The sequence below is a fragment of the Theobroma cacao genome, chromosome 9 (genome assembly GCF_053813885.1).
Source record: "Theobroma cacao isolate CCN51 chromosome 9, ASM5381388v1, whole genome shotgun sequence".
In the NCBI taxonomy this organism is placed as follows: domain Eukaryota; kingdom Viridiplantae; phylum Streptophyta; class Magnoliopsida; order Malvales; family Malvaceae; genus Theobroma; species Theobroma cacao.
The window spans coordinates 16,343,749-16,415,837 of NC_142647.1; the positions used below are offsets into that span (position 1 = coordinate 16,343,749).

The 72,089-nt window shown below is 33.5% G+C and overlaps 3 protein-coding genes across 5 annotated transcripts; 2 read left to right on the forward strand and 1 right to left on the reverse strand.

Moving 5' to 3' along the window:
- The first annotated feature begins 24,005 nt into the window (after positions 1-24,005).
- LOC18589377 (glycosyltransferase BC10-like) lies at positions 24,006-31,264 on the forward strand. Of its 3 annotated transcripts, none has more exons than XM_007014323.3 (11): positions 24,006-24,399; positions 25,105-25,611; positions 27,302-27,400; positions 28,166-28,266; positions 28,377-28,448; positions 28,638-28,728; positions 29,102-29,182; positions 30,074-30,133; positions 30,213-30,335; positions 30,654-30,692; positions 30,785-31,264. In XM_007014323.3, the coding sequence occupies exons 2-11, from the start codon at positions 25,225-25,227 to the stop codon at positions 30,899-30,901; spliced, it is 1,170 nt and encodes a 389-aa protein (XP_007014385.3). In that variant the 5' UTR covers positions 24,006-24,399; positions 25,105-25,224; the 3' UTR covers positions 30,902-31,264. The 3 variants fall into 3 exon arrangements, with proteins under 3 accessions (XP_007014385.3, XP_017983665.2, XP_088666181.1); XM_018128176.2 differs by having other exon boundaries at positions 25,225-25,611; XM_088810055.1 differs by lacking the exon at positions 24,006-24,399 and adding an exon at positions 24,592-24,818.
- An 836-nt stretch (positions 31,265-32,100) lies between these two features.
- LOC18589378 (aspartic proteinase CDR1-like) lies at positions 32,101-33,471 on the forward strand. Its single transcript, XM_018126834.2, has one exon. The coding sequence runs from the start codon at positions 32,101-32,103 to the stop codon at positions 33,469-33,471; it is 1,371 nt and encodes a 456-aa protein (XP_017982323.2).
- A 48-nt stretch (positions 33,472-33,519) lies between these two features.
- LOC18589379 (Pentatricopeptide repeat (PPR) superfamily protein) lies at positions 33,520-42,659 on the reverse strand. Its single transcript, XM_007014325.3, has 2 exons — positions 39,176-42,659; positions 33,520-34,535 (listed from the first exon to the last, which is right to left on the reverse strand). Exon 1 carries the CDS (start codon positions 42,558-42,560, stop codon positions 39,297-39,299), a length of 3,264 nt encoding a protein of 1,087 aa, XP_007014387.3. The 5' UTR covers positions 42,561-42,659; the 3' UTR covers positions 33,520-34,535; positions 39,176-39,296.
- Positions 42,660-72,089: the final 29,430 nt, after the last annotated feature.

The following is a 72,089-nucleotide window of genomic DNA, read 5'->3' on the forward strand; positions in this document are numbered from 1 at the left end:
TATTTTTACTCCTAATACCGATGAATAGACTTGCATTTCAAACTTGTTATGGGGAATATGAAAGATTCTATCCAACTTGTCTTAGAAAATGTACCTTGGGAACAAACTTTTAGTAAAATGATTTTATATTGTGAAAATGTGCTATACAATGGTTTATGTGTTATCACAATATGATAAAATGCATGATATGCATTGGGTGCTTCTTTGCATGTTGATTTGGACCAGGCTATGTGCGAGTAGGAGTGCACATAAGTCGTTGCTGACCCGGTTATATGCGAGTGGGAGTGCACATAAGCCGTTGCTGACCCGGCTATGTGCGAGTAGGAATGCACATAAGCCGTTGCTGACTCGACTATGTGCGAGTGGGAGTGCACATAAGCCGTTGCTGACCCGGCTATGTGCGAGTGAGAGTGCACATAAGCCGTTGCTGACCTGGCTATGGCGAGTGGGAGTGCACATAAGCCGTTGCTGACCCGGCTATGTGCGAGTGGGAGTGCACATAAGCCGTTGCTAACCCAGCTAGTGCATATAAGCCGTTGCTGACCCCGGCTATGTGCGAGTAGGAGTGCACATAAGCCGTTGCTGACCCGGCCATGTGTGAGTGGGAGTGTACATAAGCCGTTGCTGACCCGGCTATGTGCGAGTAAGAGTGCACATAAGCCGTTGCTAACCCAGCCATGTGTGAGTGGGAATGCACATAAGCCGTTGTTGGCCCAGCTATATGCGCATAAGCCGTTGGATATGAGATGATGATGATGATGGGATGATGTGCATGATGATGATGATGGGATGGGGTGCATGTTGATGATGGGTATATGGTTGTAAATGTAAATATGTAAGCATTTATTTTGTTGAAATTTGGAAGTTTACATGTGTTACATGTTGCTATTGTTATTTTAGCAGGATGACTTGTTTTAAGGGAAAAATGAGACTTTTTTCTTGATGTTCTGGTTCTCGCTGCAGCGAGAATGAAGTTCACTACAGCGAGAAACTTTCTGTCCATTTTGCTAATTTGTGGGTTTTTGCCATATTTCCCATTTCTTTGGTACCATAGTTGAGCATGGATTTTTGTAAAGTGATTTACTCATGTAGGGTTTACATGAGGGGTTTAAAGGAGCTAAAACAATTGTATGGTTTTGAGAAAATGAATGCATCATGATTTCGATAAACATTCCTTATGGTATGCTTGTTCCCTTCTTGTTCACTCACTAAGTATTGTACTCACGTTTTATAAAAAAATTCATGTTTTCAGATCAAGTGACTGTTAAACCTTAGATCAAGGAGTCCCTGTAGTGCATCTCCTGGGTATGTGTCTGGCCTTCGATAGTAATCCCTCTTATTATAAATGTCTCCGCTGGAAGTGATGGGTTCTTATGTATTCTGAATACAATCTAACAATGTGAATATATGTATGCAATGTAAATTGCTAAATACATGACTAGTATAGTGCATATATATTATTATCGATAATGCCATTGTGTTTTGGCTATATTCACACCCGAGAAAAAGTGTGTGTATGCATGATATGATAAATTTGTTAAGCAAAGGTAAATGGATAGGCTTACTTGGGCTTAGTGAGCTATCTCATTGAGCTCATGCGTCGGTCATAGCTCGAAAAATTGGGTCGTGACAATAGTGGTATCAGAGATCTAGGTTTGTCTAGGTCCTAGGGTTTTCATTTGTTGGTCCAGCGGAGTGTCGAATTTTTATGTGAGAACTTCGGTTGTGAAGTGTGAACCGCGGCACATTTTACAACCAAGGGACTGCATAGATTCTCAATCTTAGAAACCACCTTATCTCTTTAACTGTGGTTAATGACAGGTGTTTGCTCATGTCTGGGTAAGAATGCCACCTAAGACACGGGCCACCTTAAGACAAGTGGGGGAGCAAGATGCCCCTACTCATATGACTAATAGGCCACGGGCACCCATCCGTAGGGGGCGAGGTAGACGTGGTAGGATCGCTAGGTCGGTGAGAGCGAGTACGCCTGTGAATAGGAGAGAAGAATACTTGGTGGTACCCACTCCTTTAAAGGAGGTGTTTGTGACTGAATAAGAAAATAAATCTTGCGTAGCTCGAATCAAGGATAAAAATACCTTAGTGAATTTAGTGGTGTTAGACACCTTAAGGAGCTTAAGGATCAGTTGGAGGATCCTTATGGAAAGAAAGAAAAGATGTTTACCAAAGGCACAGATGAAATGTTGAGGTATGAAAATAGACTTTATGTGCCGGATAATGATGAATTGAGGAGAGAGATATTAGAGGAGGCGCATATGGCAGCCTATGTGGTACATTGAGGAGCTTGGCCACGAGGCTGAGTGATACTGCTTGCCAAGAGCTCTGATAGGTACCTTTTGTTGCTCGTTGCGAAAGGGAGAAAGGGCTGCCTTGAAGGGTGGAGCCACCCTTAGTGACAATGTTGGTATCAGGATTTAAAGGAGGTGACGTGGGAAGCTGAGGATAAGATGCGGACAAAGCATCCACACCTCTTCGATATGTAAAGGTAAGCCACTTTACATTCAATTTAAATTCGGGAATCGAATTTTTATTAGTGGGGGAGAATGTGAAACCCTGTCAAGCTCGATTAAAAGACAGTATTGTACCGAGTGGTACAACTAAGTTAAATCGAGCCTTGAACTAGTTCAAATAGAAATTCTAAGAGGAATTTGAAAATTTTGAAATCCACAAAATGGCTTAGAATAGTGATTCAGAGTTCAAGGTCCAGTTTAGAGTCCATCAAGAAAATTGACCGATTAGGGATAAAACGGTCATTTTACCATTTGATGATTAAATGGAGATTTCTAGCCAAGATTTGATCACATTTGAACAAGAATAATTATATGAAATATAATTATGATTATCTGAGTATAAAATGATGTTTAGCAGTGAATAATTGTGATTCTCGATATTTTTAGAGCATAAGGGCAAAATGGTAATTTTGCCACTAGAGGACTAAACTAGAATTTTTATAAAATAATTTTTGCCCCATTTGGTTAATATTGATCAATATTAGTGTTATTTGAGGTTGAAAAGTAGAAATAATGTGATTCCGGTACATTTCAGAGTATAGGGGTAAAATCGTAATTTTTTCACTCCGGGGGTAAATCGGTAAATTTTTTGCCCTAGCACTTGTCAAGACCAAGGGATTTTAATTGTGGTAGGATTGGATAAGTACCATAATATTTGTGGTGGAAAATTAAGAAGAAAAAGTCAAAAAGTTAAAAAAAATTGGGCCAATAAGCATGTGACACTTGGCATGCTTGATTAGTTTATTATTTTCTATAGAAATCAGCTCATTAAATCCCCAATTCTCTCACCATATTCTGCCTAGGCAACCAGCAACAAGAACAAAGGAAGAACAAAGGGAAAAACAAGAAAACCTAGGTGAAAATTCAAAGAAAAAGTGAAGAAATCAAGGAAACAAGCTAGGTAAGTTAGAATTTCTTTAATTCTCCTTGATACCTAGCTTACCTATGCTTTTGTTCTTGATTTTCATGGTTGAATATTGAGTTATCATGATGAATTCAATTCTGAAAAATGGGTATGGAAAAGGAATTGTTGTTGGAATAATTTGATTTTAGATTACGTTAATGTTTAGGGATAGTTAAGCATGGTTATGAACAAAAACACAAAAGAAATATTCAATTTCTCTAGGGTTCCTTGTTGGTCGACCATGAGGGCTGAATATCAATGGGGGATTGTTTTTATTTCAAGGAAAATGACTTGGAAAATGATGAATTAAGGTGAAACGGTTATGTAGAAAAATTTTCGGTGCTAGTGCACCAAATGACTGAATTTTTCTATTAGGAACTGTGAGGGTTCTAATGCTGAATTTGGCTTTATTTAAATGTTATGTGGTAAATTAAGGTATTAGAGGAGAAATGGATTAATTTGGAGTGAAATTGGACGCATTGGCCAATTTATCGGATGAAAAATCGACTTAGGCCAATACCGGGTCTAGATGGCTACCCGTGCATTTTTCATTTCATATCATATATATATCGAGCCTGAAATAGCTTATGACTATTCGACACAATTTAATTGGAATATGTGTCATGGATTATGGCTAGGTGGTGAGCCATTGGATACGGGTAAAGGACTGTACCCACGGACTAAAAATAGAAGTATTTCTACTCCTAATACTGGTGAGTGGACTTGCATTTCAAACTTGTTTTGGGGAATATGAAAGATTCTATCCAACTTGTCTTAGAAAATGTACCTTGGGAACAAGCTTTTAGTAAAATGATTTTATATTGTGAAAATGTGCTATACAATGGTTTATGTATTATCACAATATGATAAAATGCATGATATGCATTGGATGCTTTTTTGCATGTTGATTTGGACCCGACTATGTGCGAGTAGGAGTGCACATAAGCCGTTGCTGACCCCGCTATGTGCGAGTGGGAGTGCACATAAGCCGTTGCTGACCCGGCTATGTGAGAGTGGGAGTGCACATAAGTCGTTGTTGACCCGGCTATGTGCGAGTGGAAGTGCACATAAGGCATTACTGACCCGGCTATGTGCAAGTGGGAGTGCACATAAGCCGTTGCTAACTCGGCTATTTGTAAGTGGAAGTGCACATAAGGCGTTACTGACCCGGCTATGTGCGAGTGGAAGTGCACATAAGGCGTTGTTGACCCGGCTATGTGTGAGTGGGAGTGCACATAAGCCGTTGCTGACCCGGCTATATACGAATGGGAGTGCACATAAGCCGTTGCTGACCCGACTATGTGCGAGTGGGAGTGCACAAGTCGTTGCTGACCCGGCTATGTGCTAGTGGGAGTGCACATAAGTCGTTGCTGACCCGGCTATGTGTGAGTAGGAGTGCACATAAGCCGTTGCTAACCCGGCTATGTGGGAGTGGGAGTGCACATAAGCCGTTGCTAACCCGGCTATATGCGCATAAGCCGTTGCATATGAAATGATGATGATGGGATGATGTGCATGATGATGATGATGGGATGGTGTGCATGTTGATGATGGGTATATGGTTGTAAATGCAAATATGTAAGCATTTGTTTTGTTGAAATTTGGAAGTTTACATGTGTTACATGTTGCTATTGTTATTTTAGCAGGATGACTTGTTTTAGGGGAAAAATGAGACTTTTTCCTTGATGTTCTGGTTCTCGCTGCAGCGAGAATGAAGTTCACTACAGCGAGAAACTTTCTGTCCATTTTGCTAATTTGTGGGTTTTTGCCATATTTTCCATTTCTTTGGTACCATAGTTGAGCATGGATTTTTGTAAAGTGATTTACTCATATGGGGTTTACATGAGGGGTTTAAAGGAGTTAAAACAATTGTATGGTTTTGAGAAAATGAATGCGTCATGATTTCGATAAACATTCCTTATGGTATGCTTGTTCCCTTTTTGTTCACTCACTGAGTATTGTACTCACGTTTTATAAAAAAATTCATGTTTTCAGATCAGGTGACTGTTGGACCTTAGATCGAGGAGTCCCCGTAGTGCATTTTCTGGGTATGTGTCTGGCCTTCGATAGTAATCCCTCTTATTGTAAATGTCTCCGCTGGAAGTCATGGGTCCTTTTGTATTGTGAATACAATCTAACAATGTGAATATGTGTATGCAATGTAAATTGCTAAATACATGACTGGTATAGTGCATGTATATTATTTTTGATAATGCCATTGTGTTTTGGCTATGTTCACACCCGGAAAAAAGTGTGTATGCATGATATGATAAATTTTTTAAGCAAAGGTAAATGGATAGGCTTGCTTGAGCTTAGTGAGCTATGCTCATTGAGCTCATGCGCCGGTCATGGCCCAAAAAATTCGATCGTGACACCATTACCCTTAAATAGCCATGAGATATGTTAGTCACTCGACACTTCTTGAATTGTTCTTCACAAATTTGACTGCCTTCACTTTGGATCTTCACTTTTGGATTTTAACTAACTAACTCCCTTGGTTAACCGACTAAGAGGCTTATATTTGTAATTCATTTTGTGACCCCTTATTCTTATGAGTTTTGATGTTTGCTTTCAAGTGATTATTTCATTAAATGACATACAATTTTTATCCAACACACTCAAGTAGTATAGTTAGACATTAATAAATGAAAATGTTTTATTGCCATAAAAAACTTATGGAGTCAACACTTCTATCAATTGTCATTGTAATTAAAGCTAAATTGTTATATAATGGAAAGATTTACTTGGGTATTTACAATGGAACAAAATCTCTGCATATTTGACTAAAAAGTTCATTGTAAGTATGTGAATAATAGAAACAGTTAAACTATCACTATCTCTTTTTTATTTTCTTGTGGGGGGTTGCATGAATTGTCACTGTATTTATCATCCAAGCCACTTTCATAATTACTCCATGGCCTTTGCATGCGCAAGTTATGTGTGTTTAACTGATATGATGGCTACAACATATTGGGATTGCCTACGATTTAGGCAATGATGATTAAAAATAAGTGAGTAGTTTTCTAATTGTGGAGTAAGATTCATTCACTGCCTGTCAAGCTTCCCTGTCCCCCATTGTTTTAACAAAATCAAAATACATACACATACGTGCAACCATTGATAAATACTGCTCATAAATGCATGTTTAAACTCATATTAGAGAAGCCAAACCTAAGAAAAGCATTATAGAACACATTCACCATTGTTATTGCTTACATTTTGGGTGGATTGGTGCCACTTCTTCCTTATATGCTCATTCTAAGAGTTCGGGATGTTGTGGTAGTGCATATATGTGAAAATTACTAGCAAGTAGTTGCTTATGAAATCTTGCTATATTTACTTTATCTGCTTTATTTACAGGAATGTGTAAGAGGAGCTTTCAAAGATAAGACTATTTTGCTTATACCCCATCAAGTATACTTCTTGCATAATGTTGATTTGATCATGTCATCTGTTTCTTGGAAAAGTCACAAGCATGCATGTTTATTCATCTACAAAAATATCTATGTTCCTGAAAAATTCATGTGTAAATTCTAGGTGATAAAAGATGGGATAATAGTAAAATATAGAAAGTATAATTATTTACTACACTTTGGCATGGATTTTGGAGCTCTGATAGCTATGCATGAAACAACCATAAAACTTTAGAAGCAAGCAACACCATGTCTGGTGAAAATTCCCCTAAAACATCAAAATCTACTTAGGGTGTTTTCAATTTTGAGGGCGCACATGGTGAAAATAGGTCTCAAGATCACCCAAAAACTGTTAATGGAGGTTCTAGGCTAAGCAAACATGGAAGAGAGGCAAACTGGTAAAGTTAGCTTGCTTGTGTATAAAATGTACTGCACTGAGGCTTTTGGCTGTTGGGGAGTAACAGTAGCTTTTGTATATCTCTGTCATGACAAGCTTCACTAATAGCTAGTGATTATTGGCTATTATATGAAACATCAGCTAAACATGCAATTTCATTCAACCCTTCACAATTCATTCTTATTTATGCCATCGTAGCAACTGTGTTAGTTGTGTTGATTGTGTTCAGAGCCTTTTTTGTTACATTTATGGGGCTCAAAATAGCCCAAATCTTTTTAGGCATATTCTTCAAAACATCTTGCATGCCCCTGTGTCCTTTTTTGATACCACACCTTCAGGAAGAATTTTAAATTAGGTATGGTTTCAAACATCCACTTAATTAATTTGACTAAAAACTACATTAGTTTTTATGTAGAATATAATGATAGTTTTAGGATTGTATAATTAAGTTAACATGTGACTTGGTTAGCCCTCTCATAATGGTTGAACTAATAAATTATGAACATTATGCACCTTAATTTATATATGTATAATATAATATTTATAGTTAATCATAATTTATTATATATTAATGTATAGTATATAATATTATATTAACTATGAACCATTATTAATAAACTTTATTATACTTATAATAAACTTTACTTTATAAATTATAAACATAATTATGCATAATATTTTATATATATTAAAATAATATTTATAAATGATCATAATATATTATATATTAATGTATAATATAAAATAAGTAATATATTATTTTGTTCACTATATTATATATTATTTATGACGTATCCTTAATTAAATATATTATTTTTTAAAATATTACTTACTTATATATCAATATCTATAAGTTTCATATTAATATTATAAGTTTTCTCTAAATATTGATTGAGAATAGTAGATAATATATATTCCTTTAGAATGTTAAGGTCATTTTCGTGTTCTTTTTTAAATATGACGGTAATTTTAGGTTTTAACTTATTTTCTTTCTTCTTTTCTTTTTATTTTCTTCTTCTTCCTATCAGCTGCGTTAGGTTTCTTTGTTTTCTTTTTCTTTTTCCTTTCAATGTTTTCTCACAACCGTTGGTATCCTTTGATATTTCACCTTCTCTTTGTTTGTGCTATCCACATTCTCTCACCAGTAACGCTTTCCCCGATTGGTTCTACTTTCTGTATTCTCAATCTCTTCGACCTAATTTTACTCTTTTCTTTGTATGCATGTTCTTTTTGTTTTTTCATGTATTAAATTTTTCCATTTTGTTTTGGTTTTTAATATCTTTTGTACGTTTTTTCTTGTAGGCATTGTTTGTGTAGAAGTTGTCTCTTGTTAATGACAATGTTTCTTTATGTTATGGTATTTTTTTTCCTAAGCTTTTCCATAGCCTATGTGTGCTTTTGAGTTAAAGTGTTTAACACCCATTAAAGTAGCTATAACTTTGTGATTATTTGAATTTGGAGCTTGGAGGTTTAAGGCTTAAATATTGCTGATTGTTAAAAATTTGTCAATTTTGTTTGGTTTTTAATATTTTTTGTATATTTTTTCCTACAGGAATTGTTCACGCAAAGGGTTTTCTTTAGATGACAATAGTGTTTCTTTACGTTTTGGTATTTTTCTTTTTTGAGCTTTTCTAGAGTTTGCATGTGATTTTAAGCTAAAATATTTAACATGCATTAAAGTAGATATAAATATTTAAGTTAAAATTTTTATAGCCATTCTGTGTCATGTATTTATTATCTTTTTCTGATATGTTGTTTTTACAAGCGTATTGCTCAATACAAACATAGCATATCAACCGATCTCTGAACTCCAAATAGGCAAAGAATGTGCTATTATTAACGTCTGCATTGCACGAACTTGGCATAGCATCAACTACAAGCAGCAAAATGAAATCATAAGTCTCAATTTTCTTACTTTCGATGACAAGGTGTGTAAACATTTTATAATTTTTAACATTATATCTTTCCATTATTACCGCAAACCATAATACTTGAATCTTTATGCATTAATTAATTACTTTGATACATATAGGGAGATGCAATTCAAGGTACTATTTACAAGATGTAGATCAAACAATTCCAGTCAATGTTGAAAGAAGGACTTGTTTATGCAATCTCAAACTTCAAAGTCTGTAAACCAAAAAAGAGTTACAATGCAATTCTAGTTGAGTCCGCTATAATATTCACTCCTAGAATGGCGATTATTGAGATTTCAATGTCTGCCCTCAGATTCCAATGCCATCACTTTCAGTTTATAGAGTTTGAGGATTTACCTCGGAGATATAATATAAAATCAAACTCTAAGTGATATGTCCTAATTCCAAGATCATTTTTTCTATTTTACTTTTCATGCCTTTACCGGTTATCAATTTTTTTACTCTTCCTCATCATTTTTATTATTACCATAAATAGTAAATTGCTATATGTTATTCATTTTTATGGTAATATATACACATATAAAATTTTAACTATTTATTATGATTAAATGTAAAGCCCGATCTTATAAAATACTAGTCATGACATACATGTGATGATAACAATACTGCATGCTAAGAGAGTCTCGAAAAATTTACAATAGTCGGTATTGTACTTGGAGGTACAACAAAGTTGATTTAATCCTCGAACTAGATCAAATAGGAATTTTAAGGTGAGATTAAGATCGTCACAATCCAAGGATGACTCAAAATGGTAATTCGGAGTTTGAGGATCAATTTGGAGTCAAATCAGAATTTTCACTATCTATGGGCAAAATGGTCATTTGCCACTTGGGGACAAAATGGTAATTTTTAGAAAAGATTTATTTGGCCCCATTTGACTTATTGGAGTATGATTTGAGTATTGGAGTATGATTTGAGGTTTAGAAGTGGAAAATTTTAATTTCGATATAATTTGGAGTATAGGGGTAAAATGGTAATTTTGTCACCCCAAGAGCAAAATTGTAATTTTCCACCACCAGGACATTTTTCCAGCACATGGTCTTCCTTTATCCTCATTTTTGACCTTTAACTAATCATGTGGTGGAGATAAAATGTTTAAATTTTAAAAATTTTAAAAATGGACCAATAAGAAAATGTCACGTGTCAAGCGTAGGATAATTTATTATTTAACTTAAAAATCAGCATAAATCAGCCCATTACTCTCCAAATATTCGACCAAGCAAGGAAGAGAGGGAAAGAAAGGAAGAACAAACCCTAGGTGAGGAATTTCAAGAGAAAAAGTGTGGAAAATCAAGGAAAACAAGTGAAAAAGGTAGGATTTTTCAACTTAAGCTTGAAATCTATTTTCCTTGAGCATTTCTCCATATTTTCCATGCTTAAATTACATGTTTTCATGATGAATTGATGGCTGATCAAAATGGGTTAGGAGAAAGAAAGTTGTTGGATTGATTTGATTTTAAGTTATGTTAGTGTTTTTAGTTAGTTTAGCATATTTAGAAACAAAACAACAAGAAAAGAATTTATTTTCTCCCACAACCATTAATGGCCGAATTTACCATGTATTGAGTGAGGATGAGTTTGATTTTTATTCTAGGAGAATTGGTTAAGAAATGATGAATTATGGTGTGAAAAAGTAGTAGGAAAAATCACGGTGTTAATGCACCATTATTGGCCAAAAATTTTAAGAAGAAAAGTGAAGATAGTTTTGCCAAATTTTAGGTTGTTTGATTTGAATTTGGTGAATTAAGATATTGGAAAAGAATTGGAACAATTTGGAGTAATTTGGGATTAAATTGGACGTGTTAGTAATTTAATCGAGTGATAAGACGAATTAGGCCAATATCGAGTTTAGATAGTTACCAGTGCATTTTTGCATTCCATATTATGCATTTGTAGTCTAAATTAGTTTAATTTCAATTTAGTACCAATTTGGTGAATTTCTCGATTTTGTATTATGTCAAGGTGGTGAGTCCTCCGATAAAGGCAAGGATATTGCATCCGAGGACGAGTAGACAGAGTGCTTCAAAAGTCTACATTCTAGACATTGTGAGTAAACTTATTGTCATTTTAATTATCTAGGGTGGTTTTTATATGATATCATGAATTCTATGAAAAAATGGATTTTGAAAGGTAAATTTTCATGTTTTATGAATGAAAGTTTTCTGATGAAATTAATTTATAAATTGTTTTGAAATTAAGAATGATTTTGAAAAATAGAGTACACGGAGACTGTTAATTGTGGCAATTTGATTGTTTAAATTGATGGCTTATGTTACATTGTTATTGTGTTAGCATGACTGGCTGGGCTGTGTTTTATGAATTGTATGAATTGTTTTATTTTACCCTTGCAGGCTGGGTAGTATTTCATTAGCTCTGTCATGCTGTCAAAATTTTATTATATGGTGGATTATATATTAATTAATCACTGCATAGGGGTTTTCTGTGGATCAGCCTTTTAGAGGGGCATAATAAACCCCATTATATTCTTACCTCGAATGGAGAGGCGCGTAGGGTATCTCTTGGGGTAAAGCTTAGGGTTCACCTCACGCCAAACCACCACATAAGGGGAAACTCAGCCAACGCCAAGGAGTAGCTATGTTTCAAAATAAAAATATGATTTATGTGAAATGTGAATTTTAACAGCCTTGGCAGTCTCGGTAGGATGCCTCGGCCAAGGTGTCCCCGAGAATGGATTTATGTCACAAGCCTAGTTTTTATGAGATTCATAAGCCTCTTTACGTATTTTGAACAAAATGTGTTCTAATGCTATAACCCAGTTTATGATGATTTACTTTATTGTCTCCATGTACTCAACTCTAGATGTTTATGATGATATCTGTTTACTCATTGGGATTTTATAATCTCACCACCCTCCTTTCCATCCATTTCAAGTTCAGTATAGACTGTAGATAGCTTATCTCATCGAGGACTACCGTTGGATCTGCATTTTCCAAACCGTAGGTTCACAGTCCTCTTTATTTTTATTTATTCGGGGGCCCTCTTGTTATTGTAAATTAAATTAAATATTTTGACTTATTGTATTACAGTATGTATAAATTTATTTAGCTTTTACGCTACAAAAATTATTTACGTATAACTTTATAAATATTGTTTTATAAGAAAATAAGATTTTTTACTTAATATTTTTTTTTATTTTCTTATTATATTCAAATAATCGTAATTTCGTTTTAAATGAAGATTTTAGACTTTTAAACTCATTTTGATTATGAATTATGTGTTTTGTACTTGTATATTACATTTTAGCCAGTTTCGAATTTTTTTAAAAAAATGACCAAAATACCCTTATGAGACGAAAATTAATATTTTATTTGTTTTAAGTTGGAAACAATTTAAAATCTTTTAGAACACGATATTTGACAATGGTTGCTCACAAGGGAAATGAGAAACTGATAGTAAAGCCTTGCGAGGTTTCGAGTTAACATTTCGGGCAATGAGTGTCTACCAAGACACCGCGGCGGTTGTCAAGGGTTCGAGAGGAGTATCGGGTCGTGACATTAAATGTAGATTTCATTGGCTTACTTATCTCCATCAGCAAAACAAATTCTACATACGTAAACAAAAACCTAGAACAAGTTCCAAAAAGAAATATGAGATTGCAGAACATCAAGTTTGTTCCATACCTTCAACTGCACTGCTCCATTCCTTATTTTTATATTTTTTTTTCTTTTTTGTTACTACTCACTGTTGCTTATAAACTAATTGATCTTTTTTCTTCTTCTAGAAATACAATCATTAATAACACTCTGTGGGGAGATTTGGCATACGTTGTAGATGATGACATAATTGGCACAAAAACAAAACCTGTCATAATTTTAGCCGGATTTATAGTCGATGAATACTAGAGTAAGCAAACTAAATCTGTTGCATTGATTCTGATTCAATGATTCTCAAGACTTGATTATAAACTTCATGACCATATAGACAAGGCATTTGTTGTGTCTTGTTCTACTTCAAAACTTTTTGTGGATTTGGGTTTTCCTATCGTTTTTGAAATGAAAAGTAGGTAAATGTCAAGTTTATATTTTTTATGCCCCACATTTGTTTCATTTTGACATCACTATTATATATAGATGAAAGTTCATATTAATCGCAACTATTTACATCCCATCTTTAATGAATTCTCAGATTTGATGAAAGAAATGCACCAGTTTTGCTATTGGAGGTTCATAATCGACCACAAATACCATTTAATCTACAACAAACTCAAAATCATACGACTATTCAGTAGCTGTTGTAAATAGATCATTCAAAACTTTAAGTAAAAACATGTTTCGATCATTGATACAAAATTATTCAATTATATTCATTTCCTTTAATGTCACCTATGTACTCTCTCTGAAAAAAAAAATGACCACAGGGGAACACTTTCACTTACATTGTAGAATTTAAAGATTTTGATACATTGGAGGTTGGTACTACATTGGCTGTAAATATATGCATGAAAACATTACTACAGATAGGTAAAAGTTTTTAATGCCTAAATTCAAACCATAAAGAACGAACCCCACATCATGGTATGGCATACACAATTAACAGGAAACGATACATAATATTTTTGAACATGTTACAAACTAATGTCTTTTTTTTTCCTTAGTAACAAACTCATCATGATTGTGCAAGACGATACAAGGAGCACAACCTTTGTGGTGTTGGAGATGATGGTGAAAAAGTGATCGGCACATTAATAACAAAGCTTGTTTTGTGGAGCTGATTAGACAAATATGTATTGCCTGAACCAGTTGTGAAACTTATTGATCAAAAAAAGCTATTCACTATCACTTTGGTCACAATATCATTGTAGACAAGAAACCTCAAATTCAGAATCCAAAGTTGCAAACCTGTTGATGAATCTCCAGATCCAGTATTCACAATTGGCCAACTGTCTGCTCATAAATGAACTTATCATCACATGACGCAAAAATAAATTCTAGCATTGAAGAATGCCTTCCCTCCCCATTAGACAAGCAGATCTAATAAGACCTTTTTCTAGAAGAATCACCTAACAAAAAACTGAAAATCAAGTAACTAATTTGTTACAATATTTTTCGTATACCTTTAAAGTTTATTATTTACTTTCCTATTCTTTATTTCTTACTGTCTTCACACTGCTGGTTTGGTTTTCTTTGCTATGAATAACCTCTATGTGTGTGATCCTTTATATTACGACATGTATGCTTGATTTTGTGCCTTAAAGTGTAGTAGGGCTTAGAAAGAGGTTGTTTTGACTTAGAGCAATGGTGTAAATGACTTTGTTAGCGACGTATTAGATTAGAGTTTGAACTAGTATTAGGTAATGAACTAACAATTAGTTTCCTTTTTTGTTATTGCAAATATATAGCTCTGTTGACTATGAGCTTGATTCTATTACCTTAAACTCACTTCCAATTTCGAATGTTATCATATTAGGATTGTCTAAACTCATGTTGATTCTGTCCTTAGCTATAATCAATATATTTAGTAATGCAGATATGCTAAACCAAATCCTTAATGAACAAATACTAGAGTTTCAACAACATTTATTGAGGAATGAAATGGATTAATCGAATAACTTCATGATTGTTACTTCTAACTGTTAGATGATGAACAAACCTCCAATTTTGAGGTGATACCTTTTTCATAATAATTCGATTCATTTTTAGTTAAGCCTTGCTCTATCCTCTTTAAGGGTTGTTACATCCTTGGTAGCTCAACACATGACCTCTTCACCTACTTATGCATTCATATCACAAGACTTTACTACTCAAGCTGCGTTATATATTTACTTCCTTTCACAATTTGTTTCACATGTACTCAAATATTCCATGTCCTCTGGATATATTATCAGCATCATCATTACCCTGCATACTTTTCACTTATATATGCAATACACAGTTTAACAAATTAAAGAAATGTTTATAGAGTGGTCTCAAATATTGTTTTCTTAATATTTCAACAAGGGACGTGGAAAAGCCAAACAGCTTTAACAACCTTATCTCAACAATACCAACCCAATTTTTATAACAGTAATCACACTCACAACATTTACATTTATAAGTAAATTGAGTTTCAAAATTGATGAGACTTCTTAAAATATAATCTTCCTTTTATTTTAATGCTTGCTATATATAGTACAAGCTATCTTTAGAAGATGAAGAAAATGCTACCTTTTTGTTTTTTGTTATATATTGTGTAGCATACTATGTTTTTGATGTGGTGTAGAACATGATCATCATCTTTTTTGAGTCTATTCTGTTTTGACAACATTTCAAACATAAAAAAAATATTTTGTGTTGTATAAATGCTAACTGTGTACAAAAAAAACACAACTCAAATGTTTTTGCAATCTAATATATGACTATTATTAGACAAGTTTTAGCTACTTTAACAAATAACTTATATTTGCCACAATAGTTTATTAAAATTTACATACCCGCCACATAGTGTGGGCGTCATACTAGTATGTAATTAATCCAATCCATTAAAAAGTTTTTCTTAAATATTTGTATCAGAATGTGTTGGTAGTCTTTTTTGTTTTTTTAGAGAAAAGGGATTCGAATTCATATTGTTTAAGTAGGGAGATTATACTATAATTAATGAGTGGAATACTTAGGTGCATGTTAATAGTCCTTTTAGTAAGAGTGATACAAAGAAGAAATAAAATGAGTGAAATAAAAAGGTTGAATAACTTCTAATTGGTAGGATATAAATTGGGAATTGAAAGAAAAGTTTTTATGGATATATGAATATTCTATATTTGCTAAATCTTACTTTTCATAATAAATGAAAACTAAACACTTGTGTAACTAAAAGTGTATGTATATAATGATTTATCCTTTTATTATGAGAGAGAAGATTTTGATTCAATAGTTTATGTAGAAAATAAATGCACCTATCACTCCACAAAATATTTGAGATTTTACCTTTTTCTTTTTAAAATTTTATTCTTTATATACCAAACATCTCCAAGGGAAATACTTTTTTTTAGACATGATAATTTATGTTTTCGTATTTTAATTGTGTCGTGTAAACATAAGGCATTAATAGTTATATTAGTAAACACAAATACAACATGATTATTTAATCATGTAAGGATCTTAAACACATACATGGATACGTTTGATAAAACGTATAACATGATACAATACAGTTAAGATGTTTATTACACGTGTCAAGTTAAATTTTTTATAACACGACATGACACAATCTGTTTACATAATTAACACAATTAAAATTTATACTATGTATAACCTGTTTACATGATTAATATGACTGATACGATTAATATATGATTAACATGATTAAAATGATTAAATTATAATATATATATAATTAAAATATAATTTTATTAACCAAATTTACAATAAAATTATAAAAATTATAATATTTGTTAAATATAATTAAATTCAGCATCAATAAATTTTAATCATCATAAAAATATTAGTGTATATATGGGCCAATAAACGGATCATAATCGTTCATTAAATGTGTTTACCCTCTTTTAAAAAAAATGTGTCTACTTAACACGTGAACATGACCAAATAAATAAATAATAAACGGGTCACTAGTTATATAAATACACTATAAATCATGTTTTAAACGAGTTAAGCAAATTTGACACAATTAAGGCATGATTTATTTTTATCTAAACCCACTTAAATCCTCATGTTGTGTACAAAATTATCATATTTACTTTTTCTTCCCTTTTTACCATTTTTTTTTATAATGTTTAGTAAGAAAGAAGGAAAATTGAAGAAAAAAATGAGGAAAGAAAAAAAAAATGTGACGTTTGGTACTTTACAATGCCTTGTGGTTATAGATAAAGTGATTGCAAGTAATGTGATTACAAACAATGTGATTGTAAGAAAAATAATATTGCAGTGTTTGGTATATAAGCAAAGTAATGATTAAAATACAGAGAAGATAACATTATAACGTTTGGTTTGTAAATACTTTGCTAGAAATATAACGTCAATTTTCAAAATTCTCCCTATCTATTAAAATGCAAGTTTAATATACTTATATTTTTATTATTAATTTTTATATAATATCATCTCTTAAATATATTTTTAATATCATATCTTTTATTTTCATTTCTTAATATAATTTTCTATATTATATATTTTATTTTAATTTTTTTTTCTTTTAAAGGACAATAAATATTTTATTGACAATTAGCAACAGAAAATGACTACTAAGAGTAACAAAGAGATGTCCCTCAAAATCTATATAAGAAAAAATAAATTATAACATTGTAAAATGTCTTAAACAAAGTAACAAAGTTGAAGGATAAAAATGTCTTTAAAAACATTACAGAATATAATGCAATTTGATTACATTGGTTTTGAACTGTAATCACATTACAAATAGTGCAATGTAATTTAATTAGGCACATTACAAAAAATGTGCTCCCACTTCTCTCATACCAAATGCTACCAAAGAGAAAGGAAAGTTATTTTTTGATTCTTTGCTTGTTATAAAGGATTGGAAGTGAATTTATTTTTCTGATGATGAATATTCTATGAAAGTTTTAAATTTAGTTTTATTTGCATGCGCATTTAAATTTATAAATAATTTAAGATTAGTTGGTAAATGAATTTATTATCTGTTCAAATTTTAGGAATCTAGAGTAAAGTTGTGCCAATTTTTTTGATGATTTGTCTATCCAATGATAATAACTAGTTGTCTTAAATTCTTATCTTTTGGTGAAAGAGGTTTTTGTTTGGATTCATACTCAATTCTTTTGTTTGGATTCATACTAAAGTCTTTTTTTAAGTATTATTGTTAGGATGTGATTTTCATAATTTTGAGCACTATATAGTTTACTTTGAATTATTATGAATATCTAGAGAAGGTTTATATTAATGTGAATTATAGATTATGCCATGAATTCTAGAATTTGCTTAATTTTCTCTTGAAGCGAAATCTTGGGCAATACTTAGTTAGGGACATGATTTAAGCCATCTTTGGACCGTTTGAACCTAAAAAGCCTACCTTATTAAATTTTTATCCCTAGTATATGAAATACCCCATACTTTGATATGGTGATAAATAAAGTTGATCGAATGCAAATTGAGGTCAATTAAAATATTTAGAAGTGATAAAAGATGAAAGGAGTAGTTTAGGATAAAATATTCCGCAAGTGAGAAAATAACAATAAAATAATAATAATTTTATCGGAGAAGAATTTGTGAGATAAAAGGCGATTCAGAAGTCAAGTGAGGCATAATAAGGTATTTCAGGTACCAAAGAGACAAGATAGAATTTTTAAAATATTAATATTTAACCGGATGTCGAAGTCAATCAAGAAGAAAGATCATATGGTTGATCCAAGTGGGGGAGAAGATGACAAGCCCGACTCTATAAAAATATTTATCATGACATACATGTGATGGAAAGCATGTTTGCATGCTAGGAGAGTCTCGAAAAATTTACAAAAGTCGGTATTGTACCTAGAGGTACAATAAAGTTGATTTAAGCCTCGAACTAGATCAAATAGAGAATTTACAATGAAATTAAGAATTTTAAAGTCCCAGAATGGTTTAATATGGTGATTCGGAGTTCAAGGATCAATTTGGAGTCAAACAAAATTTTCGCTATCTAGGGGCAAAATGGTCATTTGCCACCTAGGGACAAAATGAGAATTTTAGAAAAGATTTTTTTGGCCCCATTTGACTTATTGGAGTATAATTTGACTTATTGGAGTAAGATTTGAGGTTTAGAAGTGAAAAATTTTAATTTCGGTATAATTTGGAGTAAAAGGGTAAAATGGTAATTTTGCCACCCCAGGGGCAAAATTGTAATTTTCCACCATCAGGACATTTTTCCAGCACATGGTCTTCCTTTATCCTCATTTTGACCATTGAATAATTGTGTGGTGGAGATAAAAAGGATTAAAATTTTTAAAATTTTAAAAACGGGCCAATGACATGATGCCATGTGTCATACCTTTATTATTTTATTATTTCTTTATAAAAAGGCATAAAATCAGCCCATCTTCCACCCCATGGCCGGCCAAACCAGCAAGAAGAGAGAGAAAACAAAAACAAAACCCTAGAGAGAGAAAATCAAAGAAAAAGTTTGAATTTTCAAGGAAATTAAGTGAAAAAGGTGAGATTTTTCTATTAAGCTTGAGTTTTCTTATTCCCAAGCATTTCTCTTTATTTTTCATGATTAAATTACATGTTTTCATGATGAATTCAATTCTGAAAAAATGGGTTAGGAGAGAGAAAGTTGTTAGATTAATTTGATTTTAAGTTATGTTAGTGTTTTAAGTTAGTTTAGCATATTTAGGAACAAAACAACAAGAAAAGAATTTATTTTCCTCCATTACCATTATTGGCCAAATTTTCTAGGGGAATATTGGCTGATGATCTTGATGTTTATTTGAGGAATTATGATGAATAATGATGAATTATGAGCCTAGAAAAATAATGGAAATTTTCGAAGCAAAAATACGATTTTTACCCACTAGGGGTATTTTCGTAATTTGCTACCGAGACTGATAAATTGAATCTCATTCACAGTCATTGAGGTAATTTAGTTATAATTGGAGTGTAGAAAGTGAGAAGAATTGATTTGGAGTTAAATTGGAGATAATAGGTCAAATTAGGTCAACATCGCATTTAAGCGGTAGTCGGATAAGTTGTATATCCTATCATGCATATATACCGAGCCTGAATTGATTTTATAATGGTCAAGTATTGATGTGGTAAATTATGTATTGTACATTGTGAATAGGTGGTGAACAAAGTACACTGGTAAAAGTACAGAGATTGTGCTTGGAGACTGAGATTAGGAGTACATCGACTCCTAGAACTGTGAGTGAACTTATTATCATCTTAATTATCTAGAGTAGTTTTATACGACTGTGTGATTTTATGAAAAATGGGTTTAAATGGTAAATTGCTATGTTTTAAGAGAAATTGTGATTTTATAAAATGATTTTATAAATTTTCTGGAAAATCGAATATTAGTTTTGAAAATAGAGTAATTGGAGACTGCTAGTTTGTGTTGCAAATTTATGGTTTTGAATTGAATGGCTTATGATAATAAATGAGCATGAATGGCTAAACTGATTTTGGTGTTAGAATTATTTATACTGTGTATTCAGCCTTGAGAGGCTAGGTTGCGATAAATTTCCATGTCATGCTAGAATGAATTTTATTGATTGGTGGATTATATATTAATTATTTACTGCAGAGGGGGTTCCGTGGACTAGCCTATTAGAGGGGCACGGTAAACTCCATTATATTATTACCTCGAACGGAGAGGTGCGTAGGGTATCTCTTGGGGTATAGCTTAGGGTTCACTTCACGCCAAACCACCACGTGAAGGGGAACTCAGCCAACGCTAAGGAACAGCTGTATTTTTCTCAAACTAAAATATATTTTAAGTGTATACAAAATTTTAACAGCCTTGGCGGACTCGGTTAGATGCCCTGCGCAAGGTATCACCGAGCATGAGTTTTGGCACGAGCCAAAGTTTTAAGAAATTCATAAGCCAAGTTGATTACTTGATTTATATGGATTGATTTTATTTGGTTGAAATGAACTGAAAGGTAATGAAATTACAGTATGATGATTTATTTTAATTGTCTCCATTTACTCGACTTTAGATAGTTTAGATGGTATCTGTTTACTCACTGGGATTTTATAATCTCACCACCCTCATTTTCTCACATTTCAGGCTCGGGGAATTCCATAGTTAGCTGACTTTGACAAGGACTTTCATTTGGACTCGAATCGGTAAAAGCTGTAGGTTTCCAGCTTCCGATGCATTTTGGTTAGATGTGGGCCCACGTGTCACTGTAAAAGAAATTTTATGCTTTGGTTATTTGCTTTATAGTATATATGAATATAATTATCTTTTACGCTATAAGAATTATGTACCGATAGTTTTATGAAAATTATTTTACAAGAAAATAGTTTATTTTGTTGAATATTTTTATTATATTCAAATGGTCAAATTTTCACTTCAAATGAACGTTTTAGATATTTAAATTTTTTAAATCATTAAATATATATTTTCGACGTACCTATTACATTTTTAGCAAGTTTCGAGGTTTTTGACAAAAATGACGAAAATGCCCCCGTGAGCCAAAAAAAAATGTTATGTTATGATTTGGAAATGATTTGTAATCCTTCGTATTTTGATTATTTGATAAATATTGCTCACCAGGGAAGTGCGAAAGCTGATATGAGAGCCTTGCGAGGTTTCGATCAACATTCGGGGTGAAGAATGTTTGTCGAGGCTTCGCGGCGGTTGTCACAGGCTCGATGGGGAGTTCCGGGTCGTGACAGTATACCTCTTTTGAGCCTAATTTTCCTTTTCTTTGTTTAACTACATAATAATTGAGCATAGCCTTAAAATTAATTTTTCAATTTTGCAACCTTCACGCCTAAGCATGTATATTGTTTTAGGATATTTATATTGAGCTAAATGTTGAAAAGGTGGAAAGGTGATGTTGATAAGAAAAGAAAAAAAAGAAGAAGTTCAAGATACTAAAAATCACCCCACTACCTACAACACAAAGAAAATAAGTTTGAGGGTGTGAAATTGTGAAACAAATGTGTTGAAAAAACAAGAGAAAAAAAAGTTCAAATGTGAAAGAAAAGGTGTACTTGGATAAGGAAAATAGAGCTCTATAGATAGGTCCTAAAATAATTATATGCTTAAGGTGATTTAAGCCACATTATTGTCCTTAATCCTACTAGGACCCTAGCCATACATTACAAGCTTTATCAAGTCCTATTGATCCCTGACTTCGTATTAGTTTACAGTAATGGAGAGATAGATGAAAAGTAAACCTATGGAGTTCTAGTACTAATTTGAAATTTATGTTGACATAAATTCATCTAGATGTCATGATATTTTTGGTAAAAGATTTCACACACACACGAAAATCCATTTGAAAATGTAAAATTCTTTCTTATTAGTCTACAAGTTTTTTGCACTGTTGTCGGGGAATTGATTTCTAATTCTTTCTTATTAATCAAGAACTTATTGTTGATTTCTTACGCAAGTGCATGTATCGTTAACAAGTAATATAATAGAAAGTAGAATTCTTTCTCACGGAGAATTGAATTAATTCTTAATTGCTAACTACTAAAATTATAACATCATAATCTTATCCAAACAACCTAATTATTAAAAGGAAAAATTGAAACTGATAACAAAAATTAATCTAAAATTTATCAGTAAAATTATTTTATTAAATTCGAGTGACTACCAAACCTAAGATTATGATATCCTTCAATACTTCTTCTGATTATTGTCTTTCTCTTTTAACTTAATTTAATGGATTAAGTTGTTAACTTTGAATCTTAATTTATTTACAAATCTTTGTCAAGTTTCTTATAAAAATATTTCTTCCAATTAACTTACTATATGTCTATGCAAATTAAATTAAAGATAGATTCATTAACTTCATGCTCTAATTTTGGCTACATATGACTTATAGGTGTATGTTTACCTTATATGCAAATCAAATCACTTAATCAACTAAGTGTATTCGATTATACGCTATTTTATTCTAAGTCTACCTAAATGTCCTTTGTCAAAGTTTAACTTAGATTTTCAATTTAATTTAATTGATTGTCAGTCAACTAGAAGCATTAAGAATATAATAAAATAAAAAACTTAAATTCATAAAACATAAGTAAAAGAGAGATAAATAAATCAAACTACGTATTAAATTCAATCATAATCTTAGATAAACAATTTAGTTTCCCATCAAGTCACACATTATCATCAAAATAAGTTTAAAAGTTAAAAACAAAACCAAGAAAATAAGAGAATAAAAAAAGATAAAAAAAACTTAAAAATTGTATTCTTGATCTCTAAATCTCCTTAAATCCTTCAAATTCTTTTCGGCTTCAAGGACTTTACGGCTTGATTCTTAGCTTTCAATCAAGTGTTTCGTTCTCCTAAAAGTCATCCGAAAGATTGTTTTTATATGGCTTTAAAGTTAGACAAAGTTGGATGAAGAAAGAAGTCAATTCCAATTAAGATTTTCTCATTAGACTACGTGGGCCGCGGTCTACCTCCTCTAAAACTGTGGCTTTAACCATTTAAATAGTAAAAATCGTAATTATTTTAGGACTACTGTAATGCTCCAATTTTAACAAGATTTTTGACCTTTTTTTAGGCCAAACTGGGTAAAGTGGTAAACATTAAAGTTGTAGCATATTTTTTTATCTTTTCAATAGTTCAAGAATCATTTCATTTGGAGCTCTATAGAGAGAGTTATAGTCAAAATACTGAAACATATGCAATGAACCTCTACACCTCAAAATTGTTCTCCTTCTTCCATTAAAAATCTTCCTTCATTAAATACTTACAAAAACACAAATAAATTAACAACAACCTATCTTAACTATATTAACACAAAATTAAGTATAAAATTAATTAAGATTAGATTGACTCACCTAAATTAATTTATCTAAAATAATTAAATAAAATCTATTAATTTCCATATATTAATACAAGAACTAAGTTAAACTACGATCAAAATTAAGTTCAAACAACTCTATATTAAAGAGTTATCAGAAAGTTAAAGTATAAAATTACAAATTATTTTATTTTTCTTTCCGATTTTTCTCTTGAATTAGGAAAGCAAACAAATACAATTTCCTTTAAATTTTCTTCTTAGCAAGTATAGATAAAATAATTAGCCCCCATAAGGTTTCAAGTGAGGAGGCCTAGAATACGGGTTGAACACGCGCTGGAAATGCGACTAGGCCTTGACATTTGATCACAAAATAATAAAATAAACAGCATTAAATAATTACCACATTAAAAAGAAGAATTAGTTAAATTAAATTAAATCGCCGGCTTTGTTTTGTGTTTGGAAGGATGCACGGTTAGCTAAAAAATTCCACCCCGCCTGCTTCCTCTTCGGCTCCCTCTCCCTCTCGCTCTCCCTCTTTTGCAAACAAGAAAAGAATACAAAAATATAAATAAAGATAAAAGAATCCAGAAACAAACACATAAACGAATCCTCTAAAGAATCAAAAACCCATTTTACAGAGATTATTTTTTTATATAAATACACACCCAGTACATATCTTTTTCTCTGTTTCTTGTTTCTTGTTTCTTGTTTCTTGTTTCTTGTTTCATGCTCTGCCTGCCCTAGATCTTGATATACTTTTGATTCTTGAATCTTCGAAATCCCAAGATTTTAAGATCTCTTTCATTTACATCAGTCAGCTCAATTCCTCAGGTAATTTGCTTCTCATTTCTTTTCGTTTCCAGTGTTTTTATTTTTATTTTTATTTTTAAAAAAAGAAAGAGATAGTTTCATTCTTTACGACTTTTTTCTTTGGGGGAGGGGAGGGTATTGGCTGAGGGGGGAAATTGAGTGTAGAAATGTTATTCCTTTGTTGGATTTGAATGAGTCTTTGGCTTTTGGTAGGTTGGACCAGCGAGGTCGTCGATTTGGGTTGACTTTTTTCTTCTGTTTTTTTTTTTTATCACAAGTTCCTCCTTATGGATAGAAATTGTTGAAAGAAGCTGCGTTTGGTTTGAGTAGTTAGGCAAATCCCGAACTTTGCATTTTCTTTTTTCAATTCATGCTATCCGTTTTGAATAAGTTGAGAAAGTGTTGCTATTGAGCCGTTTGATTACCCATGAAAATAAAAGGTAAATTTTGTATTCTGGTGTTGTTCTTTTTGAAATGCGTACAACATAAGGTTGAGTATACGGTTTCTCCATACTAGGCATTGATGTTTAAATTTGGACAATTTTTTGTTTTTTAATTTTGATTCCATTCCAAAAGTTTTATGGTTAAGGATATGATCGGTTTGTTGCACTTGGTATTTAAGCTGACGCTGTTGACCAAGTTTTGTCATTTCATCTCATGTGTTAAGGATACTTGTGTTGCAAACTAAGTAAATGTAATTCTTTTGCTTATGGTTTCCTTTCTCAGATTACATTACATAGATCAGTTGAAGAATCTGTCTTTGGTTCTCGAATACTAATTCATTTTTGAGAGAAAACTGGAAAAAAAATGAGTCACGTGAATATAAAGCTGTGGTGTTTGTGCTAGATGAAGGCAGGTCAGGCGTGGCGACTAGGCAGCATGGGTGATATGCAGATCTTGCCTGGGGCTCGCCACCGCCCTCCTTTGAAGAGGCCGATATGGATAATTTTCTTGGTTTCATTAGTCAGCCTTTTTCTAGTTTGTGCTTATATATATCCACCACGCGGCAATGCTGCTTGTTACGTATTTTCTTCTAGAGGTTGCAAGGCTCTTACTGATTGGCTTCCTCCCGCTCCTGCAAGGGAATTAACTGATGAGGAGATTGCATCACGGGTTGTGTTTAGGGATATTTTGAATACACCTCCTGTTCAATCTAAGAATTCTAAAATTGCATTCATGTTCTTAACTCCAAGTTCACTACCTTTTGAGAAGCTTTGGGATATGTTCTTCCGTGTAAGTTATTTTTTTTCACTGCTAGTTAATTTTTCCTTTTCATAATCTAATGTCTTTATATGCTTCATCGATATTTTAGTATCCCATTTAATGTTATGATTATTATCCCTGGACTTGGCTTTCACGAACTAATATATTGAGAAGAAATTAAGGTCAAGGTTTATTCCTGTATAACAAGGTTGGATGATGCATCATATACAAAATCTACCATGTAAAAGCTTGCTAAGAAAGAAATCACATTTTTTGTGCCAAGGCTCAGGTACCATGCCTGTTTTGGGTTACTTTTTTCCCTGAAGTTGTTTGTATATGTCTATTAATGCATCTTTGTTAGTATAGAATATAGATACAAAATTGGCATTTTTTTTGGTTGAGAAATGCTTGGATGAGGGGTGAGGGCTTAGGGCTTACAGGGGAAATGTTGTGCATAGCAATGACATTGCATTAATGGCAGGTGGGAAAACCTGCTAGAGATTTTGGGTCTGGACCATAGTGTTCATAGGGAGTGAAAGCAAGGACCGTGGGTAATAAAGGTGCTTTTTTATACCTGTACCTTTGGGTAATAAAGGAAGAATATGATATTGTGTTTTGGAGTACTCTACCTACCCTAACTGGAGATCTTAGATAGTTTGGATCCTTTCTTCAGGTTTTGTAATTTTTGTATTGTTATGTTTTTAAAACCTTTTGCTGGAGATTTCTTGGTTTAGCCTATTAGTAATAATATTCACATCTGAAGGTTTCTTACACCTTAATGCTACAGATAGCAGGGCAGATATGAACTGTTATATGACTGGACCCTATCTGGAAATGTATTAAGTGTTATTTTCATATTACTTGCCAAGAATTTGATATATAAAAACATAATTTTTGCAATAGGTGTTGTTTATGCTACAGAAGGATGCAGTATGCATGTGTGATTTGCAAATTTATGATCATTATCTGAAGAAAGTGCCAGTATTCGGTGATATATAACCTCAACATGGAAATTAAGAAGCATTTCAGCTCATACATTAGATCTAGAAGCATAACAAATACAAAGTTGAGTTGGACAAAGAACTGAAGCTGTTGTATGCTATACATGCGGGCATTCATAGTGAAAGGGAGGGAAGGTTGGAGTACTGGTTTAATTCCTATGATAGAATTTTAGTCTGTTTGAACTAACTAGACTTATGGTATAAAAAATTTCTGGTGTAGGCAACACAGAGTGTCTTATAGTATTACTTAAAAGCTTCTGGCTGTATGAAGCCTATTTTTGAATCAAATAATACATTTGTCACTAATGGTTGATTCAAATGAAGTAATTTAGGTTGGTCACTTAACTACTTTTTGTGTCAGGTTGGTCATTCTAGTAACTGCATCTCCTTTGTTGATTGTGGATGCAAATATGGGTTAATTTGTATGGTGGAGGTACTAGTGATATCAATCTGGCTTATTGTGAATGAATACAAATGTAGGGTGGAGATGGAAGTGGGCAGATTCCCTGCTTTGCATTTATCAGGATGTCTGTATCAAAAAACTTTTTAGTTATGTTTGACTGTCTGCCTCAGTTCATACTGTTTCTGTTGAATTCTTACAGAAAGGAATTTATGATCATTTTTTTCTATTTCTTTTACCGCATTTGTGGCTTTCAGTTACTTTTGAGATGTTATTTTCCCTGTATCTTTATCAAAAGTTTGCTCATTTTTCCTCACAGGGGCATGAGGGCAAATTTTCTGTTTATGTCCATGCATCAAAAGGAAAACCAGTGCACGTGAGTCGTTACTTTCTTAACCGGGAAATTCGCAGTGATGAGGTATGTATCTTAGATTAATTTTGCTGATAGATAGTTTGCTATTTCTCCCACTTTTTCCATGCTTCTGGATTTGTTCTATAGATTTGGAAGCACATGCTAAGTATCCTGATTTTACAATGGTCATAGAAAAATATATCCACTATGGACTTGAAAATGGCTGCAGCAGAAAGGCTGGCAGTCAACTACTTAATTTCGGTCTATCAGAGGGAAAGGGGTAGACTGCCCTATATCCTTCCATGTCTCCAATATCAAGAGTCTGTCTCTGTTCATGTTTTTACTTTACGAGGTCTGTCATAGTTTAAGTCCAAATTTATTTGTAGTTTGGAAAATCTCTCAGAATAGAAACCCAAAGACATGATTATAGCACTTACCATGTCACTAAAGTATTGTGGTAAAGATACTAATTATATGCTTCGGCATCATTTTACATCCCACGACTATTAGACACAATTTTTGTGCAGTTAGGGGTGTGCATGTGTGCTATTTTTAATATCAAATTTTGTAGTCAAACTTTGTGATCTGATAAAAGGCTATTTCAACTATTATTGTGTGGTTACTTTATCTATATATATATATATATATATATATATATATATATATATATATTGACGTGATTGTTACTTTTTCTTTTCTTATTGTCAATTGTGTTGTAGTTTAACTGATTTTGATAATTTGTTACTTTGTTATCATATTTATTAACTATGTTACTGTACTCTATATTATAATTTGATGAGCTAGTGATCTTTAAATTCACTGAATTTGCAGGTTGTATGGGGGAAAATTTCAATGGTTGATGCAGAGAGACGATTATTGGTACATGCTCTAAAAGATCCTGATAACCAACATTTTCTGTTACTTTCTGAGAGGTAATATAGTATGTCTTACTTCCTTCAGCCCCCATCGCATCCCCCAAAGGACTTTTTTTTTTTGACTTGTACTATTATCAATATCTGAAGCAATCATCCCGGCATTGCAGTTGTGTCCCGTTGCATAATTTTGACTATGTCTACAACTATCTGATGCATGCCAATATGAGTTTTGTTGATTGGTAAGTGAAATCTTCCAATGTATATGCCTGTACCAGGTACCAGCTCTTTTGTAATCTGAAACAGTTTCTTTTGCCTAAATAGCTCCTGGAATAGGGGTTTTGAATTAGAGAATATACACACGCACACACTTGATGGACTTCTTGTACTGTTTTCACTCATTTGACATGTATCCCCACCTTGTTTGCCAGCTTTGTGGATCCTGGACCACACGGAAATGGCAGGTATTCGGAGCACATGTTACCTGAAGTAGAAAAGAAAGACTTCAGAAAGGGTGCGCAGGTATGTCTTAATTGATATGATATAAAGACCATTTATTGTTAGATAAATATGCATTACAATAGATCAATTGGAATGACAAATTGTAGCTGGGATGTGTGAATGAACTTTACCAAAGTCAACTCTGCTTGTGACAATGTGAAGGCCATGCATCACTCCCCGATGTCTTATATTATGACAAATTTGATCACCATAGTTGATGCGTTCATGTATCCTTTTCATTTTGAATATTAACTGTTTTCTTTACCCCAATTTGTTTGAGTCATCTCCAGATGCAAGTCTCTTGTTATGAAATATTGCAGCCTCCAGCATACCTTTTAAGCAAACTTATCTAGTGCATTTTTGCGGCAAGTTTAAATGAGTGAATTTTGTGCAGTGGTTCTCCATGAGACGGCAGCATGCTCTGATAGTTATTGCTGACAATCTTTACTACTCTAGGTTCCGGGATTACTGCAAGGTGAATTTGATCTTAAAATGTAGTTCGATTTACTGTAATCTGCACAATTTTGAATTTACCCTCTTTGATTCACGGAGTTGGCTCACTTTAATATTCTTGATTTCTTCATGTATTCTTCACTTCAAAAAATAATATTGAAACATATGAAGAGAATTAATTTGAGTTTGCGTAGGTGAAATTTTTTGGAACATGATGCCAAAAGTAGCTCTAACTACTCTGGTTTTTTGAAGTATTATATATTTCTTAACATATAGCAGCAAAAGTGGTAGCTAAACTTGATTTCAATTTTTCTGATCTCTTGCTTTCTTTCTTTCCAATTCAATGCTTCTAGTTTGTCAATCAAGAAAAAAGCTGAATGTGTTTTGAAGTAGATTGGTGAATATCATTCGCTAAAACTTTTTGAGGTATATAATTGATGTGTCTGTTTTCTACCTATATTACCTGTCAGTTAGACTGGTCTGAATTTGCATGATCAATGTTTATCACTCAGTCTTTTTCTAGCTTAACTGTTAGCATCAGAGAGATGGCAGAATATTTCTAGATGTTAATGACTTGACTGTGAGCTACATAAAATAAACTCCTTTTTTAGAAAGTATAGTTATTTGTAAGGAATTCTCTGGATTTATATAAAGTTAGATGTTATTTTCTGCTTAAACAAGACGGTGTGGGTTTGGCCTGGTAATTTTTCTAGCTTTCTTGAATTCCTTATCCTGCATAACAAGGGCAGAAAATCGTTCTCCTTACATGTGAATTGACAGAATTTTTGTCATGGAGATGATATGTAGATATAGTAACTGGTAGTTATAATCTGTGGAAGTTTTAACTAGATAGAATTCTTGAACAAGATTTACGTTGCTGACTCATTGGCATCCATGTTCTTGATTATTACAGCCAGGTTTGGATGGCAAAAATTGCATTGCTGATGAGCATTACTTGCCAACCTTTTTCCAGGTGAGAATCATATTCTATATCATGTTTCCTACTTTTCACTTTAGCCTCTCCTAATCTGTTTTCATTTGTGTGCCCTCAGATGATTGATCCTGGAGGTATTGCAAACTGGTCAGTAACACATGTTGACTGGTCTGAGAGAAAGTGGCATCCTAAATCATATAGGGCTCAGGATGTTACGGATGAGCTTCTGAAGAATATTACGGTACACCTGCTTATCTCTCTATTTTTTAAGCAACCCTTTTGCAATAATTACTTGCCATTTTTTGTTGTTTGATGCTAATGAGTGTGGTGTAGTATGTTCTTTAGGAAAACATACCTTCATTTTTGCCACAATGAAGGGATAATATGCCAACACTCAACAACTTAACACCTTTCCTTTTAAACTGATTAAGTGAAAATGTGTGGTTCCTGTGTATGATGATTAAGTCTTGCATTTGTCATCTGGGAAAACTGGAGTAGATTGTGGTTATCAATAATGATAAATTTAGGTTCTGATGAATTTTGTATTATATTTTTGCAGTCGATTGATTTGAGTGTCCATGTAACAAGTGATGAAAAGGTATACATTTCAAACACAATCTGTCATGCTTTCAGAGGTTGGTAAGATTAGTAGATTCTCAACCTGGTTGTCCTTTGGTTTGCCTTTGGTAGAGTGAAGAGCAGGTACAGCCTTGCCTGTGGAATGGTATCAGACGGCCGTGCTACCTATTTGCAAGGAAATTCTATCCAGAAACCGTAGATAAATTGATGATGCTCCTCAATTTTTGACTGTGAATTTTTTGGTCAGATAGTTTTTACTCGATCCCTTCACTCCATCCTGGGGTCACATATATAGATTACACAGTTGTAAATGGCCGCTTTTCCAACCACAATTCTTGAGTGCTAGGGCAAACTGGAAGAGCAGGTAGGATGATTTGAATGAGGTTGGAGGCTAACGAGTTGTTAGTGTTGCTTCCTTCCAGATGGGTAATTTCTTGTCCATTTTTTCCCCCACATTTGTGCTATCCAAACATTAATATATATGTGAAAGAATATTGGGGGATTCATTTTTTGTTTCTTTCTTTTGTAAAAGGTTGAAAAACAAAGACTAATGCACTCTTTTCAGGAAATATGAGGCTTTAATTGTTAAAATCCGTTAGTTGAGAGTCCATACTTGGTCATTATATTTCTCAGTTCCCCACCCCTAACGGTATATGAATGAGATTCCCTTTTATGATGGGATGGTGTTATCCAAGGGAATGTTACATTCCCAGGCATAAAATCATGTCAAGTATGAGAAAATTACATTTTCATATATATATATATATTTATATATATATATATATATTTATCATAAAATATAAAAACAATATTACTTTATTTAGATGATTTAGGGCTTTCAAAGGGATCTCGTTTTAATGGGTTCTTATGTGTACCTGCAAGATCTTGATTTGGTTTTTGTGGCCATGAGTTGTAGGTGACTTGTTAAAATATTGAATAAAGGCCATTACATGTTTTTATTAACAAAAACCCATGAATGAAACGTGAAATATAAACAATGTTACTATCTTTTTTAATTTATGTTTATGCATATATTAACAAATTAATAATATAAAAAATAAAATATCATATCAATTCGTTTAAATCGATGATATTTATTGTTAATTTGATAAATTGTTAAGGATACTTATTCAAAGCGTAGGAAGGATTAATTCACATGCTGAACTTGATCTCTCATCATAAAAATAAAAGAAGATAACAATGAGTGTTAGGTCAAGTTTTAGTTGATTTTAGAGTAACAAGATCCAAATATATAAAGGAGAAGCAAGATTGGTGCTTATACTCAAAGAAAGATTTTCCTTGAGCAATTCTGATTCTGTTCACCAAATTTCACTTACGTAGCCCATGCACTCCATGTGGAGACGGCTCTTATTAAATCCTGTAGCTGTAGGATTTCCCAACTTGATTGCACTTGCACTACTCTCACCATGGATTCAACACCACCTCCATTTGCAGTATTGTTTCCCTTGCTCCTTCTAACCCTGACAAATTTCTTAGCATTGCCTAATTCCGCCACAAGGATTGCCTCCACCATGAAACCTCGACGCCTACATGCTAAACTTTTTCACTATAACTCCATTTTCTCTCCAACCTACAACCCTTCTGATACAGTAGTAGATCATGCAACCTACATGGTGCAAAATTCGGCTGCTCGTCTTGCCTACCTACGATCAAAAGTTAGGACGAGTTTAGCCAGCAGTAACGATGTTCAAGCCCATCTTGACATCGATAGAGGAATCTTTCTTGTGAAATTTTCTTTAGGGCAGCCCCCTGTTCCCCAGCTTGCTGTGATGGATACTGGCAGCACACTCTTATGGGTTGAATGCAAGCGTTGCATGGGCACAAAAGACTGTTTCGATCCTTCCAAGTCCTCCTCATATGCAGCTACGTCATGCGAAGATGCAAAGTGTGACTCTTTGCCTCGCAAAAGCTGTGATACTGATTCAAATCAGTGCAAGTTTTCGATAGCATATGAAAACCACTTTTCAACTGGCGGAGTTCTTTCAACCGACCAATTTACCTTCGAGACATTTGATGAGGGCAGCGTTGTGGTGCCTAATGTGAGTTTCGGCTGTAGCACTACTGGAGGCCTAAGTGGGAGGAAATTCAATGGGATTTTCGGACTTGGAGATTCTCCAACATCTTTAGTCACCAAGCTGGGAAACAAATTTTCCTATTGCATTGGAAACATGAACGATCCGGAGTATAGTTACAATAGGTTAGTTATTGGTGACGGGGCAGACATTGAAGGTTATTCAACGCCTTTCGAAATGTACAAGGGCCTTTACTACGTAACCCTCGAAGGTGCAAGTTTAGGGGACATAAGACTTCATTTTGATCCCAATGTATTTAAGAGGACTCTCCACGGCTCTGGTGGAATGATAATCGACTCTGGAGCAGAGTTAAGTTATATACCGGAAACCGAGTATAGTGAACTATACAGCAACATCCGTCTCTTACTAGATCCGTTCCTCCAACGAGTTCTATATAAAACAGAGCGCTGGTCATTGTGTTACAATGGAAGTGTGAGTCGAGATCTTGTCGGATTTCCCGCTGTAACATTTCATTTGGCAGAGGGAGCTGATTTGGTTTTGGATACAGGAAGCTTGTTCTATTATAAAGAACCACAAGTATTTTGCCTGGCTATCCATCCAGTTAGATCCTTTGAGGACATTCCTGAACCTGATATCCTCTCTATAATTGGAATAAGGGCGCAACAGAATTACAATGTGGCTTATGATCTTACCAACCAAACGTTATATCTGCAAAGGATGGATTGCCAACTTCTTGATGATTGAACCTCTTTGCTTGGTTTTTTGTATACAGATTTCCAGATTACCCAAGAGTGGAAGGCAACTTAATTAGTTTCTCATCTCAAATATGTTGCACACCCCAGTTCCTATAAATAATAAAAAAGTTCAGAGTGCATCACAGTCATGGCGTGCCTTTTAAGAGTAATCACTTGTCTATAAATTAAAACACGATTACTACATACTCAATAGGAAAATAGCTGAATGCCCCATTTTTTATTTTACAGTAATGTTTTGTTGATACTAATAACCTAGATGTTGACAACCCACCACTACAAAATAAACAAAGGATCACGGGCAACATCACCGTATCTTCATCCAGTAGCCCAGTTGTTGAGAAACTGTTAGCAAGATTCTGCAACAGTCTTGAAGAAGAAAGTCGGATATGTCTGGGAATACAAGCTTAAATCATCTGACACCAAGTGCCCAGAGCAAAGTTAAATGCCACCATGCACAATCACCTGATTGCACCACTGGAATGAATCTTGCTGCAGCACTTGCACCAGATGATTACGTTTCATTTTATCTTGCATCGATGATCAACCCACCATCTAGTGGCTCTCTTTTGGAGAACTCCAGTAGTAATTTCAAAGTTTCTTCTTGCCCGTACTTAATAACTCCCATTGTCAAATAATAAATGTCACATAGTTCAATAGATGTTAAAAGGCCTCATTTGCAACCTATCTCCATAATAAGCAGCCAAATTTGTGCCCCCATTATCATTTCTGCCAAAAATTTTGCTCTCCCTGACTGTATAGCAACACAGTCCTTTCCTCATCAAATGCCTCAAAGAAAAGTTCTTTGAAGGCAAATTTTCCTCAAGTGCAGTGCCATCAACATATAATCCAGGGTAAAGGCACTACCCAGCTGAATCATGAAAATAGAAGAGTTGCCAGGCTATGTTACCACACAGGGAGAACTTTTCAGGGATCAAAAGAATGAAACAGCCTGATCAACATGTTTGATAGTTGGTAAGCACAGCAAGCATAAAAGGAAGCTGACAGTGCCAATGTTTACCAGCTCTGAAACTGGTGATCTGCCAACCGATAAATCTGAAAGAAATTGTATTTTTTTGTCAGAATACCAAGGAAGTCCCATTAGTTATTACTTTAAGTCACAGTCATTAAAGAAATTAATACAATTACTTTTATTCTAATAAGAACAGTTTGAAATTTGAATAAAGAGATTCTGGCCACTGATAAGAGAGAGAAATTGTCAGATTAGAAATTTAGTGCTTGTCATCCCTGAGACAAGACATAATTTACCTGAGAAGATACACAACTGCAGCTGAATAGATGGATGGCTATGTTTCTAAGCCTTACCACAGTAAGATGGAAACTGTTGAAGACTCCAAGTATTATTAGACTGTATACCACAGAAGTCAGTATATAGATTCCTGAATCCGTTTTTAGATGCAGGAAGTCCTTTAAGAATTGTGTGCTACATAAAATTCACTACCAAAACCTAGAAGTCTAGCACAGCACTAAATTTGGCTCACACCGAAGTTCGAAAGTTATGCAAGACTGCACATGTTTTTTTTTTATAACTTATTTGTTTCATGGCCAAGAATACGCAGACAGAGATCTATAGATGTGAGGTCCCTTGAGGAACAGGGGAAGGGAGCAGGTGAAGAAATATCAGCAACTCCAACTCTATGGACAATTTAAATTCATCAAAGTAGAAATATACCAGGCCTATTGCTCCAAATCAAGCTGAGATAGTGACAACAGTGACAACTAAAAGCCTGTGTGGTTGTGCACAGCTTGTGTGTGTGTTTTTATATATGTAGGCAAGTTCCAATTTGACACTGGCTGTAAAGATATTCTGTCCCCCAAGGAGACATCTCTGCAGTTAGAGATTAAAACTCCATTTTGGAGGTCTTAAGTGCAAACCCTAGGATGGGCAGGATGAAATTTATGCGATTGGGAAAGGGCTACCCCCACTGTGTAGCCTCAACATCACATGTCCAAAAAGAAAAAAGAACACATATTCTTCATTCTTTTACTAGCTCCTTCTTTTAATAAACTGTTACCATCTATTTTTGTTTTTAACAATTATTTTGTTCTCTCTCTCTTACATATTACCTAACGTTTCTCTTAATTAAAGACACCTTATCATTAACAAGAGTAACTTGGATTTGGTTGATGAACCAGCTAAATTTGTTAGTTGTAAAACTGTATTACAAATTTTAAGTAAATTATTTCGTAATATACCTAAACTAACATATTGGAAAAAACAATGAAGATCCAGCTATTAGACATCAAAACAATTCTAAATTTCAGCAAACAAGTAAAAACTAAACTAAAACTGCTGTAGATATTTCCTTTCAACCTACGAAGTTTAAATATTAAAAAAGAAAAATAGAAAGAAAGCAACCATCCAAAGAAGTTTAAAATCTCAGAACTCATCTAAAACTTGGAGCAACTCATTCAGCCCAAATTGACTTGAAAAGTCAAGTTCCAAAATCCAACCCCAACTTGAACCTAAACACCATTGCCATCTCTAGTAGAATAAAAGTGAGAAGCAAATGTGAAATTGAATGACTTGAATCAACCCATAAGTAACCCATACTGAAGTGACTTGAAAAGTCAACAAGCCGAACCAAATTGACTGGATACCAGAAACAACCTGAAGCTGACCACCTTGCTCAATTGCCACCTCTAGTTATATTCTTGACTTGAAGCAACATAAAAAATCACTGAGAAGAAAAACAGAAATATGTTTTTCTTTGTTACTTATAGAATGAGATATATGTTACTGCAATGTATCTTGTACCTAAAGGCCTTATAACTACTTTAAGAGATGACATTTTAACAACTAAAAATGATTTTAATATTTGCAAATATGTAGATCATGCATGCCAAAAGTTAAGTTAAGTTGACCAAAAGTTTGAGCTATACCCTCTGAATTCATATAAACATCTGATCAGCTTCAAATATGAGGCAAATAATAAATGGAAAACATAAACGCAATAATAGATTTCAAGAAATATGTACCACAGAAAAAGGCCAAAGAGGAGGGTTCCCACACTTAACTTTGGTTGATGCACTAACAAGCACGCATTAAAACACGCATATATTCAAATATTGAGAGAAATAAAAGCACAGAGCAATACAAATATGTCAGTATGACAATATACATGCATACAAATTTGTATGCATGTGTTCTGTTTCTGTGTCTATGCACATTTACCATTCATCTTCCATTAAATTGTCAAATATTTCTATAACTATTATTAAAGGCACTTGAGACCTAAAATAATTTGTTGTGACTTATTTTGGATAATAATGCATTCAACAACTTCTCAAATGACTAGCTCTAGGTGGATTAATTTTTTTCTCTACTCTCACTAGACTAATCACTCAATACCAGCAACCATTCTCTACATCAAAAATGGAGAGAGAAATTAGATGAAGTTTTGTCGCCATTGAACTTGTCAACAATCAAAGAATATGGTGGCTTTGTAAGAGAGGGAGAGAGAGAGGGCGGAAAAGGATATGCAAATTCAATCAAAACATAAACCATGCAACTCATAGTAAAGAATTTAAAAAATATGGACAACATGAAAAGAAAGAGTATCTAATGGAAAAGATGGTGGAAGCTACACCAAATGAAGAGTTTAAAGATGCAAGTATTGGGTATTCCTTTTGCCTTTTTTGAAAATTTTCAAATGAAACATAAAATTTAGATGTGTAGAGAACAAAACAACAACACTAAAAGGTGAGCTGCACAAACAGGGGAAGAATGATAAAGGGGGAGGGGAGGTGGGGGTGGGGTTGATTCTCAGTGGAAGGGTGCAAAGTTTTTGCTATTGACAACTAATTGGAATTAAGTGCTACATCTAAAAGTAAATTAGTATAAACAAAACAATCTTCATGAAAATGGCTAGCATGTGCAAGCCATAACTAGTCATAGCTGATAAATTATTTTAAAATGAATACAGGTGCATAATCCCACCTCTTATCCATCTAATATTATACATTTTAAGTTTTGGATGAGTTTTTAAGTATAAGAAATAAATCAACTCATATTAACTTAGTATCTCATGAAAATAGGACATGGCATATAACTAGCCCTCAATATACACGCACATATGCGTACAAATCTATCTATCTATATATCTATATATGAGTGTGCATGCGCTTTAAGAAAACTTTGAAATATTTCCTCACTTCCAAGCCTCCACTCTTGCTCTTTCTTTGCTTTTAGACCTGAACCATGTGGAGTACATATTCATAGATGTGAACATATTAGCACTATTCCTCAGTGATATATTGAGCAGCTAGAAGCTGATGCAATTATAGTCACCACTGTTGCAGACAGAAGCGAGCACGTGTTTTTCTGTTTCTTAGTTTAATTCTTTGGTAGCTTAACAATAATAATTTCCTTTCCCCCTTCGATTGCATGGAAGCTAAAGCAAAAAACAGTGGGCAACATTGATTTGCACCAAAAAAAAAAAAAAAAGAGGAAAAAAAAGTCTAGAGATATGCATCAGGGACCAATATCACAATTGGCAAGAAACAAATTAAATTAAACCCTTATACCTGGAAACATCACCAAACCTTGGCCTTTTTTCCAACAAGACTGACGGTTGCACTATGTCCTGGAACCCTCAATATAGCACTCTAAGACCCAGTTGTTTCCAACACAGTTTTCTGGTAAATATTTATCTAATGAGTTTTCCTAGTACTAATCAGACACTGAAAAACAGACAAAAGTCTGTATGATCGAATTAGTTTTACTGACAAGGTAATTTAACAACAAAATAGAGAGTAAGAATGACAAAGTACAGCAACTATAAAAGCAAAAATATTGTTAGTCTCCAACATGTTCCTGAATCAAAAGCATTACAACTCTATCAATTAATTCACCCAATCAAACAAATGATTGTTAATTTAAAAAGTCAAGAAGTCTATTCCAACCACCTATATTGTCAATTTAAAAAGTGAAGGAGCCTACTCTCTTCACCTCTCTCTCACATCTCTAAAGCCATTTCTATTCTTCAAACAAAGGATAAATACCTAACATTGTGAAAGGATAAGTCAATAAAATAAACAAATTAGTCAGCCAAAAGGCTACCATAATTCAGCCAAAGGGTTCTCCCCACCTGCCAACCCCCTCCCACCCCCTACTCTTGCTTCCAATAACAAAAAACCCCCTCTCAGTCCTCAATTTTTTAAGTCATCCTGACTCCTTTTCTTGCCCCCTTCCTTTACTGATGCCTCTTAAATTAAAGATTTTGGGTGTTGGTGGTCAAGGATTTGGGATCAATTTGGTAATGCTGGTGGGTTCTAGTGTTGGTTTGGTGATAGTAATGACAACATTATGGGTTTTACAAATGCTGATTTGGAGAAGTAGTTCATGACTGGGGCAGAACTATGTTGCAGCTTTTAGACAAAAATGTTTTTATTTATTTTCCTCGAGTCAAGTATATAAATTGAAAATTTATAAATGGGCAACAGAAATACAACTCTGTATTGCCAGTAAGTTTTAACGGTGAATGACCCACCAAGTAATTTTCCCTAATCGAACACATTTCAGTAGTAAAGGTATAAGGTAAGCTTCATAACCCAAAAAAAAAAAAAAAAAAAGAGCAGCAGCAATTAAGTCCCAAAATCTTAAGAACATGGTGCTGACAGATTTTTGCCAGGAATAATAAGTATATTCAGAACAAAGAAAATGTGAAAGTTACCTTTTTGAAGACCAGAAGAAGCTTAAATAACATGATTATCATCGGCTTTAGCTTCTTGTCCTATCTTGGAGGCAGAGAGTTTTAGGTTTTTGTCATAGCAACCAAAAACTTTGTAATTTGACTACAGATCTCCCTGCAAATTTGAAAGCATTTCATTCACATATTTATTTGCCTTGTGCCGCTCCCCTTTTGAACAGAGTGAACTAAGTAGGGAATAGTTAAAGCCAAAGCCACAAAATTGGGATTCCTCGTTTCCAACATTATAATTTTCTACTAACTTCCTTATTTGCTGTGGGTCATGCAACGCACAATCTAGATCAGATTTTTTATTGGGTCTCGCTGATGCAGTGGGGACTGCAGAAAGAGCTTCACTCTTCAAGCGTTTGTTTGGTGCTTGAGATTCTTGATAAGCAGTAGACCACCTTTGAATAGGAAAAAGTATAGACCCAATTTCACTAAGAACTACCAGAGCTTCTTGAATACTTCCTTGCTCACATAAGTATACAAGAAAACTTTCTATTGACTCTGACTCAATCTCAGTATCAATTCTATTTATCAGCTGCATAACCGATTTTGTCTGAAGCATTTCTCTTAAGATACTCCTTGCCTCTTCCATCCTTCCTTTTGCACTAAGACCCCGTATCATATGAATAAAACCCAAGAAATCAGGAGATATACCTTTCATTTTGAACTCAGAAAAGAATGTAAGAGCCCCTTCCATGTCACCTTTCTTGCAATAGCCATAAATTAGAGCACTAATAGTGAAGTCATCAGGCTTTATACCTTTTATCTCCAGATCAGACATAAGTTTCAAGGCTTCATCCATTGGACCAAACTTACAGTAATTGTCAATTAATGAGTTATAAACACATATATTTGGTTCACAGCCCTTGAAGATCATACCATCAAAAATTTTTCTGGCTTCTAGCAGAAAACCTTGTTTACATAAGTTGTCAATCAGTGTTGCATATGTGACTCTAGAGGGCACCAAGTCAATTCTTTCTAATGAGTCAAACAGTCGTAATGCTTCAATAAAACACCCCTGACGACACAATCCATTTATGACAGAATTGTATGTGACAATGTTAAGAGTAATCCCCTTATTTTTAACAAAAGAACACAGATCTAAGACCTCATTAAGGTATCCTTCCTTGCAAAGGGCATCAACCAGGATTGAGTAATCAATCTCATCCATAACAGTAAAATTTTCACTGGCTTCCAAGACAAGTTTATAAGCATCCAATACTCTACCATCCTTTACAAGTTTTCTGAAAACAGAGGAAGGCAATGTGACTATTGATACTTGCTCCTTCATCTTCTTGAGAAACCGTAGTGCAATATCCATATCCTTAAGACACAAGTAGTGTGCCACAATCTTGTTAACCATAGACTCAACTAGGCCATACTCTTTCAGGAAGAAATTGAGAAAAGGCCCCACTAAAGACTGTTTCCCATCATCAATAAGTTTTTTTAATACCAAATTGTAGGAATTTTTTGCCAAAGCTAAACCTTTCCTCCTCATCACAATGTACACTTCACTTGCATCTTCAATGAAACCTCTTTCGCACAAGAAACAGATAGCATCATCACATATACTTTTGTACATGTCAGACCCAAATTTCTCAAGTTTGTAAACAAAACTCCTAACTCCCTCTGCACCTCTTTCAGCGAAAGTTGCCATGATCAACATCTTAGAGATACCCATGTCCAAAGCCAAACCTTTCTTACCAAGTTCAAAAAACACCTCAGTGGCCATATCAACCATTCCTCTTTTGCATAGCCCACTTATGATGCAATTATAGCATGCAACAGAAGAAACAAAAGACATCCTATACTCATCAAATACCTCAAGTGCCTCCTCAATTCGACCCACTTTACAATAGCCATCAATCATTGTGCTATAAGTAATCGAATCTGCATTCAAATCCATTTCAGGCATTGCTTTGAAGAGTGCATGGGCATCTTCAAATGCACCAACCGTAAATAGTGCTTTGATAAGTATGTTACATGCAACAACATCCATACGAAGCCCTGCTTCATCCAGTTTTCCTTTTGTCTCAAAAAACCTCTTCACATTCCCTTCTTCAGTGTACCCATGCAGCAGTATACTGTATGTTACAATATCACCCTCTACCTGTTTGAATATATTATCCGCTTCAGATGTCCTACCAACCTTACACAACCCATTAATGACTATATTATATGTAACAATACTTGGTTTAATGCCCTTCTTCTCCATTTCATCCAGTAGATGAAAGACGCAATCAAAATCTCCTTTCCTGCAAGCTCCCTCAAGCAAAGTTGCATACATGAACTCATCCACTTCAATCCCCATAGCTTCTACTTCCTTGAAAAATGTAAATGCCTCCTCCAATTTCCCTTTTTTGCAAAATCCTAACATGATCGCCGTATATGTAACCACATTGGGTACCACCCCATCTTTGAACATCTTCTTCAAAAACCCAACCGCCTTTTCCACTGTACCCTCCTTTGAAAATCCATCGATGAGAATAGTGTAGCTAACAGTATCCGGGTTTATTCCTCGTTCCACCATCTCTCTATGTTTTTTTAAAGCCTCCATTAAACATCCATTTCTAAAGTACCCACAAATCCAACTGCTATAAAGAATAACATCCAATGCCAGTCCTTCTTTTTCCATCATAGAAACCAAATCACAAGCCTCATTAAATCTACCCAACATATTAAAGGTGCTTAACAGAGCTGTATAAGCAACAACATTAGGCCTTAAAGCTCCTGACTTTATAGCATTTTTGAAAAATCCAAGTGCAAGGTCAGGTTTCCCAATCTTACAAAAACCAGCAATCACTGAACTACAAACAAAATTATCAAAAGGGTATCTAACTTTGTCATCTATCATCAATTCTAACACCTCAATCGCTCCATTCTTATTTCCTTGAGATATAAAACTATGAATCAATGAACAAAATGTCAAAGACGAAGGCAATGTACCATAATTCCCTAACCAATGCTTTAACAGCAAAAGACCCTTTTCTGGGTTGCTTTGGATGACACCAAATCCTTGAATTAGAGAATCCCAAAACCGGGTTTTGGGGCAATTTGAAGAGTTTGACAGCTGGGTAGTCATCAAATGCTCCGCTTCTTCAAATTTGTGCAATTTGAAGAGAGCCCAAGTGAGGATTGAGTGAGTTTGGGAGTTGGCTTTGATATTGTTTGACTCCAACTGAGAGAAGAGATGGATAATTGAGTTGAATCTTTGGGTGTTGGAGAGAAACAGAAGAAGTCGGTTAACGGACTTGAGAGTGGGAGTGAAGCCTCTTTTTAGTAGTGTTTGAAGAGGTGGAATTTTATGAAGGTTATCGAAAGAAGAAGAAAATGAACGAGAGAATTTTATGAGAAAAGGCATGGCTTTCGCTTTTTCCTAATGCATTTTCGAAGTTTGCATTGCTCGGTGGTGTGGAGCAATGGGCATGGGTGGTTCTGAAATTTTCTTTGTTACAGCCACTTTGGGAGGTTTACTGTTTATTTATTCTTTAAGCAATGGGTATGAAAGGGTTAGGGGTCTTTTAGGATGATTAAGTCTCCCTTCATTATCATTAATCTTAGGGACCAGTGAACTAATTTTTTATAAGATAAATTTCACCTGCACCCACTTCTTTCACATATAAAGCTTTACGTTTTACTATTCTCATAAGAGATAATAATGTTAAATTTTCCCTTCAATTTTCACGAAAATAACAATAAGACTTTTACATTAAAAAACATTATTTCTTACCTCTGAATCTTAAACTTGGTTCACACAATTGAAGTTAGAAAAACTACAATTCATATAACCTTTCTTCCTACTTATTGCAGTAGTCTTAGAAAAGCTACAACAATCAATTAGTTAGGTCTTGAGCTTACTGATGGTATGCACTACATGTGTGGAGTACCTGTTTTTGCCGTCTTTGTCCTAAGTAGTACTATCTGTTTATATTCTAAATCAAATTTCAAATTTTCATCATCACACTTCTCTACCATCTCTCAGCCAAGCTCTTCAAATTCTTCACAGGCTTACCATTAAATCCTAAGTGTTAACAATGTCCTCTTATTGCTACTCAAATAAAAAAAAAAAAAAAGTCCTCATATCCAATGTTGGCATTAGCCACAAGAACTTGAGACACCATAAGAAGCTGAATATTCATGTGCCAACCTCTTGCTTGTATGAGCCTTTACTGGAAAGGAGAAACAAGATTGATATACATGTGTGGAGATGAGCGCTGTGTTTATGAGAAATTGGATTAGTCTTTTTTTGTTGTAAGAAAACCTTCTTTTGTCATCTTCCTACAACTACAACCCAATGATTTTTAATTTTTTCTCTTCAATTTTGAGTTGATTCTCTCTCTAGAAGCAAATCTGGAAATCGTAGGTTCAATCTGTTTTCTCTCTTTTTGAACAAGAATTTGGAAAAGTTCAAATGCAAGAAATAAGGCTTTCAAACATAAAGGATATTATTGTCTTTTTAATGAAAATTTAACACTGTTAGCTTGTGACCTCAAAGTGTTATATGGAAAATGTCATACTGCAAGGAATTTAAGTGGAGTTTATCTTTTTCATATATAAGATTCAACTTTTGCAAATTTAAAGCTAATAATATAAATATATAAAAAAAATGTTATGAAATATAACTTAAAGGAATAACTATGAGAGAAAATATTTAAAGAGAGTAAGAAGATGTTATTTGAATGTGATTTTACAAATGAAGCAAAGGGCTTATTTATAGGTTGATAACCCTTATTCTAGATAAAATTTATAAGATAAAAATAATGCTAAGGGATTTAATTTGGACATAATCAAATCTATATATACATAATCCAATGTAAGATTTCAAATCAGACTAAACACCTATATCTAGCTTGTTGGGCTGTTTGGTCTATCTTGGTTGCCTTGCTTGCTCTGAACTCTTAAGGCATTATATAATGGACATTCACATATTTTCATAACACTCCCTTTGAATGCTCATTATACTAAGAATATACTCCATTAAAACCTTATTAGGATAAAACCTCATGAGAAAAAATCCAAGTGAAAGAAAAAAGAATATAATCATTTTCAACAATACGCTTTTGAAATACTGTCTCATTAAAAACCTTACCAAGAAAAAACTAACGAAAAAAACCTTGATAAAGGAAAATAGTACAGTATGTATTTTGCTCCCCCTAATGATATCATTATTTAAGATCTTTAAACAACGCATTCCAATCGTTTATAACAACTTTTCAAATGTTGTAGTAGGAAGGGATTTGGTGAATAAAAATGCTAGATTGTCACTTGAACGAATTTATGGAACACTAATATCACCATTTCTTAGAGATTATGAGTGAAGAAGAATTTTGGCGAAATATGTTTTGTCCTATCACTTTTAATGTATTTTCCCTTTAACTGGGTTATGCAAGTTGTATTATCCTCATATCACATGGTTGGAATTTCTTTTTTGGTTGACAATCTACCCGTTTCTTGAATATGTTGAGTTATGAATCTTAACTAGGCACATTTACGACTTACCTCATGAATTGTTAAAATTTCTGCATAGTTATAAGAACTAGCAGATATAGTTTGTTTTACATAACACTATGAAATTGTTGTACCTCCATATATGAATAAGTAATCTGTCTAGGATCAAGCTTTATGTGGATTAGATAAATTTCCTACATCTGCATAGTCAATTAAATTTGATTTTGATGCATTTGAGTAATATTAGCTCACATCCATTGTTCTTTGGAGATATTAAAATATATGTTTAATTTTATTCCAATGTCTTCGAATTGAAGAAGAACTATATCTTGCTAATAAATTTACAGCAATTGATATATCAGGTTGTGTATTACTAGCAACATACATTAGTGCTTCGATTGTATTAAAATATGATATTTTAAGACCAAGAAGTTCTACATCATCCTCACGAGGTTGAAAAAGGTCCTTTTTAATATCAGCGACCTTACAATCATTTGTGAACTCAATGGATATGCTTTGTCCATATAGAATCATTTTAGCACTTTTGCTATATAATTTAGTAGATGCACAAAAATTTCATTTGTCAAGTGCTCAATCTAAAGACCCAAAAAAAACTTTGTTTTTTTCAAAGTCTTTCATCTCAAATTCTTTCTTTAAATAACTTATGACTTTGTATAACTTTCACAAGTTCCAATAATATTCAGGTTATCAACATAAATAGCAATTATGACAAATTTAGGTCAAAATCATTTTATAAAACATATGGGCATATAGTATAATTTTTATAGCCTTCTTTTAACAAATATTCACTAATGCAATTATACCACATACATTTAGATTGCTTAATCCATATACATATTTATTTAATTTGATTGAATAAATTTTTGGAGAATTGTGTGCTTCAAGCATCTTAAATCATTCAAAATTTTTTATATAGATATCAATATCATGTGAGTTATATAAATAGGTTGTAGTTGCATTCATTGAACGCATTTCAATCTTTTCATGTATTGTCAAACTAATTAAATATAGAAATATAATTGTATCCATTACAAGAGAATATGTCTATTCATAATCAATACAAACTCTTTAGGTAAAACCTTGTGCGATAAGCCATACTTTATATCTAACAATCTCATTTTTCTTATTTTGTTTAAACACAAATACCTATTCAGATCCTGCCAGTTTTGTCAAGCCCGACTCTATAATATACTTGCCATGTCATTCATGTACTTGATAGTATGTTTGCATACTTGGATGTCTCGAAAAATTGTTAAAAGTCGGTATCATACCTAGTAGTACAATTAAGTTGATTAAAGCCTCGAACTAGTCCAAATAGAGATTTTAGGATGCATTTGAGAGTTCGAGGATTAATTTGGAATATAATCGAGAATTTTCATAATGTAGGGGCAAAATGGTCATTTTGCCACTCGATGGCAAAAATTGGAATGTTGGACGAGATTTTTGACCCAGTTTGACTAGTTGGAACATAATTTGAATTTGAGAAGTGAAAAATTTCAATTCTGAGTATAAGGGCAAAACGGTTATTTCACATGTCCACGAGAACATAATTGGAATTTTTGAAATTTTACACCACCATGACACTTGTCAAACCCATGAATTTCACCTATTATCATTTTTATATCTTGGATAATTAAGGTATTATATGTGGTGGTAAGAAAATGTTTAATCGTTAAGTTTTAACCATGGACCAATCAAGTGGTGACACGTGTCAAGTTTTTATTATTTTATAATTTCCTTTATAAACTCAACATAAACTCTCTCATTCACTCTCTCATTGCCGTCCAAGCCAAAGAACAAAGGGGGAAAGAATAGAAAAACTCTAAAGAGGAAAAATTCAAGAGAAATTCATTGGATTTTCGAAAAACGAAGCAATCAAAGATAAGATTTCGCGATTTAGCTTAAGATCTACCTTACCCATGCTTTCTTTGTCATTTTCTATGGTTGAAACTCAAGTTTTCATGATGGAAGCATGCTGGCCGAATCAAGGGGGGAAGGTTTTGATGGTTTTTGATAAATTTCAAGCTATCTAGGTGTTTTTAGTGTTTCGTGATATTCGTTATGAAAAACAAGTAAGAAAATAACATGTTCTTTATTAAACCCTAATTGGCTAAATTCTATAAGGAATATTTTGAAGATGAATTTTGTCATATTTCATGTTATCTAGCTTGTATTTGATGATTTGTGATGTCAGATATCGAAAACGGTTATCGAAAAGTATAGTTCCTTTAGTAAACGACTTGAACGATAATGAGAAAATTATAGTAAATGGACTTAGAATTGATTTCTAATGCGGCATACAGACTTATTGGAGTATCGAAAGTGCAATGAATCTATTTGGAGTTGAATTGGATGTTTTGGCTAATTAAACAATGTATAGTGCGAGTTAGGTCGAATACCATTTCAGTCCAATAACAATTGAACCTACGTAGAACACCATTTTTAAGTGATTATTCGAACACTTCTCATTCAATTTCATACATTCATAAAGAGCCTGAAATAGTTTTATAATAGTTTGGCACAACTATATTGAATTACTTGTTATACATTATGTATAGGTGGTGAGCCCTCTAGTAAGGGTAAGAATATCGTACCCGAGGACCAGGAGTAGGAGTACTCTCGTTATAGTGAGTAACAGACTTTCATCTTAACTATCTAAAATTGTTTCTACTCGTTTTTATGTTTTAAAGAATAATAAGTTTAAATTGTAAATTATTATGTTTTAAAATTGAAGTGTTGGTTAAACGAAATGAGATTTATAACTTGTTTTGAAATCGAATACTGGTTTTGAAAATTGAGTAAGTGGAGACTATATACTCATGTTTGATATATGGTTTGGATTGATGGCTTATGACAATGTGATGGCATGAATGGCTAGATTTATATTTGTCTGGAATATATGAATTGTTTTGTTTTACCATGACAGGCTGTGAATGTCATATTAGTTATGTCATGCTGCTGAAATTTTTATTGATTTGGTGGGGTAAGTGATTAGTTTACTGCAGTGGGTGGGTTTCCGTGGACCAGTCTATTAGAGGGGCACGGTAAACTCCGTTATATTTTACCTTAGTAGGAGAGGCGCGGAGGGTATCTCCTAAGATAGTTTAGAGTTCACTTCACGTTGAACCACCACGTGAGGGTGAAACTCAGCCAACGCCAAGGAACGGCTACGTTTTTAAACGTAAAAATAATTTTTTTTGTGTATATGTTAATTTAACAATCTTGGCAGACTCAATTGGATGCCCGATGTAAGGTGTCACCGAGTACGAGTTTTGGCACGAGCCACATTTTAAGAGAATCATAAGCCTTACAGATTATTTTTTATGAAATGTAATTGTTTTATATGGTTGAAATGAGTTTTAATGTTATGGATCATATTATGAAGAGATGTTTTAATTGTCTCAATTTACTCGACTTTATATGTTATAGATGAACTTTGCTTACTCACTTGGTTTATAAAAACTCACCCCTTTCTTTTCACCCATTTCAAGTTCAGAGTAGTCTGTAGACAGTTGATTTTGTCGAGGGTTTACTTTTGGATTTGCACCCTTAGAAATCGTAGGTCTACAGCCCTATTTATTTTTGTTATTTTGGGGCTCACATGTCATTGTAAAATATTTTTGTATACCCTGACGCTGTGTGCTATTATGTATATAAATTTATTTTGTTATTACGCTACAATAATTGTTTACGTAGAATTTTATAAATATTGTTTTATATAAAAATAAAATATTTTATCTAATATTTTTATTTAGTTATATTAGTTATAAATTTACTTTAAATAGATGATTTAGACACCTAGATTTATTTTTTTTATATGAAATGTATATTCTTCATTCATATGCTATATTTTTAGTAGGTTTCAAAATTTTCGGGTAAAAATAACCAAAATATCCCTGTGCGATAGAAATTACTTTTTGATTATCTTTGATTTGAAAATAGTCTATATTCCTTTAAAACATGATATTTAGTAACTGTTGCTCACAGGGGAGGCGAAAAACTGATGGTAGAGCCTTGCGGGGTTTCAATTGACATTCAGGGTAAGGTATGTCTATCGGGACATCGCGACGATTGTCACGAGCTCGAAGAGAGTACCAGGAAGTCATAAGTTTTATAACATTTGTTGTATGGACTACACGTCCAAAAATTTAATGTTTTGTGAGTGACTTCAATTCTGCCTTAATTGCATCTTTTTACATTAGCTAATCATTTCTATATCTACATTCTTCAATATATATAAGTTCAAGATCGTCTTTTTTTTTGTTTTTATAATATTGAGCGCTACATTATATGTAAAAATATCGTTGACTTTTATTTCATTTCGATTCCATCTTTCCCATCATGACATAATTTTTGAGATTTCTTCATTTTCAATGATTTCAAGTACATGAATTTCTTTTGAAAATTTATGAATTATGTTAAGGACCTCTTCTAGAGTTTATGTTTCCTCTTTTTGACCATTATGAATATTTGCTCATTTTCTCTTTTGAGGATTTTATCTTTGGAATCAATTGATTTCCCATGCTTTTGGGGTGCTTAGTCTTACAAGGACATCAATTCTAATAAGAGCATTTGCAATTGGTATATGAGATTTAGTTATTTTCTTTTGATAAGTAAATACATCTAGTAACTAATTTGCTATTTTTTGTAAATGAATTATCTTTTGAACTTCAAGTTCACATTGATTTATGCGATGATTAAAACTAAATAATGATAATACATTCTTAGAAATTTCTTTTTTCAGCTGCTTATTTTCTCTTCCTAATTTTGGAAAAATTGTTTTATCAAAATGACAATTGGAAAACTTTGCTATGAATTAATCTCTTGTTAATGGTTCTAGATATTTAATTATAAATAGATATTCGTATCCAACATATATTCCTAACCTCCTTTAAGAACCATATTTATGTGTTGTGGTGGAGCAATAGGGACATATACCGCACATCCAAAATTTCTTAGATTGGAAATATTTGGTTCCTAACCATAAACTAATTGTATAGGGGGATTTATGATAACTCGTTGGCCTGATGTGTCCAAGTGCTGCTACATGCAAAATGGCATGCCCTCCAAGTATAAATGTGAAGTTTAGTTTTCATTAGCAATGGTCTTACAATTAGCGGGAGTTGTTTAATAAACAATTCTATTAGACCATTTTGTCTATAAAAATGAGCAACAGGTTGTTTAACAGTAATTCTAATTAATATGCAACATTCATTAAAGGCTTGATATGTAAATTCACAAACATTGTCAAGACAAATAGTCTTGATTGCATAATTAGAAAAAAGTGTCTGCAAACGAATTATTTGGACGAGTAATCTTGCAAATGCCAAATTGCAAGTTGATAATAAGCACCCATGTGACCATTCAGTCAATGCATCGATTAAAGCTATATTTTTATCTACATGGTTCACATAATGGATGTATGGATCCACAAATATCACCCTGAATATATTTAAAAAATGTAAGGTATTCAATCCCAACTTTAGTTGGTGATGGCTTTATAATTAATTTGCCATGAGAGCAAGCAACACATGAGAATTCATCAAATTGAAAAATCTTCTAGTTTTTCAATAATATTTTGCATCATTATTGATCTAGGATGGCTTAACTAGTCATGCCAAACATAAAAATCATTAGTAAACTTATGGTTTACTATAGCATGAGTTTCAATCATTCTAATTTTTGAGCAATACAATCCAAAGAACGAAATGAGTAATTTTTTCAACACACACTTCTTACCTGAGATAATAGATGTAATATAAAGGTATTATATGTCTCTTTCATTTGTTGTCTCAATATGATATCCATTCAAACGAATATCTTTAAAACTTAATAAATTTTTTTAAGATTTAATAGAAAATAATGCATCTTTTATTATGAACTTTGTTTCTCCAAGTAATAAAATATTGGCTCTTTCGGAGCTTTCAATTAATTGTTGGTCCTAAATAAATGTGCTAGAAGGGGGGCGAATAGCACTTTTTGGCTCTTACTAAACTTGATTTCAAATTGGGGGCAAATTGAAGATCAATGATGAGAAATTTGATGAAAGATGGAGGAACGATTTTGGAAATAACGAAAAAAAATAAAACAGAGAAGACAATACTCAAAGATTTATAGTGGTTTGATCAAAGCCCTACATCTACTACCTTGATTGTTCAACCAAGGATTTTCTAAACCAAATCACTAAACTGTGGAATTCTCAAGCTCCCACCAAGCTTTTACAATGGCTTTTCACAAGCTCAGCCACAACCTTTAACAATAGTTTTTCCTGGGATCAACCAAAATCCAAAACTAACTTTTCTAAGGCTAAGTTAGAACCTATACACTTAATCAAACTAACCCAAGCTTGAATTGTGAAACCTCAACCTTCATAGACTCGTAACTCGAGGTGGAGCTTATGTTTAAAGGTTTAATTTGAGCTAATGATGCTAGTTTTACGTTACTTATAATTATTTTATGTCATTATAGGAGTAGGATCAAAAATAATTTTAATTGGTGAAGAAAGGTGCATAATGAACAGTAGCCCTATTTGCATATGTTTTGGTTTTTCAAGTATATCTCCCATTACAGAAGTCCAAATGACATGATTTTTTACCATTGGAAAGCTAAGAGGTAGGGCTACAACTTTGATGTTTACCACTTTTCCCAGTTCTGGCAGGAAGGTGGTCAAAATCTTTGTCGAAGTGAAAAGACTACGCTAGAATAATAAAAATTGGTAGAATGTTTGAGCACCGTGGCGTTGGAAATTGAGAGCCGCAGCCCGCATCATAAATTTCACAAATAACAAGATTTTGGGGTTTTTGAAGCTAGGACTTTTGGGGGCTACTTAAGGGACCTCTTTTAGAGGGTTTTGGATCTTTTCCTAGTGTTAAAAGAGTAAAAGATTGCACAAGAACAAGAGGAAGACAAGTGGCATTGCTAAGGGCATTATTGTAAATTTCATGAACAATTGGATAAGTTTTAACTATAAATATATTCATTCTTCAACACCTTCCTCAGATTTCCAACACTTCATCTTTTTCTTCTTCCTCCTATCCCACATTTTTTCACCTTCCATGGGAATACTCTTCAAGCTTCCATAACCCTCTCAAGTTAGCCTTCATTTTCATGCTTTTGTGCATTTTTTTTATAGAACCTCTTATGCTTTTTCACTCTTTCACCCTAAAACCCTTGAAATGTCTTAGATCAATACTTTCTCTCACTAACTAGGGTTTTAGAGAGAGAAAGAAAGACCTTCTATAATAGTTTGGGAATTCTTGAGGAGATATTCAATTGCAAATCTAGCAAGGTGAGAATTTAAATTGAGTTGATATTTTAGTTGTTGAGAATGATTAATAGTTAGATTTATGAGTGTTTTGTAGTTGAGGTAGTTTATTCATTTTTTTGTGATTATAATAGTGCAAATAATTAGCCACTTGATGTTAGTTGGAAGCTAGTTAGGAATAACTAGTGGAACATGATTTGGGAGATAGCTTTTAGAATTTTGGTTATGTGATTGAGTTAATTATGATGCTAATGTGTGATAAGTTCCACCGAAACCCCATATCACCATTTGGGGCATTAGTGGAATTTGGAGCTATTTTAAGAATCAACAAAGATAAGTGAGTGGACTTGCATTTCAAAATTTGTTTTGGGAATGTGAAGGTAACTGTACAAACATTTGAAAGATTTTATCTAGCTTTTCTTTAAAAATGTACCTTGGGAACAAGCCTTTGGTGAACTGTTTTTATCTTGTGAAAATGTGCTATATAAATGGTTTATATGTTATCACAATATGATGATATGTATAATATGTATTGGGTGTTTCTTTCGTATGTTGATGTGGGGTGTTTCTTTCGTATGTTGATGTGGACCCGGCTATGTGCGAGTAAGAATATGCATACGCCGATGATGACCCGACTATGTGTGAGTAGGAGTGCGCATAAGCCTATGCTGACCAAGTCATGTGCTAGTGGGGAGTGCACATGAGCTGATGACGATGGGAGAGTGTGCATGGTGATGGATATATATATATATACATATATGTTTGCACATGTGTGACTATAATGTATGTGGAATCCTGCTTGCTGAACCTTGAGCATTTTTTTTAGTGTTCCAAATTGATTTGCATTACAGTGAAATGGTTTATTTGGGATGAAAGGAAGTCTTTCTTGTTGCTCTGTTTCTTGCTGCAGCGAGAATGAAACTTTCTGTACTGCTTATCACTTGGCTGGTTTTTGCCATATTTTCCACTTCTCCAATTTCATGTTGAATATGAATTATCTATCATCACACGATTTATCAACCAATGGTTCAATTAAGGGTTTTAATAAAGACTTAAGCTAAAGTGCATCGTTTTCAAATAAGTGCATTATGATTTCAAACTTTTCCTTATTATATTGCTTGTTCCCTTCCTTGTTCACTCACTGGGTTTATACTCACCATTTTCAACTTCACGTTTTCAGATCAAGAGGTAGCTGGTAACTAGGTCGAGGTGTCTTCGTATATTCGACCCTTGGTAGGTGTCTCGACATTCAATAGCTGTACATTTCTTCAAGTCGCTCCGCTGAAAGTCGAGTACTCTTTTTTGTTGTGTATAGACAGACCCAATGTAAATTATTAAGACGTATGTTTAGATAATACATGTATCTTTGATTGGTAATGCCACTACGAGTTGGCAATGTTTAGTATTATTTTAATACGAAGTTATGAAATATGATTTAGCAACTTTGATGGAACGATGAACAGGTCATATTAATAGGCTTGCTTGGGCTTAGTGGGCTATGTCCATTGAGCCCTTGCGCCGATCATGGTCGGGATTTAGGTCGTGACAATATTGGTATCAGAGCTCTAGGTTGTTTAGGTTTTAGGACTTTCTTTTTGTTGGTCCAGCAGAGTGTCGGGTCTTTATGTAGAAACTTCAGTTGTGAAGTGTGAACCGCGACACATTTTACAACTAAGGGACTGCATAGATTCCTTATCTTAGAAACCACCATTTTCCTATATATATATATGATTATAGAAAAATGTGTTTAATAATAGGTGTTTGTTCTTGTCTAGGTAAGAATGCCGCCTAAGACACGAGCTGCCTCAAGATGGATGGGGGAGCAAGATGCTCTTGATGAGTTGACAGATAAGCCACAAGCATCTACCTTTATGGGGCGGGTAGACGTGGCAGGGCCACTAGGCTGGTGAGGGCGGATACACCTGTGAGTGGGCGAGTGGAAGGACGGTCTTCGGGTGATGTAGATAGACAACCAACCGGGGGTATTACCATTGAGGATTTGACAGCAGGCCTATAAGGAGTCAACTGGGTTGTAGAAATGATGGTGACCCATATGGAGGATATACAAAGGGTAGTAGAAGGGAGACCTACAGTACAAGAATCCCCTAGCTCCCAAGGACAGGCTGATCGCCAACATCATGAGGTTGAGAGGGGACATCTAGATATTTCTCTTCTTGATTTTCTCAAGCTTAAGCCTCTATCATTTTCAAGGTTTGATGCATCAGAGAAACCCCAGGTTTTCTTAGATAAGATGGAGAAGATTTGTAAAGCCTTGGGATGTTCTAGTGTCCGGTCAATCGAGCTAGCCGCCTTCTAATTAGAAGACGTGGCGCAATAGTGGTATAGTTCTTTATGTAAAGGTAGACCAACGGATGCAGTACTGTTGACTTAGAGTGAGTTTAGTACAGCCTTTCTAGATCAATTTTTACCACTTAGTGTACGTAATGCCAGAGCTAGAGAGTTTGAGACTTTGGTACAGACCTCGAGTATGACAGTGTCAGAGTATGACATCAAATTCACGCAGCTGGCCCGGTATGTTCCCTACCTCGTTTCTACTGAGGAGATGAAGATTCAGAGGTTTGTGGATGGGTTAGTGGAGCCATTATTTAGGGCTGTGGCATCTCGAGATTTCACTACTTATTCTACAGCAGTGGATTGTGCTCAACGCATCGAGATGAGGACCAGTAAGAGTAGGGCTACAAGGGATAAAGCAAAAAGGACCAAGACGGAGGGTTATCAAAGCCGTAGAGATTTGAGCAGTGGGATGTCATCTTTTAGCCGTCAAGGTCCACAAAGGGACTCACGATTGCCCCAAATGGGGAGTGACTCGCCTGGCGCTAACATTAGAGCGGTATAAAAAACTTTCAGTTCTGGGAGGCAGCAAGATTCGAGGCAGGGAAGTCAAGTTGTACGTCGTTGTGATACTTGTGGGGGACGACATATAGGAAGATGCCTTCATGTTGTGGGTGTTTGTTTCTCATGCGGTCAGCTTGGACATGTTAAAAGGAATTGCCCGATGGCTCATCAATCACAAAGTTTTGCTCGCGACTCCACCCAACCAGTTTCATCTGCTCCTTCAGTCACCGCCTCGTCTGATAGGGAAGCTAGTGGATCCAAAGGTAAAGGTACTGGTACTTCCTCTCAGGGCAAGCCATCTGGGTCCGGGCGTTAGAGTTCTGTTGGTAGGGGCCAGGCAAAGGTTTATGCTTTAACACCTTAGGAGGCCCAGACATCCAATGCAGTGGTCTCAGGTACTCTTTCTGTTTGTAATATGGATTCTCGAGTATTGTTTGATCCTGGTGCTACCCATTCTTTTATTTCTCCATGTTTTGCATCTCGTTTGAGTAAAGATCGTGCTAGGAGAAAGGAACAAATAATAGTGTCTACTTCTTTAAAAGAGGTATTTGTGGCTGAATGGGAATATAAGTCTTGTGTAGTTCGAGTCGAGGACAAAAACACTGTGATGAATCTAGTGGTGTTAGACACCTTAGACTTTGACGTGATTTTGGGAATGGATTGGCTGGCACCCTACTATACCAGTGTGGATTGTTATCATAAATTGGTGAAATTTGATTTTCCCGGTGAGCCCACATTTAGTATTCAAGGGGATAAGAGTAATGCTCTAACTAATTTGATATCGGTCATGTCTACTAGAAAGTTATTAAGACAAGGTTGTTTAGGTTACTTGGCTATGGTAAGGGATACTCAGGTGAAGGTTAGAGATATAAGCCAAGTGTCAGTGGTGAATGAGTTCAAGGATGTATTTCCCGAGGAACTACCAGGTTTGCCTCCCGAGCGAGAAATTGAATTTTGTATAGATTTGATTTCCTACACTAGACCTATATCCATACCCCCATATAGAATGGCACTTGCAGAGCTTAAAGAGCTTAAAGATCAGTTGGAAGATTTGTTGGATAAAGGCTTGATCCGTCTTAGTATCTCCCCATGGGGAGCACCAGTGTTATTTGTAAAGAAGAAAGATGGGTCACTTAGGCTGTGCATTGACTATCGATAGCTTAATAAAGTGAAGATGAAGAATAAGTATCCACTTCCAAGAATAGATGATTTATTTGATCAACTACAAGGAGCATAATGTTTCTCTAAAATAAGTCTGCGATCTGGGTACCATCAGTTGAGGATCCAGATTGAAGATATACCTAAGACCGCATTTTAAACAAGATAAGGGCATTATGAGTTCTTGGTATGTCATTTGGGCTTACGAATGCCCCCGTGAACTTTATGGATTTGATGAACTAGGTGTTCAAGTCCTATTTGGACAAGTTTGTGGTGGTGTTTATTGATGACATCTTGATCTACTCGAAGAGTCGAGAAGAGCACGAGCAACATCTTAAGATAGTGCTCCAAACTTTGAGAGAACATCGACTGTATGCCAAGTTCTCCAAGTGTGAGTTTTGGCTTGAAAGCGTTGCATTTTTAGGACATGTGGTATCCAAGGATGGGGTACAAGTGGATCTAAAGAAAGTTGAGGCAGTGGAGAAGTGGCCAAAGCAGACCTCAGTTACGGAGATTAGAAGCTTTTTAGGTTTGGCTGGCTATTACCGTCGTTTTGTGAAGGACTTCTCCAAAATAGTCGCCCCTCTAACTAAGCTGACACGTAAGGATACAAAATTTGAGTGGTCAGATGCTTGTGAGAATAGCTTTGAGAAGCTTAAGGCTTGTCTCACCACAGCTCCAGTATTAAGCCTACCACAAGGGACCGGGGGTTATACGGTATTCTGTGATGCATCGTCGATTGGTTTAGGGTGTGTATTAATGCAGCATGGGAAGGTGATTGTGTATGCATCAAGGCAACTTAAAAGGAATGAGCAGAATTACCTCGCACACGATTTGGAGATGGCAGCAATCGTGTTTGCCTTAAAGATTTGGAGACATTATTTGTATGGTGAGACTTGTGAGATATATACGAACCACAAAAGCTTGAAGTATATATTTCAGCAGAGGGATCTTAACTTGCAACAACATAGGTGGATGGAGTTGCTAAGGATTATGATTGTACTATTCTCTATCATCCGAGTAAGGCAAATGTAGTGGGGGATGCCTTGAGTCGAAAATCGATGGGGAGCCTGACACATATCTCCACAAATAACAGATTCTTGATTAGGGAGGTGCATAGCTTGGGAGACATGGGCGTGCACTTAGAAGTTTCGAAGGCAGGTGCATTGCTAGCACACTTTAGAGTGAGGCCTATGTTACTGGACCGGATTACAGAAGTACAAAGTAAAGATAAGTTCGTAGCTAAGGCCTTGGAGAACCCTCAAGGAAGGAAAGGGAAAATGTTTACTAAGGGAACAGATGGAGTGTTGAGGTATGGAACTAGACTTTATGTGCCTGATAGTGATGGATTGACGAGAGAAATATTGGAAGAAGCGCACATGGCAGCCTATGTGGTACATCCAGGGGCTACAAACATGTATCAAGATTTGAATGAGGTGTATTGGTGGGAGGGACTCAAGAAAGATGTAGCTGAGTTCGTCTCCAAGTGCCTAGTTTGTCAGCAGGTTAAGGCCGAGCATCAAAAGCCTACAGGGCTACTACAACCATTACCAGTGCCAGAATGGAAGTGAGAGCGTATTACCTTGGACTTTATAACAAGTTTGCCTCGGACTAGTGGGGGTTACTATTCGATTTGGGTCATAGTAGATCAGTTAACTAAATCAACTCACTTTCTTCTGGTTAAAACCACATACGGGGCTGCCCAGTATGCCCAGCTTTATGTAGATGAGATAATACGACTGCATGGCATTCTTGTTTCTATAGTATCTGATAAAGGAGCACAATTCATCGTAGGTTCTGGGAAAAGTTACAGGAAGCATTGGGCACTAAGTTGGATTTTAGCACGGTTTTCCACCTGCAAACTGATGGCCAGTCTGAACGGACCATTCAGACATTGGAGGATATGTTGAGGGCCTGTGTAATAGACCTTGGGGTCAAGTGGGATTAATATTTACCTTTAGTGGAGTTTGCCTACAACAACAGTTTCCAAACTAGCATCCAAATGGCACTATTTGAAGCATTATATGGAATGAGGTGCAGGTCACCTATTGAATGGCTAGAAGTGGGAGAAAGGAAACTCTTGGGGCCTAAGTTGATACAAGACGCCATCGAGAAAATACGCATGATTCGTCAAAGGATATTAACAGCACAAAGTAGACAAAAGTCCTATGTTGATAACAGACGGAGGGACTTGGAATTTCAAGTGGGAGATTATGTCTTTTTGAAGGTCTCACCAACGAAAGGATTAATGAGGTTTGGCAAGAAGGGAAAGTTGAGCCCTCGATATAGAGGACCTTTCGAGATCTTAGAAAGGGTTGGAGCAGTGGCATATCGTTTGGCATTACAGCCAGACCTTTTGAATATTCACCCCGTGTTTCATGTTTCAATGCTTAGGAAGTACAACTCAGATCCATCAAATGTAATACGGTATGAAACCATCTAGTTGAACAATGATCTGACCTATGAGGAGCAACCGGTAGCTATCTTTGATAGACAAGTCAAAAAGCTTCGTTCAAAGGAGATAGCCTTAGTGAAGATGTTATGGCGAAACCACACCAGTGAAGAGGTAACATGGGAAGCCGAGGAGGAGATACGAACAAAGTATCCACACCTCTTTAATATGTAGAGGTATGCTACCTTATAGTTCGATTTAAATTCGGGGATCGAATTTCTTTTAGTGGGGGAGAATGTGAAACCTCAACCTTCATAGACGCGTAACTCGAGGTGAAACTTATGTTTAAAGGTTTAATTTGAGCTAATGATGCTAGTTTTACATTACTTATAATTATTTTATGTCATTATAGAAGTAGGATCAAAAATAATTTTAATTGGTGAAGAAAGGTGCATGATGAACAATAGCCCTGTTTGCATATATTTTGGTTTTTCAAGTATATCTCTCAGTAAAGAAGTCCAAATGACATGATTTTTGGACCATTAGAAAACTAAAAGGTAGGGCTACAACTTTTATGTTTATCACTTTTCCCAGTTCTTGCAAAAAAGTGATCAAAATCTTTATCGAAGTGAAAGGACTGCGCTAGAAGAACAGAAATTGGCAGAATGTTTGAGCGCCTCGGCGCTGGAAATTGAGAGCCGCGACCCTCACTGTAAATTCTATTGATCCATTTTTGTCTTTTTGTTGTACCTTTTCACTATTGATCCATTTCTATTGGGTTAAAAAGTATTCATCCACTTATGGGTTCAAAGTATTCATCTACTTATAGGTTAAAAGCATTCATCCACTTACAGTGAGTTAAAAGTAATCTTATTATTAGAATAGTGATTTGTGTAACCACCACAATTGTAATAATTATAGTGACCTTTTCCACGTTCATGACCATAATTCTTAAATGATGTCGCAATTACTTCAGGTAATGGACAGGGTTCATGATTTTTCATTAATAGCTCATATTTTGCTCAACCACAAAAAGATATGAAATCTAAAACAAAATGTATTTTCAAATTACCTAAAATATAGTATTTTCCACTTATTACAAAATAGATACCAAACAAAGTCAAATATCTTACAAAGGTAATTTCATATGTTCAATTCAAAATGTCTTATGCATAATCTCATAGTACCAAATATAGATTTACATATGCTGAGCATAATCATATTAAAAATTCAAAACAAAGAAATCATATATTGAGCAAATCATATTCTAGTACCAGAATAAAGTAATCATATAATTATATATATTTGCATGTTCAATCTAATTTAATAAATCAAAAGACAAAATATAATACATACTACATGATAGTAAATTCACATTTCAATTTAATAAATCACGAGACAAAATATAATACATAATACATGATAGCAAATTCACATATAAGTTAATTTCCAAGTGTGAAAACACTGAACAGATATCAAGTCACTCACCTAATTTGATAAAATAAAAAATCAAAAACCAACCATTGAAATCCTTTTGAAGCTTGAAAGAACTGGAGGTTCTACTTGAAGATAATGATGATGAAATCTAAATGATATCAAAACTTGAGAGATTAGAGAATTATACTGATAATGTATTATGAGATATTGCTTGAAAGAACAACTATGAGAGAAATTATTTAGAGAGAGAGTAAAAAGATTTTATTTAGTTGTGTATTTACAAATGAAATAAGAGACCTATTTATAGGCTAATAACCTTTTCTTTTTTTTTTTTAAAGGTAAAGGTTGCATTACTATCAAACTATTACAAAAATCACAGTGGTGGCCAAAGAAACCTTTCCCCTGTATAGGCTGATAACCCTTTATCTAAATAGAATTTATAAGATAAAGATAATGCTTAGGTGTTTGATTTGGATAAATTAAATCCTAATCTTAATACAATCTAATTTACATCTAAATCTATATATACCTAATCAAATATATGAGTTCAAATCAAATTACATTCCTATATTTGACTTGTTAGGCTATTTGGTCTGTCTTGACTACTTGACTTGGTCTGAATTCTTGGACCATGACATAATGGACATTCACACATATTTATAACAAAAAAATAATTATAAAATATAATTCTCAGATTCAAAGATTTTATTAATGAATTATATTTTTAATTATTATAATAAACATAAAGTTAAAATTTATAGAAACTATAAGATCAAGTCTACTTAAATTTAAATATTTCTTACAATTATTCAAATTGTCAATGTTGATAGAGTCATTTCCAATTTATGACAAAACAAAATAAAATTTAATCTTTTCCATTTGGTTGCAAAAATTAAAAATAACCTGATCAATTATGATTCATGTCCTAAAAAATTCAAATTAAAAATAACAACATAAATTTGGTTGCAAAAAAGAAGCAACCAAATTGAAGAGATTATCAGTAAACATATCTAAACAAAACATCAACTATTGTTCACCAGAGAAATAAATCACACATTATAGACAAAATGGAAATGAACATGATACTTTATCAATTATTGTTCACACATTGTATACCTATTAAACTTATTGTTGGAAGAGTAATTTTCGGTAAATGAAAAATAAATTAAATAAAAAATCAATGCCAATATCTTATACCTATTAAACTATTACATTAAATTATTAGGTAAAATCCTAAAATCCCCCTCAAATGACTTTAAAAGGACATTTTGGTCTCTTTCTTTTCAAAATGATATTTTTAGTATTGACTGTTTGTATTTTAATCAACAATTAAGAAAAAATTGAGACTCAATACCACATCATTCATTATATGCCAAATAGATATTTTAAGACACAAATGCTCATCCAACCTTTCTGTAAAATCTTGACAATGAAAAAAACGAAACTAAAGGAATTTTGCTTTGTGAACTTCCTAGATATGGAAGGACTTTGATTGCCCATGTTGTTCCAAATTGAAGGGGAAAGGTGAGAGCAATAGAGAATAGTTGTCAAGAATCATTTGAAGTGAGGCATAGCTTAATCCTTAAGAAAAATGAGATAAAGGACGACCCTATAAGTGGTAATGCACCATGTTATATCATGAAGTTCCTTTTAGTTTAATTTTTGCTTGATTTCGTTGAGTGTTGTTGTAGTGGGCTTATTATAACTAAAGCCTATTCTAACAACCCCCATTTTGTCTCTTTTAGAACCTTATAAGTTTCCACCTCTTACCTTATTTAAAAAGTTTAGAAACCTTTCAATCTAGAGTATTAAATTTGATGTCTTTTTGGATTTTTCAAAGAATCCAACCAATTAAGCTAAGTAATAAAATACCTATTGAGGAATCTAACATTGGTCTCTCTATGGAATCTAGGTGTTAGATTCATTCTTAGAATTTCAATTGATGGAGTTACAGCTAACAAATTGCTTTCTTGTAGATTAGTAATTCCATAATTATGTGACAAGTGCTAAATTTCCTAGTTGGCTAAATATTTTCATAAAGATGTTATAGTGAAAAGTTTTTTTTTTTGTTTGCAAGGTAAAAGAACAAAAAAGTACAAACTTTAAACAAATATAGACAAAGACTATGAATCATCTAGGGAAGTTTTATAAAACATTTCGTTGCAAAATATAAAATATAAATAAAAGATTTATTTTCTTCTTACCATGGTCCATTGAAATTTGATCGATAAAGAAAATTTTTGACAAAATATGCCCTTAAAAATTACGTGTCATTTTATTCAAATTAGAGCTAAATGTATTTATAACGAAATAGAATCCTCAAAATATTCAATTCAATGCGTAGTTTGAATTTTTAATATTCTTTCTTGCTTATGATTTTTTTTTCTAATTAAGAGGAGCATCAAGCCTTAGTCTTTCCTGCTTACAATTGATAGCGTTTGAGTTATTTATTTCCATCCTGTTCTTAATGCGTTTGATAGATTGCATAAGATCATTGATTAATTCATGTGTAGGGCATACGTACATTTACATGTCATTTGTAGGCAAAATTAGAGTCGATTCTTAATCAATCTCTCTTAATTTCAATTTGCATAAACATATAGTAAATTGGTTGAGATAGATATTTTTATAAGAAACTTGACAACGACTTATAAATAAATTAGAACTCTAGGTTAACAACTCAAGTCTATCTAGTAAGTAAATGTTTCAGACTTTGCATACAAAAGTGCACGTGTCACACAAGTAATTCAAAGGTAAGTAAGTATTGTATCCTACGAGGAGTTGTATCTAAAAATTTGCTAAATACTAAAATTAAAGCACACTAGTTTTATCCAAGTAAACCAAATTTTTTAAATTTAATTAAAGATAAAATCTACTTAACAATACTAATTTAAGAAATGGATCTTAAAATTAATAGAAACACAGTGGACTAAGAGTCTAGGATTATAGTTTCATTCAATATTTCATTTGGACTAATATTTCTCTTAATACTTAAATCAATGGGTGGTGATGCTAGTATAGAATCCACATTTATGCACAAGTCTCTGTTGAGATATTAGACAAGTACCTAACCTAATTGGGTCTCCTATGTCTATAGGAATCAATTAAGATAGGTTCTTTAAGTTTGTGTTCAAATTTGATTGCATGTGGCATTTAGACTTATATCTATTTTAACTGTTTATCAATTCACTTAATTTCTAAGTGAAATGAACACACGCTACTCAAACCATGGTTTAATACTGCTTCAAGGCTCATTTCAATTATTGATTAGGCAATTAAAGGCAATAAGCTTAGATTTGAATAAACATCACGATACCTCATTAATATTAAGTAAGAGAAAAACATAATATCCAAACTACATGTTGAAATCTACCACAATCCTAGAAAAATCAATTTAGCTCATAATATTTTCAGCAAGCAGCAACATCTTAAGAAAATTAATCATTTTTATATCAAAAGAAAGCTAATCAGTGAGAGAGAGAGCTCCAGCTTATTTTAAAAGCACACTGTCCTTGATTTCTCCTATTTTCCTCTTTTGTAAAAGGCTTCTTTTTTTTTTCTCAAAAGCTACTCTACTCCAGCCTTTTTTTTTCCTGCTTAAAAATTCATATATATACTCCTCATTAAAACCCTTAGGTAAAAATATCGAAAGTGCAAAAAATGTGAAAATACTTGCTAGGGTCATGATGCCAAGCTCTCTGCCACTTAGTATGGGTTGCATCAAGGTATCAAGGTGCTTCTGTGTTGGTGGTCTGGTGCCATGGTGCCAGGCTCTTTGGTTTGATGTGTAGTGCATTCTAGTGTCGCGGCCATAGCCACTCAAGGCTGCAGCACCAACTCCTTTGTGTTGTCCTCACTGCAGTTCAACCACTTCCAATGCGATTTTGACCCTGATCATATTGGAACGGGGCAAAGTAATAAACATGAAAGATGTAGCCCTTCCTTTTAGCTTTCTAGTGGTTCAATAATCATGTTGACTATCTGTATCGCGAGTTATGCTCGAGATACTGCAACATGTTCGGTGAGAGTTTGCACTTAGCCATCCTTGCATGGTTCATCATTCATTAAGCTTTATGCACTTAAGAACATTCAAAAACAAAAGTTGAATCAGTGATGGCACAAGCAAGGACTTTTAACATGAAATTGAACTAAAATTACTTGAAATAAAAATGATTCAACATGCATTAAACTTATTGTTGTTGATTTCTTAAGCAAATGCACGTATCGTTAACAAGTAACATAGTAATGAATCGAGTATCGTTCCCACAAAGAATTATTTTAATTCCTACTATTTACTACTAAAATTATAACACCCTGATCTTATCCAAACAATTAAATTTATTAAAAAAAAATTAAAACTAATAAACAAAAACTAAAATTAAATGGTAAATAAAACTCACTTTACTACCAGACCTAAGATTATGATGCCCCTCAATATTTCATCTGATTATTATCTGTTTTTCTTAAACTAGTTTAATGGATTAAGTTGGTAACTTAGAGTTCTAAATTATTTACAAGTCTTTGTCGAGTTTCTCATAAAAATACCTCTCATATCTAATTTACTATACATCTATGCAAATTATATTGAAGAAAGATTCATTAAGTTCGTGTTCTAATTTAGGCTACGTATGGCTTATAGGTGTATGTCTACCATATATGCAAAGCAAACCACCTAATCAACTAAGTGTATTCGATCATATGTTATTTTATTTAAGGTCTACTTAAATCTCCTTTGTCAAGTTTCAACTTAGGTTTTTAATTTAATCTAATTGGTGATCAGGCAATTAGAAGCATTAAGAACAGAATAAAATAAACAACTTAAATCTATCAAACATAAGCAAATGAGAGATAAATAATTCAGACGACATATTTAGTTTAATCATAATCTTAAATTAAAAACTTAGTTCCCTATCAAGTCACACATTATCATCAAATAAAGTTTAAACAATAAAAACAAACTAAGAAAATAAAAGAACAATCAAAAAGATAAAACTCAAGAATTATAATCTTGATCTTCCAAGTCTTATTGAATCCTTCACATTCTTTTCAGCTTCAATGACTTTGTGGCTTGATTCTCAGTTGTCAATCTGGTGTTTCGATCTTCTCCTTAAAGGTCTTCCCAAAGGTTATTTTTATAGGGCTTTGAAGTTAGGCCAAGTTGAGTGAAGAAAGAAGTCAATTCCAATCAAGATTTCCTCATCAGACTACGTGGGTCACAGGCTTGCCCAATTAATTAACAGAAATCATAATTGCTCTAGGACTGCTATAGTGTGTCAACTTCGACAAGATTTTTGACTACCTTTCATGCTGAAATGGGTGAAGTGGTAAACATGAAAGTTGTAGATTTTTCTCTTATCTTTCCAATGGTCTAAATATCGCTTCATTTGGAGCTCTGCAGAGAGTTATGGTTGAAATACCGAAATAGATGCAGTGGAAGTCTGCACTTTGATGAAAGAAGAATTTTAATGCTAGGAAGTCTGCAACTCAAAATTTCTCTTTTTCTTTCATTAAAATTCTTCTTTCATCAAACACTTACAAAAGCATAAATAAATCAGTAACAACCTATCTTAACCACATTAACACCAAATTAAGTATAAAATGAACTAAGATTAGATTGACTCACCTAAATTAACTAATTTAAAATAATTTAAATAAGACCTATTAATTTCTATGTATTACTGCAAGAACTAAGCTAAATTATTATAAAAAATTAAGCCCAAATAACTCTATATCATAGAGTTATTACTTATTAATGAAAAACATGAAAACTAATTAAAATCAATTTAAAAACACAAGGATTTAGTTATTGTTATGTTAAAAAATGTGCAACATAACTCTATATAATAGAGTTATAAATAAAAAGGGAATAGAAGAAATTCAAATGAAACATTAAGGGGATATTGTGGTTCTAGACTTTTGATTAATTGATTTTAGTTAAATTGTTACTTTTGCTTTTAGTTTTAGCTTTAATTTTAGTTTATTCAATTTTTAGTAGTTTTAAATTCGGTTATGTAGATAAGATTTAGTCGTTTTAATTTTAGTAATTAGAAAAAAGATTTAGTCAATTCTTCATGGGAACAAACTCTACTTTCTACTATATTACTTGTTAACAATATGTGCACTTACATGATAAAATTGACAACAAAGAAGAACCACTAATTTGACTTTATGCTATCAAGGTGGAAGTTTAAAATTGGTCAAATATAGTGATGCTGATCACGTTGGTGATAAAGATGACCAAAAGTCTACTTCAAGATATACTTTTATACTTGGAGGTGGAGTTATCTTTTAGAGCAGCAAGAAGTAGCTTTGTACTGCTCATTATACTATGGAAGCAAAGTATGTAGATGGTTTGGTTAAAAAGATTCTTACAGCTTGAACATTATTGGGAATCTTCGTGAAGTTGTTGTACTTTATGGTGACAACACAGTTGCCATAGCTTATACAAAGGATCTTAAGTACCATGGAAAAACCAAAAACATTGATATTTACTATCACTATATTCGTGACATCATTGCACATGGTCTTATTGTGTTAAAGTACATCTCCATAACAGATATGTTAGTAGACCCATTCACTAAATCTATTACAAGAAAGGCTTTTTAAAAGCATATTAAGGGTTTAAGGTTATTACACATTTGATATTTACGCACTATTTTTTTGACAATTAATAAATTAAATCTATGTTGACTTATTTGATCAATGTTGTTAAATAATTAAAGCACATATCTAAGATAATTATTATCACTTGACTTTATACATTATTCCTGTCACACAAGATAATTGTCTTAACACTATGGTAGCATGTGGGATGAGACTTAAACCATCACAAGGTACCAAGTGTTTTGTGATCTCCTTAGCACATGAGTTGCAAACAAGGATGTTAGCAATGTCACTTTCACTTATAGTCAAGATAAGGCTCGTAAAAGTCAAACATTGAGATTACCCACACTCTATGATGCCAGTCACAGCCTAATTTAAATCTTAAGAGATTCAAGTCAATCCTTTTTGTAGGGATTGGACCGAAATCCATATGGTGGTTTTGACATGACAAACCCTAAGTGGAAGATCTACTATAGCATACATTTCATACTATATATGCTATTAGTCGATCGATAAAAGAGAGTGATTTAAAAGATCTCTACTCCATCATTATGTGAGCTCTAAGGACTTATATAGTCCAAATTCCATACCCTTTAGCACTTGAATCTATGATTTGGTGTTACCACTTTAGCATAATAACTAAGAGTCATGAATAATGTGGTCTAGCAGAATATGACTAGAAAAGCAATCAGATATTAATGGATTAGCATGAGTATTCAAGGAAAAGTCATTAAACATTTCACATGATTGGTCTATAACTCATTGCTCTAGCAATTATAAATTATTGGTTGTTAGATATAACCATGAGTTTAGATATATAAAGAGCTTCTGCATAGTTCTTATGTGTAAGAGGGATCAGAAATGCAAAATCTTGTGTGATTAAGGTGACTTGGGATATAATTAAGGGTGGGGAAATGGGTGGATTGGGTAGTTTGATCTACCATGCATAAAGACCAAAAGGACCAATTATTTAAAAAAAAAACTTACCAAATATAATGAAAGACCAAATCAACCAAATATGGAATTAGTTTGGTTGGTTTGTTTTTTGACCAATGGACCAAAATTTTATCATTTTTTTACAAATTATAATATTAAAACTTATCAACTTCATCCATAATTATAAAATATATATATATAATATATATATATATATATATATATATTCTAAACATAAAAAAAACATACATTTGTTCTTTCATTGGCATAATTATGTCTTTTTACATAAACCATTAAATTAACATTCAAGATTCAACATTACAAAAAGTCAAAAATAATAAAATTAACATCCACAAAATAAAACTAACACCATACCTTTAACAATTACAAATTATCAACTTGAATCTCCTACATGACTTGGCTCTTCATATTCACTCACACAGGCTATCTAACAGTTGGAAGAAAATAAAAAATACAATTAGTATAAATTTTTTTAAAAACAAAGTAAAAGAAGAGTAAAAATGAAAAATTATGTAAAAACTCATAAAATTTAACATTTACCTCAATTGAAGTGTGAAGAATGCATTTGTAAACTCTTCACTCATCAACAATAGAAATGAAATCCATAATCCCAATCTTTGACATCTATAAAATGCATAAACAAAAAAGAATTAAAAGAAATAAAGTAAAAGAATTGAAAAAATAATAAAATGAAAAATTACAATTACTTAATTCAACTTTTTCAACGTTTGTCATATCCAACTCAATTTCATTAAAATTGAAAGATGAAGGTTATCATAACTAATCTTGGGTAAAAATAAGGGCTTGTGCGAAAAGAACTCCTATATGCATCAAACACCCTACCTACAATGCTAACAGCTTATTCAGACGCAACTGTGGACGTTGGAATTGCCAACACATCACAAGCTATTTTGGAAAGGACAGGAAACGTTTGACTATTCAGTTTCCACCATGTCAAAACATCAAAGTCATATATAACTTGTAATTTCTTATTAATACAGATTTATAAATAAATAAAACTAATAGTAAATTGTTACGATCAAGATTAGTATATATATATATATAATAAATTAATATATTTTAAGTATATTATTAATTAAGTTTGTTATCAATCTTCTTAATGTATATAAAAAATATTATATACATAAATATATATATATATATATATATAATTAGTTTGGTTTTTTGGGTAAATTGGTCTAAAAATTTTAAAACCAAGAATCGACCAAAAAATCAATTGGACCAAACATTTTGGACCAATTGACCTAATAGACTAATTAGACCGAACCGTTTTACCAAAATCGTATTTGGTTTGGATGGATAATTGGTCTAAATTGGTTGTGCTCACCCCTAAGTATGACAAGAACTTGAATGGTGTTATGTTAGTAAGATAGCAACTTAATATCTCCTTACTCATTGGTACCTCTTTTTTTCTCGTTGGTACATTCTATTTCCCTGCATGACAATGAATGGATAATGAGTTGGATTAAGATTGGTACACATTGATGTCAATGTGTACAAGTGGGAGATGCATTTAGATGTGGTGCGTCCACATGACATTCAATTGTGTTAATTATTTATAATTAACAAATATATAATTGATTAATGTTAGATATTGTTATGATATTTCTTAATTGAATAATTAAAAAAAGTTTATCAAATAATTGGGATAGGATATAAATTTGAATTCAAACTATTTAAATTTAAATAAGGATAGTTTATGTAATAATTCATAACGGATAAAGTTCCCAAGTGATTTAAGAAACAAAGATATTGTATCTCTCTATCCCAATAGAATAAAGATATTATCTCCATATAATAAACAAATGTACTAAAATTTTAAAAAGAGGAAGAAATGTTAGTTCTTTAGTAAGTTAGAAAAACAAAACCACATTCTCTCATTCTTTGCATTCTTGAGGCACTATCAACAAGGCCTAAGGGTTTTAGAACGTGTAATTAAACATGGAGGGCTTTGGTAGCCACTCCATAATAACTAGAACAAAGAGATAATTTTGTAGCGGTTGCTTGCACGTGTGGAACTTGAAATAAAATTTATAAAGTAAGTCTTTTAATTTAGAAAGGGAGAACAACATTCAACCAAAGTAGGTTCTCTTCCCAACACATCTATTAAAAAAACAATAAACAAACAATATAAAATTGATAAAAGCCTTTTAAGGTGTATGTTAAGAAAATCCTACTAACTTGCACCTTTTCACGATAAACCCCAGCTTTCTTGCATTTCCCATGGAGGAGAACTCGTTAGGAGATCCTCCATTATCAAATAGGAATGTGGGAGTGAAATCTGATGTCAAGGTGGGTTCAAAAAGCACGTGCATTAGAATGTAGAATATTTTATCTCCAAAGAATTTGATCAATTTTGCTGTCCGAGAGAAAATTCCAATACAAAGCGAAATCGTGAAACATTTTTATAGAAATATGTTATTGTAGGAAGATAAGGAGGTTACGTCCGATCAGGATAACGTCGAAGCAAAGGGTGAGATAATAGAAGAGGAAGGCTTAAATGATGATTTCAAGCCTATTACTAGAGGCCTTCGTATAAGGTAGTCGAAGGGAAAAAAACAAAGGATTCGAAAACCCTAGAGGAATACTCTCACAGCAAAACTTTTGCGGCATGATATAAGTTACACTTATTTGTGTAACCGTGTGAAACAATTATGGTCCCTTGTTAGGGAATTCTAGGTTATCGATTTAGATAATGGATTTAATTTTTTTTATTTAGTAATAAATCTATTATTATAATTTTTAATTGACAGTCCTTTGATTATTGCAGACCATTTTCTAACTATCAGAAGATGGTCTCCAAGTTTTCATTATGACGAAGCATCAATAGATTCTATGTCTACTTGGATTTGATTACTTGGCATGCCATTGGAGTATTATGATCATGAAATATTAACTAGGATATAGAATGAGATTAAGAAAATAGTTAAGGTTGATTGAATTACCTTTTTCACTACAAGAGGTAATTTGCTAGAATGTGCATTGAGTTAGATCTTCATAAGCCTCTAGTGCCAAAAAGTTTTGTTGAAGGTAGATGGCAAATTGCTGAATATGAAGGTTTAAAGATGTTGTGTTTCCACTGTGGAAAATTTGGACATTGTTATGAAGGGTGTCTATCAAGATAGAAGAACTTTGAAAGATTCTAAAAAAAACAAGCTATGAAAATGGTAAAGAACAAAAAGATTAGTGAGAAAAAATATTGAGTTTTCGAGGTTTGGACCTTTGCTGGCAACCAAAAAGAATAATAGTAGAACTAATGGGAATCGAGCAAATGGAGGGAATAAAAGCAAAAGCAAGGCTACCAATCAAGCAAGATATTTAATGATAGGGGCACAAGTAAGGTTTAGTTTTTATGTTTTAGAAAAGGAAGAAGCTAGTCACCAAAAAGTTATGGTCATTCTAAAGACTTTTGGACATCAAATTCCAAAGCTTGCTAATATTAAAGCTAGCAAGACTTGAGACTCTACCAAAGATAGAGAAATTTTGAAAAAAAATCTTCAGGAGTTTACCAATGTATCTAACAAAGTTACTACTTTTACAAAAAGTAAGGGAAAAATCTCCCTAAGTGCGATTAAGTTAATTTTTTCAAATGCTATAATGAGTGACAAGGAAGTTCAGAACAAAAAGAAATAAATTTCTTCAGATGAACCTAACATGCAGCTTGTAGAGTATTATCATCATGCAATGAAGGAAGGACACTTACTTACTAGTAGTTTGCAAGATACTAATGCCAAACCGATTCTTTCTTCCTCATAAGATAATGGAGGAAAAGAATAAAGTTTAGGCATTGGAATTAATAGGGTGGCACGTGAAAAGGGTGTTAATTTTATAAATGCCAATGGCTTGAGGGAAAATAATGTTGAGCCAAACATGGTTGATATGGACACTAAGACAGATGAGGTGGATATTATGCATACTTAATCTATCATAATTCTCTCTTCAGTGATGGTATGGTTACTTTATACCTGTATAATTATGTATTATATCTTAAGTTAGGATATTAGAGGAGTAGCTTTTCGTAGGGCTATTAGGAAAGTTAGAAATTTAATTTGATTGCATAAACTGCATTGGGTGATTATTCTTGAACCAAGGATTGCAAATGCAAAAGCTAATGATGTTTGCAAACGCATTGGTCTCCTTAACTTTTTTTGAGTAGAAGCTGCAGGATTCTCTGGTGGAATTGGTTTCTATGGGACAATGTTTATGTGGGTGTGGAAATTCTTGCATATTCATCCCAAATGGTTTATGCAATGATAGGTGTGTCAAATAAAAATTGGCTACCAACAACAGTATACGATAACTTAAATTCATATGAAAGAAGTAAATTATGACAATCAATTTGTCTAGCTAATAATCTACATAGCATGCCTTGGATGGTTTTAGGTGATTTTAATCAAGTTATGTTATCTGAAGAAAAAATAGGCAAAAGAGGTCTGATTTTTAACCTCTATAACCAAATGCTAGACTACTTAAGTTATTGTAACATTTCAAATTTTAAGGCATCAAGACCAAAATTCACTTATAGGAATAAAAGAAATGGGCTTGCATTCACTAAAGTGAGATTAGACTGAGCAATAACAAATGAATATTGGTGCACTTTATTCCCTCATGCAGAAGTCTTAATCTACCCTTGAACCCACTCAAATCACCATCCCCTGTTGGTTTAGTTGTCAAGGTACTTCTTCTAATGGCCTAATTGGAAAAAGGTTTAGATTCAAGGCTTCATGGATGAC

Coding starts and splice junctions, on each gene's coding strand:
- LOC18589378 (XM_018126834.2), top strand. CDS start 32,101: ATGGATTCAACACCACCTCCATTTGCAGTATTGTTTCCCTTGCTCCTT.
- LOC18589379 (XM_007014325.3), bottom strand. CDS start 42,560: ATGCCTTTTCTCATAAAATTCTCTCGTTCATTTTCTTCTTCTTTCGAT.
- LOC18589377 (XM_007014323.3), top strand. CDS start 25,225: ATGAAGGCAGGTCAGGCGTGGCGACTAGGCAGCATGGGTGATATGCAG. Junction 30,336..30,653: donor AGCTTCTGAAGAATATTACG/GTACACCTGCTT, acceptor ATATTTTTGCAG/TCGATTGATTTGAGTGTCCA. Junction 30,693..30,784: donor ATGTAACAAGTGATGAAAAG/GTATACATTTCA, acceptor TGCCTTTGGTAG/AGTGAAGAGCAGGTACAGCC.